At 37.3% G+C, this 72,089-nt stretch overlaps 1 protein-coding gene and 1 pseudogene across 1 annotated transcript; both read left to right on the top strand.

Annotated features, from left to right (window-relative positions):
- Positions 1-3,371: 3,371 nt before the first annotated feature.
- On the top strand, positions 3,372-5,588 carry RPRM (reprimo, TP53 dependent G2 arrest mediator homolog). The gene has a single exon (XM_017875363.1). It carries the CDS (start codon positions 4,353-4,355, stop codon positions 4,680-4,682), a length of 330 nt encoding a protein of 109 aa, XP_017730852.1. The 5' UTR covers positions 3,372-4,352; the 3' UTR covers positions 4,683-5,588.
- A 27,815-nt stretch (positions 5,589-33,403) lies between these two features.
- LOC108531764 (tubulin alpha-1 chain-like) lies at positions 33,404-54,409 on the top strand (annotated as a pseudogene).
- Positions 54,410-72,089: the final 17,680 nt, after the last annotated feature.

Below are 72,089 nucleotides of genomic sequence, written 5' to 3'. Positions count from 1 at the left end.
GAGATCTTGCTATGTGTTAGGTACTGTTTTCCAGTTGTTTCCATAGACTAGATCAATCCTTTCAAAATTCTGTAAAGTATTATCCCCATTTAACAGATAAGTAAATGAGGTACATAGAGGTTTAAAAAACAAAACAAAACAAAAAGTTGGGTGCGGTGGCTACGCCTCTAATCCTAGCACTTTGGGAGGCCAAGGCAGGCTGATCACCTGAAGTTAGGGTTTTGAGACAAGCCTGGCCAACATGGTGAAACCCTTCTCTACTAAAAATACAAAAAATTCCTTAGGTGTGGTGGTGTCAGCCTGTAAGCCTGGCTCCTCAGGAGGCTGAGGCAGGAGAATCGCTTGAACCTGGGAGGCGGAGGTTGCAATAAGCCGTGATCGCACCACTACACACCAGCCTGGGCAACAGAGCAAGACTCCATCTCAAAAAAACAAAAACAAAATCAAAAATCTTGCCCAAGATTACATGGTTGTAAGTAAAGACAACAGGATTGAAAGCCATGCCTTTATGTAGTCTACTTGCCATTTAGACTGCTTGTCTCTATATTAAATGTCTCCAAACTGTTACTTAATGCTCTTAGAAAATCTGTGTATGCTGTTCAACATTCTGTTTTTTCCTTCTGTTGTTACTCTTTGTGGTTGTAAAAGCACCTACCCCTAGCCATTTCCTCCTTTTCAGCCCACATGTTGATACTGATACTCTGTCATTAAGAAAAACAAAGGAGTTAAAACTGCGAAAAATGAAAGTGCGTAGGTTCTGAGAAAGAATATGGGGAGGGGTAATCTAAGGGTGAAATATATGAGCTTAGGTATTTAGCTTTTATGACATTTATTTTGGTGGTTCAATTACCTATTTTGCTTATTTCTGGCTTTTTTCTTATGTTTTGGCTATGGAATCTACTATTATGAATGGCTTCTGAATATGAGTTCTTACTCTTACTCCTACTTACATTGTGTAATATAATGTAATTTATTTTTTAAAAAGCTTACCCCAAAGCAATAAATAACCTTTCAACATTTGATATTTCCTTTTTTAAAATATCTGCTTAATATTTTCATAATGTACAAAAAGAGAAAATAAAAAATATTTTGGCATTGAGTGTCTGGTCCTACTTCAAGGCTATTCAAACTATAAATTACAGCAACCATCCATATCAGCCTGGAATACCCTTACAGAATGCATTATAGGCCAAAGATATATTTTCCAGAAAGAGTAGGCAGTGTTTCTCTCCTTGTGTAACATGTATGTTATAAAATACTGAGTCTTTTAACTTTCATAAAATCACACCTACCTATTTCCGATGAAGTAGAAGAGGACCCTAGTTAAATAAATACAGCAGTTAGTCTTTCTTAGTATCAAAACTTCTGCTTTAAAGTGAATTACCAGTATGCTCCCTGCATACCATATGTCCATCCATTTTCTGGAAATTAAGTTTTCATTGTCAACATTTCTTAAAGATTTCTTTTTTCACACTTGGAAGATTCTCCTAAGAAACACGTGAATAAAAGGAGAAAAACTGAGAGGAAACTGTTCACTGAAAATACAAAAGGAAAAGATAAATAAAAGGGATTCTGTAAAAGATAAATAAAGGTTTCTCCAGCAACACAGATTAAGTCAATTAACGAATGAATAATAAATATGATTTTTGTATGACTAAGTTTATAATTAATTTCCATCTAAATGTGCTAAGTAATTGTATTAAACCAAATCAGAGTGGAGGGAAAATAAGTGAAACAATCCCAAGATTGTCTTGAACAAAACCAGAGAGCTGAACTAGCTGATGGGGGAAATATCTATTACCTTGTCAACAATTTTGTGACTGATTAGTCCTTAAACCTGAAAGAAAAGAAATGAAGTCATAGCGTTACTTTATGTCTTTTAATAGTGTGCTTTCCCACCCAAAGATTTGATTAAATATAAAACCTCTCCTGGACTCCAAGGTTTGATCATTTTAACACTGACCTGACTAAAACAGCATTACTCTTAATAGCAATAAATATACTCAAATTCTGATAATGATTCAACTAACATTTTTAGCATCCTGCCATATTGGACCTTACAATGTACTATAAACTAACTCTTGGTTTTTGTCACATAAAGAAGGGGCTAGTCCCTCTCCATTGCTTACGCCTAACTTCAGTTGCACACACAATTCTGTACAACTTGATCCCTGGAGGTGGGCCTCTATTCTCTGACCTTTTACTTTTCTAAATTTCTATTACTTTTCTCTACCATTCATTTCAGGATTACGTTATATTGCCTTACGTTTGTTGTAATATTTTCCATGTATACATTATGTTTTATTATTCTTAAGGACTTCCCACATTAACTAAGATAGACTGATTGTATGATGAGATTTAAGTAAATTCTTACTGATCAATTATTAATAAATTTGTTCAAAGAAGAAATTGTTGAGAGTGAGGCAGTCTTCAGTTCTAATTAAATTATGGGAAACTAGAACAATAAGCCAGTGAATTGTGGTAGAAGCCCAAGCCTGAGTTTTCAGCTGTTAAACACCCCCCTCAAAATAATAATAGCTATTCTAAAAAATCAAACTTATTGCAGCTGATATACAATAAACATCAAAAAATTGAGAACTCAACCAGAAGGCATTTCATTCTATTTTATTATAGTCATGAAGCAGTGCAAAAACATTTAAGGAACACTGAAGATGGAATAAATAACGTTTTAAGAAACAGGAATAAGAGGATTTACCAAGCAAACAGAATGAAATTTAGAGTTGAAAATGGTAAGACAGCTACTTTTCAGTTTTATTTTATTTTTAATTGACAAACAATTGTACATATTTATGAGGTACAAAGATTGTGGAATGATCAAATCAGAGTAATTAGCGTACCCATTATCTCAAATTTTTATCAGTTATTTGTGGTGAGAACATTTAATAGGAAGTAAATGTATTCTATTGAAAGCTCAAGTTACTGGTTTCCAGCTGTTACAGCTGAAAGAAAGAAGGAGGAAGGCAGGGAGTAATGGGGAAAAGGAGGGAGGGAAAAGAAAATAGAATAGGGGGCGCGGGAACATGCAGTATTCTTTCAGAGTTAAGAAACTTAATCTACAGGTTTATAAAATTTCGTTGGAACCTACAGCAAAATCACAATGGCTGAAGCGTCAATCAGGCCCATACAAACATCTGTGTTTAGTTTAAATGACTAAGGGTGAAATGCATCAGCTTATGGTAAATGGGGAGGGCTCCCAGCATTTGGCCAGCGTTCTAGGTGTTGGATGTTGATGAGCAATTCCCTTAAACAACTGATTTACTGCCAATGGACAAAATGCTGGAAGCACATCCAAAAATTCATCTGCAATTAAAATTACAAGCAAGTGGTCACTCTGTTCACCTCCTTTACCAGAGAGGTGACCCTGCTCCCGGCAACCACCTCCAACCAAGGGCCACAGAAGAACTCCTCCTTCCTCTAATCCCCTTTCCTTGGCCTCAGACCTCATGATAAAACCTGCCTTGCTCTGTCTCCCAATCGCTTTTGTAAAGGAAGTTGGGTGTAGAGCTCTTTTTTCTCCCTCCCTTCCTTTTTTCTTTCTTTCCTTCCTTCCTTCCTTCTTCCATGCCTTTCTATCTTTCCAAATTAATTACTTTGTAAGAAACATTCTCAGATCACTTCCACTCCACCAGAATCCAACGCAGGCGAGACGGAGTGAAGCACAGGGGGTGGGCGGGTGGCCTCAGCCGGCACCATCTGGCACCTGGGATTCATCGCCACTTTCCATCAGCCCAGAGGTCAGGGGGGCAGCCGGGAAAGGACACGCAGAGCTGGTGTGTCCCAGTTCCTCTGAAACTTTCAGCTGACCACGCCGTCCCCCGACAAACTCTTTAATCATCCATCAAACCAGAAGAGTACGGTGACCTCTGCCTGGCCTTCGGAGTTTGCAAAAGAAGAAAGCAATAAAAAGGAAGACCAGGTTCGCCCCTTTGCTTCCTCCACCGCCCAAGAGTAGCGCGCAGAGCGGCGGTGCGGCCAGAAGGGGCCGCTGTTTGCTCAGTGCAGGCGCCCCGCCGCTGCAGCCGCGGCTGCCCGCACCTCCCACGGCCGGGCTGGTCCAGCCCCGCCAAGTTCCAACAGCCCCCAGTCGAGCGAGCGCCGGGAACGAGCACCGCCCGGGCTGGAGCGGACGGCTTTAGAAGAGCCTAGCTGCTGCGCGCGTCGGAGAGGCTCCTGGGAAACTCCCACGGCCCAGGGACTTTCGAAAGCAGAACGAGGAGCCCTCGCAAGCGCTAGTCTGCGAGTGAGCGCTCAGCTCGGCACCTGTTCCTCCAGCGCCGCCGCCTTCCTACCCCTCTGACCCGCGCCGCTCGCGGCGCCCGCCCGCTCCTGCGATGAATCCGGCCCTGGGCAACCAGACCGACGTGGCGGGCCTGTTCCTGGCTAACAGCAGCGAGGCGCTGGAGCGAGCCGTGCGCTGCTGCACCCAGGCGTCCGTGGTGACCGACGACGGCTTCGCGGAGGGAGGCCCGGACGAGCGCAGCCTGTACATAATGCGCGTGGTGCAGATCGCGGTTATGTGCGTGCTCTCACTCACCGTGGTCTTCGGCATCTTCTTCCTCGGCTGCAATCTGCTCATCAAGTCCGAGGGCATGATCAACTTCCTCGTGAAGGACCGGAGACCGTCTAAGGAGGTGGAGGCGGTGGTCGTGGGGCCCTACTGACCCGCCCTCCGCCCCCGCGGCAACCGCTCCCACGCCTGCCCACTTTGCCAGCCCGGCTGTGCCCCTCACTGTCAGAGACTGGGCGAAGCAAACCTGTCGGAGTCAATTATTTCTATCGACTTCGGCCTTTCGGAAAGGAGCGACCGGTTTCTCCCTCGCCCTCTGAAAGTCCTCATGCCTGGCAGTCGGAGGAGAGCGCCCAGACTTCTGGACTCAGCAGAAAGTGGCAAGAAGGCGGCGATTAGGGCGCAGAACTTTGGAAGCTGCTACTTACTTGGAATGCGGGGAGAACGACAGGGCGAAGGCCCTTCTCCACCCGCAGGTGGGCCAAGCTCTGGGGGCAAGTGGAGAGGGAGGGCAGGGGAGAGACCCAGCGGCACTGATCGCCTTGTGACCGGAAAAGTGACCTGTTAAAAGCCACGCAGCAGACATCATGGGGTCTCACAAATCCGTGTCCGGGTGCGCTCCCACTCTTCTCCTGCTCCCCACCAGCCCTGGAGGGGAGAGGCGATAAATACCTTTGATTGTAACGTGCCGTTTTAAGAGGTTTTGTGTTTGTTTGCTTGAATACAAATATTTGATAAGTCTTTTTCTGCCCCAGTGGCCTGTTTGCCTGCCTGAGGGGTTAAAGTTTTGTCATTTTGGGAGAAGGGGTGGGGGGAGGGGGAGCCTGCGAATTTGAGGGGGGTGAGTTGTTTCTTTTAGTGCATTTCCCACTGGGTCTTTTGGGAGGTGTCTAGCGTTCCTGCTGGCCCTGAGACAAAGACCCAGAATAGAACTCGTAGCTCGTGACTGCACGGTTTACGCCACAAAAGTGCTCTTGACATCCGTGACACCGTTTTGACTTTTTGTTTTTTTTTTTTTCTTATTTAACATTTCCTTAATAAATGCAACATTTAAGCGTTTTGTTCCTGGCCTCCTGGTGGTCATTCTGCGCTCCCCAGCAGGGGGGGAACGGGGCGACGGGGCGGAGTCTGGCACCCGGCCAGGGCAATTCACCCTGGAGAGCTGCGATTCAACTTGTGGATCCCATGGAGGGGCGAGGGTGGGGCCAGACGTAGAGGCCCTGGGATGATTGAGACAGAGCCCAGCCTCAGGCACAGTAGCCGTCCTGGAGGCAGCATCCTTTGTTTCCTCTTATCGTGAATATTTTATATTTCATTTAGTCTCAGCTCTCAGGTAGGCGAGACTACAGGAAGGCCCCCGCGGGAAGATTACACTTCCGTGCCAGGCTCCGGCGGGAACACAGGATTACACCGCTAATGAAAGTAGAGAAGGCTTGGACACTCTTTAGGGAGAGCGTCTCTACCCTAACCAACGTCAGCGAGGCGGCTTTGGGATGCTGCCCATGGGCAGGGCCGGGGCGTGGGGAAGGGGAATTATAAAATGCAAGGAAAAGTAGCAGCTAAGGTACACAGTGATGTTAATGCTCCCTGGGGTAAACCATTGTTACTAAAACATGAGATGCATTACTGTCGTTGCTATATTACTTTTTCTGGCAAAAAAGACCAGGTTAAAATAAAGGTTCAGCCTGTTCTTTGTAATTTAGTCTGCCGCAGACCAGGCAAAGGGTTGAGAGGAGTTAGCCGAGGTCCTGAATGTGGGAGATGAGTATTACAACCCCAACTGGGAAGGATATTTGGAGTAGGGCTACAGATGGTCATTGACATATTTAAGGCTCAGAAATTCAACAGTGTTAGAAAGAAATGCCTAAAAACCGTGCCTCTGAAAATAACCCAAAGGACACAATAGCTTCGAGCATAAACTTGACAAAAGGTTTTGAGCAGTTTATTTTTATGCCTGGGACGGGATCCTAAATATTTTCAAGACTATAAAGAATCCACTAAGATGCTATAGAGCAATTAAAATTTCAAAAACTTCACAATGGCAGCTATAAGAGTAACTAAAATCAAATAACAATAAAGTGTTCCATTTACTCAGAAAGCACAACTGGTGTAAACAATGTTAATGACTCAAAGATTGGGATCAAAAGTTTTGAGTGCCTTTAATGTCATATCCACTATTAAGTGTCCTTTTCACTCTCAAGTAAACCTTGTCAGAAATTACAACCTAGGATGGTTTTTTGAATTCTAGTGGATATCAGGATTGAGAAGAGGATTTTGAAGTTTTGCTTGTTGTTCCTGTCTTTTAAACAGGTAAGGGTTTGTTTGCTTGTTTGTTGTTTTGGTATCTGGGTGGGGCCGGGGTCAAGAGATAGTCAATAGGTAGTCAGCAGGAGTCTCGGAAGTCAATTTACTTTTACTAACCCACAGGACAAGAAATGGCAATGTTCTGTTTTGTAGACAGTTTCTGTGGCACTGAGTTAATCTGCTGCCTACATGTTTCAAAGGGAGAGACAAAGCAGAGCAATGGATTCTCTGAGACAAACCAGACACTTAAAATGTAACTCAGGCTCTTCTCAGGTCCCTTCCTCTGGAAGATTTGTTAGCTTACCTGTGAATTCAGTAGTCTGATAGAACTCGATTTGGGATAAAAAAAACAAATCAGCTAGAGTGTAGGAATCTTGCACTGTACTCTGCTGCGTACGGGCGCATGCTTTGAGTTTCAAACACGCGGAGGCTGAAGGAGGGATCAAACCTACAGGTCAATTTTAAATTGTATCGAACACAGGTTTTCATTTTAAACCAAAGTCCTGAAAGTTGAGAGAGAGCCTTCCCAAGGCTGAAGACCTTTATCTTCTCTATCTTGTTCCTCTTAATATTTCTTCACACCTCTTTCCTCTTCCCTGCATCTCAAAAGCAAAATCTGCAGTTTTTCTTTATCTCAACTATCCATATTTATTCTCTCACCCCCAGAAACTGTGATCATGAAACAAACTAAAACCTGCAAAATGTAGTCCTTAGGTACAAAAGGCATGTGAACACAGCTTTGTAATCTGTGATCTATGCACTATAGGGAAATGCACAGTCTGCAATGCATATAGCCCTGGAGACTATTTCCTGCCAACAACACTTCTCTCCAGCCCTTAGATCCATTTGTTACTTAGAGAGATGCCAAGTAGTTCTGGGTTTTATAGATGAGGCAATGTGTGCAAGAAGCTTTTTACACTCTCTATTCCCCGACGGCCACAGAGCAACCACTTTCTGGGGCCACACCACTCCCTCTTTCACTCTGCCTTTGACTCTCTTTGTCCCTCATTCTAACAACTGCTTTAAATGAAACATTTCAATCCTGCTCAGAATTTATTGAGTGTCGGTCCTTTCCCAGAGACATTCTCTAAAAAAAAAAAAAAAAAAAAAGGTTTTGAAAGCCACTCTCTGTGTTTCACCTAAGAAAACAATGTCAGCCTTAAGAGACCAGAAGTTTAGATAAATAAATAATCAAACAGGCAGGTTCTACCATGCCACACTGAAGTCCACCATTTGGTCAGTAATTACTGGGAGGCCCTGAGAGAGAGAGACAGATTCCTGTAAAAGCTTGCTTGATCTGGCATGACCCAGGGGGACTTATCTGATATTTCCTGAAGCCCTTCTGGAAGTACAGCAAATGCAGGGAGAAGTTTTCATGAGACACAGCTGGTGGATTAGTGGGCTCTCAGGCTAGGCAGACAGCTAGTGATACCTCTTAGCTTAATTGGGTGGCCTCTGTATAACTACCTTAACCCATTGTTGATAAGTGTTCTTTTTCTTAATATTGTTGATACGAATCTCCCCACTCTCTCTGAAAATGTAGCAAGAGCGTGAGTGCTGGACAGCTTGAGGGAAGAGAAAGCAGAGGTCACACTACTCTGTCAAGTCTGACATCACACTAGTTCCTGGTAGATGGTCCATGATTTCTGATTTCTGAGTCATGCTGGCTTCTCACTGGATCCAAGTCAATCCTGCTACTGTGTCTTCCTATACTAACTCTGAATTAGGAAAGGAAAGACACACTGGGCTGAGATTTTAGAAATTTTGGTTCTGGTCACTAAAAGCAGCTGAATGGCCTGATCCCTGAAATAAGGCAGACGGGTTCTAAAGAAACTTCCAATTCTATGATTCCATTGAATTAATTGGTTTAACATTTTCTCTCACTTAAGATGTTTCATAGATCTCTTAATTATGTGTCTTAAAAATATATTTTATCTTTCCAGTCTTGATCTTTTGTGTAGATGTTTTCTCACAAAAGTCAAGTGCTCCTCTACTGGAGATAAGTTATTTACAATAATCAAAGCAAAATTTCAGACACCTAGCCAGGCCAGAGTAGATGATAGTATTTAACCTGATAGATTATGCATGATCTCATCAGTGCCTTAAATTTCTAGATCTCTGCCCTCTCAAAGGATGAAGCCATGAAAGTAAAGCCCGTTGTACTGGGGAGTAAGCAATTCTTCTAAGTACACATTCAGACTAATAAGCACTGTTGTTTATAGAAACTACTAGGGTGTTTGAAGACTCATTAACATCTAGTTTTTCTCCCTAAAGCATTTTTGCTTTTGAGTTTCTGTAACAGCACACAGCACCTGTTCCACCTGCAGTTTAGAGCCTTCCTTAACCCTGGCTTATCTTACTTGTCACTTTGGGGGGTTACAATGACAGGAAAGGATTCCAGGGTTCAGTTTGTTCTGTAAGACTGAAACCTAGTTGGACAAAAGCCTGTTGAAGCAGCAAGTCTGCAGTAATCCTCCAAACAGGAATCAATAAATATTTTTTCTACCTGTCAAATCCCATGTAGACCTGTGCACAATAGCTTAAATGGGATATGTTTTAAAAGCAGCTGCCTCAGTAGTAATTGTTTCCTAATGTCTGAATTTAAATGCTCAATAGTAAGTTGTTTCCATGGCCAATCTCACTTTGTTCTCTTTTCCTGATATTTTTGTGTTGTTTCAAATGTTTAAAAGACTTGAAAGTCCAGTATTAACTTTCAGAAAAATTAATTATATAATATTATTATCAGTCATATATCATTTATGGTGATCATAGTAACATACTTTGAATTTATATGTATACATCTTATATTTTATTATTATATTTGAGAAGCTTAAAATATTCCAGAAAGAGCTCCTATAAGGACTGTTGTAAGGATAACTACATGTATTTTTTCTTTTTAAAATTATTTTATATTTTAAGTTTTGGGGTACATGTGCAGAATGTGCAGGTTTGTTACATAGGTATACACGTGCCATGGTGGTTTGCTGCAACCATCAATCCGTCATCGACATTAGGTATTTCTCCTAATGTTATCCCTCCCCTAGCCCCCCACCCCCCGACAAGCCCTGGTATGTGATGTTCCCCTCCCTGTGTCCATATGTTCTCATTGTTCAACTCCCACTTATGAGTGAGAACATGTGCTGTTTGGTTTTCTGTTCCTGTGTTAGTTTGCTGAGAATGATGGTTTCCAGCTTCATCCATGTCCTTGCATGTATTTTTAAATATTCCTCAGTCACATTGCAAACAGTGGCTTGCATCTGACCTAGATAACAATATACACTAAATGAGAATAAACAAAGCTTATTTTCATTTATTTAACCATGTATATTTTGAAGGGATAATAGATAGTTTTATTTTCTAAATATATTTAAGGGCATGCTTGCTGAAGTATTCTTGAGTAGGTAAATGCAAGTATAGAATGATCAATACTAAAAAGGTCAAGTGATCTGCAATAATGCTGGAACAAATGCTGCCCTGCCTAACCCTATTTTAAAACTGGTTTCCATTAGATAGTAATATTTTATAACCTCATAATTCAAAGAGTTACATAGTGTTTCTCAAGCACTCATGTATAGATGGTACATTACTACTTATTACTGAAAAGTATGAGATTATTCCTTTCCATTTGAACCATAAAACACTGGCACAGACAAACATATGTAAGGGAAGGTATATAATCTACCCACAAGAGTAAGAAATTGTTCCTATTATTTCTAGAATTCATAGTAATATAAATATACACATATAATTATGCCATAGCCTACATGTTGGCATATTTTATTACAGGGAGAGAAGGTTATAGTTTTTCTTATTTTTTAAATATTTGCTTTCTACCCTCACCAATTCCTCTTTCATTATGCACTCCTTCCCACACCCACATCTAAAGATATACTGCCCTGAAAGAGTCATTGATTTTTATCAGACCAAGACTCCAGATGTCTGATTGCTTTGGAAAAAGAATCCCTCTGGGATCCAGAGTGTCTCTTTTGCTTTATTTATTTTCCTATAAATTGAGCAGGATCATGTAGTTCATATACTAAGTAGTATTGATTAAGGCAGGTGCATGCTCACATATTCTCATACTCAGTGTTTCCTTTACTGTATACCCATGAAACATGTTTATTATACTACAGACTAGAAATGAGCATCACACATTCCACATTCCCCAATTCTTTGTTTTACATTATTTATTTGCTTACAGTAAAACAATGCATAGGAAACATTGCAAGTAAATTGTCTCAATTTATGTTCAATTTATGTTCAGTAAAGAAGATTTATTTGAAGTGTCTGGAGTCTAACAATACATCTGTATCTCAAGATATATGCTTTAATCTTCATCTAAGAATTGTAAAGGAAAGAAGCTGAAACCCTAAGAGACAGAAAAGTCAAAGATTATATATTGCATAGGCTTGAAAATCTTTAAAAGCTAAGTTAAGAGAAATGAGCTGGGACCCTAAATTTGAAGAAGGTCAATGAAAACAAAAAGAACCTATCAAGTAAAGTCTCTAGAAATTTACAGGCAGATTCTAAATTCTCAAAACGATGGTTAGAAACTTGTACAGTTAGAGGGCTTAATAAAAGGATCGAAGACTGCTGAGAGGAAGGACTAAACATTGTGAGAATGTGGAAAGTTGTAAATTCCTTCTCTATTTCTCTTTTCTTCTCTGTGGAGTCTTGGAATATTGCAAACATCCTGTCCGCTGGCTCAATTTTCTTATATCCAAAGGAGAAAGAGGCCTTGCCAGGCCTTCTTATCTTTATCATCAATAAATATTTATTATTTAGTATCTATTATAGTCATGACTCTGCACTAGGTACTAACTTAGACCTTGGAAGTTTGGTGCAAAGAATAATGGAATTTAAAGGGGCCTTCTGTGCTAATATCCTATCTTCTGCTTAATCTGTTTGCACATGTCCTTCAGGATCTATCTGTGTGAGCCACACACTATCCTGGCTTCTCCCCTTGAAAATGAAGTACTCTCTACCCTTCTCTATAATTAGCACGGGGCCTGAAATACTCAAACAATTTAATTTGACTTTTCCCCATGTCTTCAGGCAGCATACACAAAGCTGGCTCATCTTTACATATTCAAACTCAAGATGAACATGAATATGGAAGGCCTGAAGAAAGTGCTCCAAATAAATATCTCGAGGCTACTTATAATTTTCTACAAATTCAGCTCAGGAACAAGGGTTTTATTCATTTTCCCCACTGTGAATTTTCAAGGACTGAATAATTAAGAAGATCAAGTGTAAAACTTCCTCCCCTACATTCCATAGATGAGCTTTCTAAGAAAATGATACATTCTTCTTTTAAGTAACATTAATGTCTCCTAATATCATCAAAGTTCAAGCTAGAATGGACTTTATTAATTAAAATCTTTGGGTTACAGTCAACAAAATCTAACTTAAGCTAATTTTAAATTAAGAACAATTTATTGATTCATGTGACTTGTAAGTTCCAGGATACAGGTGCATCACGCATGAAAGAAGCTGATGTCTGATGTCACTCAGACTCTTTCTCCATCTCTCAGAAAATCTCTCTCCACATGGTAAGAAAAGAAAAAACATGGATGACCCTGGGCCCACACTCATATCTCATCAGTTTAATAACCCCAGCAGAAAGCTACTTTTTTCTTGGGAGAACTCTGGCCCAGTTGGCATCTTGTATCAATTGCTGAACAAACCACTGTGACTGGGCGGCTGCAGGAAGAAGGGTGTACTCAGTCAATGGCCAGTGACACCCTTCTGGTGAAAGGAGAGAGAACATGGGGGAGGAGAGTTGGTTCTATTAAAACCAACCTCCTGTAGCTCCTGTGAGGATACAAGGCCATGCAAGCTCATAGAAGAAGGAATTCTAGTATCAAAAGAAGCAAGAGGCCTGCTGGAGGACCTATAACAACGGTCACCTAGCTCAGTGGATCCAAAGCCTAGAGAGGGAATGTCATTTCCCACGGTTCCACACAGCTAGTCAAGGGTGGAGCTGGTGATGGGATCTATGTCTTCTGACTCTTAATATTTCTTTTAAAGCTATTTATTCTATCAACTGTATTTCAGCAAGGATGAAAAAAGAAAAAAAGACTTTTATAATTTCTTTCAAGGTTCTCTTTGTTGAGTTGATGTGGCTCTAAGTGCTCTGGACAATAGCTCTGAATTTCTGGGGCAGGTATTGCCACCACCTTGCACCTGGTCATTTGGATCAGTCATTTGACATCTCTCTTTGCTCATGAGAATAACTCATCTGCCCTCCCTCGACCTAGTTAAGTATAAAAATCGATTTTATATGAAATGGTAAATTTTATGTTAAAAAGTTAAGCTCTGTGACACTCCATGAGATGGATAAAATACTAAGCATTACCCAAACTGATTTAACAAACTTATTTTGATGGAGCCTCTCTCATGACCCATCTTGCTTGGAAATGCTGCCCTGTAAGCACATGAAATACTTTTATTACTTTTCTTGGAAACATATTTAATTCTGTTTCTAAATTGCTCCTCATATGAACTCATCCTAACCTAGAGAGTTGGCTTAGCTTTCTCATGCACATGGAAATTGAACCATCATTGTTCATTTCTTTGGGTTTCCAGCTGCTTTGCCTGTTCCACACTTCTGATGAGGAAAATTACCTTCCTAACTGTGACTGTCTGCTTTGCAAGTATCATCTCCCCCTCTGAGACTTGCATTAGTGGGCTTCTTGATTCTTATTAACAGGTGAGGGGACAGGGTTGCTGATGGTGTGGCTGGAAGACAAAATTTCTCAACCATAAAGACTGGTGTTTAGAGGTTGTTTTTCATACAGCTCATCACCACAGGTAAACTCATCTCCTCTACAAATTTCCAGCTGTGAGACCTGAATCTGAGGCTGGAAACACAGTGTTCTCAGTAAAGCATCTCTGTGTTTGCAACATACTTAATGGCCTCTAAGGCACACTTGTACACATATAAAAGAGCACTCTCATTTTTAGACAATATATCCTCTTTTCTTGGCATGATGGTCCTCCTATATTTGGATAATTTCTTTTTCAGGAATAACTTTACAAAAACAAATAACTTTCAATTGTTAATAACATAAGCCATTCTCCTCTAGACATGATTTACTTTGTGAGTAATTCTTGATTGCTTTATACCCAATAGCTAATTATCCAGTTATTACTCAGTGATAGTTTTTCTATACTACTAACTTCCTCAGTCAGTGTTTGGTAGTCTCAAGATTGGACCACTGTGGCAAAATTCATTTCACAGTGATTTATAACATTGTGTTCTTACTATGACACAGTAAACTGTGTGATACACTAGTCTATTTGACGAGAAGTCTCCAAGCCTGCTTGGATTTTCTTTTTAAAAATTAAGTATTTAAGATTTTTGATATTTTCTCAATGAATAATGATTTATTTCAAAATGTTCTTTAAAATTCTCTAATATTTAGAATGTTTATAAATAGAAAATTTAGAGATGCCAAAGCAAAACTCTGGTAAATATCAGATGCATCATTTAAACAATAACAATACATAAAGAACCAAAGTATAATACTTAAAACTTGAAAATTGATCATTGAAAAGTATTCACCATTTCAAAGGAGAATGTGATGGAAGATTTCCTTAGATTTTCTGTAAACATTTGCTTCCAAATTAAATTCATATCTGTATTTTATATGAGATTGTATACCTCAATAATGTTGTACAGAAACTAAATTTGACTGAATTCTTTGCATTTGGTCAATGTACTTTAATTCTCCAAATTCATACTTCCATTCTACAAAGCAAACAAAGACTTCACTGACTATTGCGATAAAAAGCCATTCAAAGAATGAACCTTGGCAATTTAATGTTGCGTTCCACTTCATGCTTAATGTTCTGTGTAGAGAAAGAAAAAAAAAAAATGTTAACAGTGTTCCATGATTCAGTGATTTTTGAGATAAGAATATTTTCAATTTATGATTCCATGGTTCAGAAAGAGTGCTTAGATACTGAAAGAGTGCAGTGAGACACATTTCATGACCACCAAGGGCACTGTCTTCTTAGAGTCTGGGTTACCTGGCATGTGGCAGTCATTTAATAAAGATTGAGTAAAGTTACAGAGTTTTAATACTCCTGCGTTTCATTGAAATTATATGCTGGAATATTAGACTATTCTATAAACTCTTCTGACTTTCTTCTATCCTATGTTTTCAATTAATAAATGAAAAGTTTTTAAGATCTTACTTACACACTGATTCCAAAGCACATAATCACCATATGATGTGGTCTTATTTTCTGATTCTCCTTTCACTGTTTTCTTCTAATTGGATTGTACTGTTGACATGGATAATTTTCAAATCCTGTAGATGGAAACTTGGTCAGCATCAAATAAATTCTTGTTGATACGTATCATCATCCATTTAGATAAGCGATTAATTGTAGTTGCTGCTAGTATAAATCATATTTGGTATTGTATGGATGTTAGTTCAAAGTTTTCAGAGTGACATAACTATAGAAGTTACATCATCCCATTCCCATGAAAGAGAAAATGGAGGGAATGAGGGGCTAGTAATTTTTCCAAGGTCATACAGGTAAAATGTTCTTATGCTAATCTAGATTAAAGATATAAATCTAGATCTGAGAATATTACAAATAAAAGCATTTTCCTCTCTGCCATTCTGCTAATTCTTTTGGTGGAGGATGGACAGTAAAGACAGTTTCAACTTTCTCACACACATGGTGCTTTGTCATTAACAACTTGGATCCACCAGTACAGCTTTGGGTAATGATTTCACATAGAGGAGATGCAGAGCAATTAATCATTTTGATAGATCTAGAGTTTGCTAGTAGCAAATGGTTCTAGGAGGTGGGGATGTCGATTTTAGGAGGCAATTCAAAATGAGCTTCAACTTGTCCAATTATATAGCCCCTTACTTGGAAATGTATACAGGTTAAAACATATATATTTTCTTTTTGGACTCTAATTATAAAGGTTTCTAATGTTCACATATATCATGTTGCTTAAATCATTTTCATTAAACTTCACCAATAGTATGATTTTGACTAAAATATTTTATTCTAATATGTTGGAGCTTATTTCATGATATAAATGAATATGCCTCATAGTTAAAAGACTTTTTTTGTGGACTATCTGTGCTTGCAAAGTTATAATAATTTTTTATTGAGCACTTATTATATATTTACCCCATTCTGAGCACTTTCCATGTGCTGGATCACACACGTGGGAATGAGGTAGTCTCTATTCCCATTGCTGAGGAAATTGGAGTGCAGAGGGATAATATGTTTATTGACTAGTTTTAGATACAAAAAGACTCTGGGAGACCTGAGTATTGGTCTGATTTTAATATGCTAAAACTTCACCCAGAAAAATACAAGGTCCTGTATTTGAGTCTAAAACAGCTGCCCAAGTACATAATGAGAAAAATGTGTCTTATCAACAGACTATAAATATAAAAGATGCAGAACTTTTGCTGAAGAAGAAGCTCTAGAAAAGTCAATGAAATTTTGAGGATGCCAAAAATAGTGAACCTAACACTGAGGGAGGCACTGAACCTCGTTAGAGGAGAGCAAGAATCCAGCTCCCCTCTGTTTTTGGATTATTACAATCTTAGAATGGGTTCTGGGCCTAATACTGCATTTTTAAAAACTTGTAAACAAACTCAGATATATTCAAAACAAAGCAACTAGAAAGCAAGGGTTTCAACACTATGTTAGACAAAAAATGATCAAAAGAGTTGGCAGTATTTACCACCAAGGAAAACAATAAATAAAGCCTCAGGGATAATAGGATAGCTGTCCACCAATATCTGAGGAACTGACACAACCAAGGGGGATTACATTTATTTAGTACTACCCCAAGTAGTAAAACTGGCAAGAGTGAGTAGAAGCAGCTATAAACAGAGGATTCAAGTCTTAACAAGCAAGATCTTTCTAATAGTTGGAGCTTTACAAATATGACATGAATTGCTTTGAGAGATAATAAACTCTCTGATACTGGATGACCATGCAGAAGAGATATTGCAACAGAGATACAAAAATTAGATGGGCGGTTAGACTGGATCTTTGAGTTTCAATCCTGTGATTTTTTTTTTTTTTTTTTTAATTTTAGGCTCTTTCCTTTTGAACAAGAAAGAACAGGCACCTGGCAGGTGGCTATGCTGTCTGACCCAAACAAGCGTAGGGTCTCTGGAGAAAGCCCACCCTGAGTTAGGAGATTTTGGCTGTTATTGAAGTAGCAAGACCTGTAGACTTTCTCACTCACTTGTGACTTTTTCTTGCATCTTCCTCATTGTGCAAAAATCATCTTTTATCACACCTTCTCCATGTATATCATAACCTTCTGATCTCACTTTGAAATAGGCCATTCCTAATTGGTTTGTCCAGAAGTTACACTCAAAATGGCTTTGCGATTATTTAACTGAAGCAGGTGCAGACATAGCCTCTCAGCTTTCTATAAGCTCAAACACTAGTCCTTACATTAAGCGCCTTACCTCTAAAGGAAAATTAAACTGGCTCAGAGGCACCTATTTATCCAAAACAAAAGGATCCCTGAGGTACAGACTCATGGATTTAACAGGATTTTGTTTCCTTACTATATGAGTAAAAGGTGTTAAAGGATAAATCATTCTTTCTAATCCTGCACACGATGTAGTCTCAGCCACACTAAATAATCAAATGAAAGAAACATTTTATTGTTACTCAGGAAGAAAACTTAATACCTTTATGTCACAAGACTTGAGAACAAACACAGAATCCAACTCTGTGATTTTAGCATTCTATTTCAGAATCTGCACAGAACTGCAAAGAACACAGACCATGCTCTGAAGGATATGAGGTTTTTGCTAGAGTGCTCTTGAAACTCCAAAATCTTTCAGCAATATTGTAGTTGCATACTATGTCATACCTCCAAAGAAAAATAGAAAAAAATTTCCAACAAGAGTAATGTTTCAGGCTAGACTCCTCTCCAGATGGTAGAGGCATTCTTAGTAGACACAGACATGTGGAGACATGAAGACCACCGTTTTGAATGCTGAGTGATCCTGTTCATCAAATTGGAAACAGAGGAGGTAATAGCCTTCACCACTGTGGAGGAGACCACTTACTAATTTTGAATCAAAATCAGTACTGTTAGAATTCATACTACTGTGTTGCCTATGTCTAATCCCTGGCATAAGAACTGTAGATATGCATCTTCCGGTATGTAACTATCTACTTCTTGTATAGTTTGTATTATTCTCCATACATCACCTGCTTTTTATTATCTTTTATTTCAATAAAAAAGTTACACTTGCATTTGTTAAATATTTTCTTAATGATATATTTTATATTTTGTAATAAAACAAGACCATGGAATCATAAGACCCGAGTTGTCTGTTTCTAGGTGATATCACCCTTAAACATAACTTATTATCAAAAATGTTCTGACCTAATTTTACAACATGGTGTGACCTTATAGTCCTGTATTCCAAAGTCACTGCAATCAGCATTGTCATCTTGATATCTTGCTTAAATACCGCTCGCTATAATATAATTTTATGTCCTGTCCTCAGAGTGGCCTTTATTTTGAAATTCTGCCAAGAACAACATTGTGAGTGCTAGAGTTTGATTAAACATAGCCCGGAAGAATGTCTTTCAAAGGATACATCTCACCCAGTTTCCATTTATAAAACACAAAGTAACATATGCTTTGCAATGACAATAAATCATCTTCAAACTTAGACTTAAAAATAACAGATGATGTGGTCTTAAACTCTGATCAGAGAGAGAAATGCTTCCTAGAAGGAATCTGGTAGTTTATCCATGTCATACATCCCCTGGGCACCTGGAGGCACAGTGGTTGGGTGGGAGAAGATCTCAAACATGTGGCTAACATCCAAAATGGGTGCTCAGGACTTTCTCAGCTCTGCTGAGATCTTCAGCCCTGAGACCTCAACCTAATGGCTCATTTTTGTCCAGTTTCTGAGTCAATTTTGACTAAAGTAGAGCACATAACAGTAGCTTCCAGATGACCAGCTAGTGGGATCTGATTGATCTTCAGGTACCTGGTGTGCTTAAGGTAATGCCTGGACAATCTTTTGTCCAGAGAACCACAGCTTCTCCACCTGAAGTCCACTTATTTGTCTAGTCTACTCATATGTCCTGGCTTCTGCTGCACATTGGGCTAACACCAATACTGCTGAAACTTTCCTCTTCCAGGAAACTGGAATTTCATTTGGATATACACCTAATTGTTGCTTGGGAGAGTCTAGAATTGTGATACCACCACCTCCCTTCATAAACTACTGCTTTGGAACTACTACTGTTTTGTCTCAACTATTACAGTGCATGCTCTCGGGTATTTAGAACAGCCAGAATCAAGTTCAAGTTAACCATACCTCTATGGATCCAAGGATAAGGATGGCCACTGACTCCCCTCATCTGTAGCCATGATTACAGTTGAGTCAACTTCTCAACACTGTTCATGTTCTCCATTCCTTTTCCATTCCTCTGATCTGCTAGAAGATCCTAGTATGCTTTTGAGCCTACGTTTCATATGCTACAACATGTTGAGTGCTATGAATGGAAAGCAAAAGATAGATGGAGTTGGAGGAGGGATTGAGGGGTTCTGCAAGCTTACTTAGTGACTTTGGTTATAGGTGTAAGGCTGAGAGATACATCTATTTAGTCAGCTATATATTTCTGCTTCTTCCTGTACTTACAAATCTAATTAGATCCTAGGCAAGGAACAAAGTGTTCAGAGAGAGAGGCTACATGTTCGATTAGAGACTGAAGAGGTGACTTAAGATGCTATTTTTGTCCTGAATTTGAGAAAAACACTGAATATGGCCACTCCCTTAATACACACTTGGATTTGGGATGGGTCAGCTAATAGAAGTCCTTAAAACATTACTAAGATATCATTATATTTTTCTTCACTATGCAATTCTCCCACAACACTGCAGGGCAAGGTTGAATTACTTTTTAAATTATTTATCATTCTGTACTCTCTGGTTCACTCATCTTTCCCTTTACCTGGATTAAATAAAGAGTTGATTTTATGTGGAAGAGATTCCTAGAAGTGAAGAGGGTGAGGCTATAAATTACATTTTTAGAGAAATGTCTTTCCTCGGGATAAGAGTAAAAAGATAATCTTCAGTGTACAAATGTTTCATTAAATCTTGTGTGAGACAGGGTAGTGAATCATAAGATCTGCAAAATCTTTCCAGAACCTATGAAAAGATACAGCTATGTTTATATGCCAGTGATTAGAAGTTATGGTTTCATGCAACAATATTCTGGCTTAGCCTATTTATGAGCCAGGACCACAGGAGATTCTCCATCACTTTCATATTTATAGACAAACCTTCATATTTTCTTATTGCAAGACAAGTCTTTTGAACAGTGACAAAGTTTCAATTCCTTTTGGAGTAGAGGCTGAATAGTATGGCTCGGCAAGTCTAATTTAGATTTCATTTCCTTTGATTCTAAACAATAGGGAAGGTGAGTGTGAAATGACTTTGGTTCCTGACACCAGTTGCATAGATTTACTTCAGTGATTGATTAAAAGATCACATGGTTTTGCTAAGCATTGCAAGGCTGCATCAATCTTCAAGAGAGATGAAACTGCCATTGATTTTGCCTTGCTGTCCTAGAAAGAAAATTCTGAAAGACTCCATCCAGCTATAAACAGGCATAAGCAGAGCTAATAGTTGCTTCAATTGCTGAGAAACAGTATGAAAAGAAGAGGTCCAACAAAAGCATTTGACGGTATTCTCTTTTATTTAAAAAATGCCTTCATCTATTTCATTTGATCAAATAATTTTAAATTTAAATGCAGAAAATATGAATGATTACTGTAGTTAATAACAAAAGAGATATATTANAGCAGAGCTAATAGTTGCTTCAATTGCTGAGAAACAGTATGAAAAGAAGAGGTCCAACAAAAGCATTTGACGGTATTCTCTTTTTATTTAAAAAATGCCTTCATCTATTTCATTTGATCAAATAATTTTAAATTTAAATGCAGAAAATATGAATGATTACTGTAGTTAATAACAAAAGAGATATATTAGAAATATGTAACTTTCAAGAAGTAATTTGATATTTTTTAACTACTATTTACATGTATGGAGGAAAATACCAATTTTGTTATTTTAATTATAGAAGTGCATGCTGCTGTTAAAATAAAGTTCGCCTTAACATACAAGCTTCTAGGAAAAAAAAAAAAAGTGAAAATCTCTATCTGTTCCATAAAAGCTCCCTATGGGATGTGCAACAGTAAAATTTGGGATTTTAAGAAAGTGAAAGGAGAAAAAGATCCAGGTAGCCAGGTAGCGGCAGATACAAATTTTACTCTACAAACTCAAATATACAAATACTGTAATTTTATTTTTCTACAATTTATAGAAGGAGCTCTCATAGTATCAGAACAGTTCTTCCCCTCCATCTCACTCACCTTCTTCCTCAGAGTTAAGTCTATAGTTGGGAGCTCACAAAACGCCAAGGCTTGGGGAGGAGCACACATGGCATCTTATTCTTGTTATCTTTCCATTGTGGCATCTACTGAGGTGATTATTGTCTAATTGGTCTGGGTTGTGGATTTGTAGAGGTCCCTTCCCTGTGGAGCTTCGGCAGGTCAGATGACTCCCAGTATTAAGTTCATGTCATTCTTGAACGGATGAGATGTATTGTGATCTTCCCTTGGGAGTACAGGAATCCTTACACTGATCCAGCATGATCCTGGGTGTCCTGACTTTTGAAATTAACTCAGACTCATCTGCCTAGACATGACATACAACCATTTCTTCTCCGGAGAGGGGCCCCAGTCCTCACATCTTTTAGATATTCAAATCCATCTTTAGTCTGTCATTACCCTACCCTGGGCTTAACCTGGCATTGACCCAGGATGGCTGAAGGAAGGAATTCTAAGTATCTTTCTGGCTTACTCAATTCTATCAAAATCTTACTGCTCACTCTTTAACTCTTCTCTTCTTTTCTCTCTGGTAGGGAAATGGTCAGAGTAGCATCTTCTAACTTTCATGTGTTCTCCCAAATATATTCTCCATTTCTTGAGTTCTTTCCTTTTTTTTTTTCCCCACATGTTAAACTTCTGAAATTCAAAACTCTAAAAACTGACTACATTTTCCCCTCTTTACTTTGCCAAATATTTGGTGAGACATGAAGGAAAAGAGACAAGCTGATTAAAGGAAGGATTAAGGCAAATAATAAAATACAGTGAAGGATATACAATTGATAAATCAAAAACGTTAATGCAAATTATGAGTCAAATATTACTAAATATGGCAAAAAATTACAGAAAAGTGTATACACCACAACTCTGCCATGTAAACAGTGAATTTTTTGTTTCTTTCTATTTTTCACCAAAAAAGGTCATATTAAATTTACAGATGGAAATCTGCAACTTACTTTACTTCCTTTGAACAGAATATTATGGACATTCTTCAAGTGTAATTCATACAAGTCAGTCCCAAATTTAAAAGCAGCTACCTAACATGATGTATCTGTGGCTGAAATCAAACTACTAGACAGCAGTATTCTTGTGCCAATTGTGTACAATCCATGTCCACTCCAATTCATGCATTCTATTTAGTCAGCACCAGGGCTGCACTGTTGTTTATTTTTGTTATTGTTTACTATTTTCACCATCACCCCGGTGTGTGTCTTATTCACCATATGGATACTCAGGTAGTTTCTAATTTGTTGCTCGTTAACCCCGCACTGAACATCTTTGTATATATAACTCATAATAATATTACTTCTTAGGTATAAATCCAATTTTAGGTTTAGAGAAATTTGCAGGTAAATAAGAAGATCGGAATAATGATGGTCTTCCTCGGTATTATCTGTAATCACAAACAACTGAAAACTATCTGAAGGTCTAATTGTAGGTAAATAGACTGAATAAACTGAATGAATTATATAGCAGATAAAATGAGTGAATGAGGTCTCTATACATTTGTCAGTATGAGTTGATCCTGAAAACATAATGTGAAGGAAGAAAGCAAACTGAATTTTGTTACATAACATACAGGTTACTAAAAATAAAATTAATACTATATGGTTTTTCATGCTATAAATAACTATTAAGAGTAATGAAATAAGTACTTCAAACACATTCAATTTGTGATACAGGGTGCTGGGCCTTAGAGGGAAGTGAGAAGAAATTCAACTTCAACTGAAATAATTTATCACAAAAAGATCCAAAGAAATATCACAAAATAGCAACATTAGTCCAAATACAGGCATATTTTATCTTATATGTATCTTACCTAAATGCATTTATTTTAATTTAAAAATCCTCATATACCATAAATTTTCTTTTGAGTACCACTTGGTTGCATTTAGTACAATTTGCTGATACCTTTCATACAGCTGTTTTGTGATTTCATTTTTAACTTAAGATTCATTGGAAAAATTAATGTATACAGTTTTCTAGTGATTAGATAACCTTTCATTATGTTCTCCTTATTTTGCTTTGTTTCCACACAATGTGGCTTTAGTGGTATCTAGTTTTAGCAAGTCAATGAAATTTTATTTGACCCAAACATATGCAAAACCTCCATAAATACCATGAGGGCATTAGTAAACAATGTGCGATCTCTACTTGTTGTCTTTAGTGTTGTGTATGTTCATATGTGTATTTAAGTGTGTTCCTATATGTTTGTTTGTGTTCATGACCATTTCTGAGAGTTTTAGATTAAAGCTTCATAGGATTTTGTTATTTCAGTTTCACTTTGTATTTCTGTCAGATTTTGCTCAGTCAATATTGATCCCATCTAATTCAGTGCATATAGGTTTATAATGTGAAAGGTACTGGGTATATCTTTCGTTTGTTTGGTTGGTTGGTTTTGTTTTTTTTTATTGTTGTTTGAGAGGTGGTTTTGCTATGTTGCCCAAGGTTTGAACTCCTGGGCTCAGTGGATCCTCCCTCTCAGCTTCTTAAGTAGCTGGGACTATAGGCATACACTACTGTGCCTGGCATATTGTTTTGTAATCAATATAAATGATTCCTTTTATTTTCTAAAACAGTTTTCTCTTAGGTTTCATGCCATATGACTCTCATGTTTCTATCCTGAATTTTTTTGGCATTTGTCTGTTATGTTACGTTCCCTGTTTTTCTTTTCAACATATTTTATGTTTTGTCATACTATTTTTTTAAACATCAAGAGAAGTTATTCCTCTCACATTTTATCCATGAATTTCCTAATGAGTTTCATGAAACCTCACATCAATTAGTATTTTTTTAGTTCCAAATCTAAACTAGTAGCATTTTATTTGTGGCACTAAGAAACAAGCATTGGAGGGAGGGAGACAGTGAAGGAAGGAGGGAGACAGTAAAGGAGGTAAATCAGCAGAAGTGCCCAGTTTGACCCTACATTTTAAGAGTCATATCTCCTAGAAACAGAGAAAGAACAAAGTAAAGGCCAATAGTGTGGAATTTATAATTTTTGTGATATTCAAAGAAGGAAGATATTACTCACTGAAATTGTTGGAGCAAACTTCACAGATCTTTTAAAATAGTTACTGAATGAAAGGAAGACCATTTTGATTTGCACAGGGGAATAACATAAACAAAAAAATCATTCTCTCATCCATTCATTTCAAGAAACATTAAGTAACTACTTTTTCCAAGAATTGAGATAGGTTTAGGGAATACAACAATGTACAAAAATGACTCCAAAATACGAAGCTTAGAATCTGTCCTCAGATTATATCACCCAAGTAGATGTAAAACTAAGTCCTAGTCTAAGAAGTGAAGTGTTGCATCATCAATAGTGGGGAAAATCTGGCTAGGAAGGCTGGGAGACGTTTCCCAAAGTATAAATATTAAACTGAGGGAAAAAGAAAGAGTGGGTAGTGACCATGCAAGAGAAGTAGGAGGGAGTTTATTAGACACAAAAAATGATGTGTGCAAAGACCCATCGGCAGGGGGAACTTGGCTTGTTCTACCTCTCTTTGAAACTCAAATGTAAAGAGAAATGGGTTTTGTGGTATGAGAAGTCATAAGAGGTACACAGATGTCAGTTGAGTTAGGCATTTTAGATCTGGTTAAATATTTTGATCTCTGCATTTAAAATGACAAAAAAAAAAAACACTACTTTTTTTTTTTTTTTTTTTTTTTTTAAAGCAAGGATGTGAGAGTGGAATAGGGTGATTGACTTTTTGGTTTGATCAATATTTGCACAGAAATGATCTTCCTGGCTTTCCCTCCACGGAGAATAAAGTCAGCAGATCAAGAGAGGCCATAGAGGATAAGAACTACAGCAGAAGTGCAAGTTACAGCTTATAGTAGTTCTGTCTAGAATGGTAACCATTGAAACAAAAAGAGTCCTTTGTAATTGAACAATGTTTAGGAGGTAAAATCAGTAGGGCTTTAAGATGGATTGTATGGGGGATGAGGTACTCCAGGGTTTCTGGCCTCATCTACAGGATGGGGAGGGTATGGAACATGAGGTGATCATGAGGTTTGTTCTGAATATGACCAGAATCATTGACAATGGAGTATACATGCAGTAATGGCAAAGATAACAACTTAGAAACAGCTGAAAATGTCTAATGGAGAGTTATGCAATAAAGATGAAAATTAAAAGGGTTAGAACACAGAAAAAACCAGAAGAATTGAAATTCAGGCGGCGATGTTAGAATGACACACAACTAGGTTGAAATCCCCATGATTCTATTTATTCAGTGATTTTTTTTAAAGTACATAATTACCTTTCAGAGTCTTGGTTTTCTCATTTTAATGATGTGAAATTATATCTATTCATAGGGTTTTTATGAGAGTTAGATGAAATAATATGGATGAAGTGTCTAGTTCAATAAGTACTTAATAACATTTTATTTTAAAAGTCAGGGGGGAGAGAAGCAAAGTCCCATTTTCAATGTGAGCTGCAACCTTATATATTGCTCATATAATAGTCTCCATTTCTGATCTTTGAGAAAATAAAGAAGAAGAATGGATGATATATCCCTAGTTAAATACTTTTATTAGCTATGTCTATTCTCTAAGTACTAGTCTGGCAGGTAGGCAGACATTTTCCTACATGCAACAGTAATGTATACAGTTTGAGACAGATTTAAAAAGTATTTACCTACCTTATGAAAGTTGTCAAAATTACCTCCACATAAAACACAAGTGAGTTGCTTATTTATTCTGACAATCCAGTTACACCAAAATATATAGAGCTCAGAATGCATGAAATCTTCAGGCTGAGACCAATGGGTGCCAAGGAAACAGCCAGTCACCATACTTCTCTGTGTCAAAGGACTCAAGAAAATCAGCACTTGCCCAAAGTAGGAGAGGAAGGCCTGAACATACAGAAACAGCCATTTTGAGTCTTGACTTACAGAAAATCAGGTGCTGTGACAGCACCAGATCTGCTCTAAGCTCTCTGGTTCACATAGTTCCCTCCACTTCCTGTTTGATGCCTTACAACTGATCCTTTGCATTCACTTATATTATCCGCCTGGACCCTGCATGCATCCACATGTGTAATCCAGACATTTATTTCACTAACACTCGTAGTTAACAACCCAGGCTCTGAGACAAGATAGCCCAGAATCCTGGTTCTGATACTTACTATCTAACCATGACAAGTTACCTAACCTCTCTAAACTTAAGGTTTTTCATCTGCACAATAGGAATATTAGTAATACTTAATTTACACGTTATGAGGATTAAAAACATATATAAATAAAGCCCATAGAACAGAACGTAGCAACAGATTAGTGCTCATGGCTAGGTACTAAGGAGTAAATAAGTACTAGGTGTTTTTCTGAAGGTTTCAATACACACAAATGGATATCTTAGGGATCCAACTGTTCTCAGGAAGCCACTCCAAGTAAACATCACTCCCTCCCTTGAGCTTTCCTTAACCAGGCTTTATCAATGCTCAGCCACATATTAGCACATCCAGACTTCAGCATTTCCAATTCATGTTTTTTCTTTGGAGAATAGATCAAATCTAGGTTCTGTAAAAGCCTAGAAAGGGCCCATTTTGGAAGACTCTAGAAAAGAGACCAGCATTTTAATGCAATTTCAGTATCTCTGAGATGGTAGTACTGATGGATCAGACAAATTCTACAGGGGCAAATTCTAGGAAGAAAAAGGCGGGTGCCTGGAGAAAATCCACCCTCAAGCCAAAAAGCCTGAAATCGTGGCCCAAGTGAGAACTTAAATGCCTGTTTTCCCGCTTGAATGTTGCCTTTTCCTAAACCACCCATGACCCAGCCCTGCCCCCATCATGTGTCTATAAAAATTCCAGACTCTGCTGGTAGATGGAACTATGGCTGGGCGTCGCAGAGAAGTGGCTTGGCCTCAGAGGGACAGCTTGATGATGTAATTCCGGAGAAGAATTCGGCTGGAGACGCCGGACTTCAGGGGGCGGGTACCTTCCCTTTCAGTCCCCTTCTCAGCTTCCCTTCCTGCTGAGAGCCATTTTAATTGGCAATAAAATGCTCCGCATTAACCATCATTCAATTCACTTGTGCTATCTCATTTTTTCTGGACACCAGGCAAGAGCTCGGGAGCCACAAATGCAGATACAAAAGGCTGCCACACTGGCCCTTTGCCCTCGCTGCTGGAGGGCAGCTTCCTCACGTGAAAAGGCAAAGAGTTCACTGAACTGTTAACACTTAAGCCGTCCGCGGACAGCAGAGCTAAACGAGCACCATAACACGCCCTCTGGGCCTTCAGGAGTCGTGCGTACCCCTACCTAGATACTGCGGCGGGCCTGCACGGAGTTCACTCCTACCGGCACGAAAGCATCCCTCTGGTTCCTGTACCCGCTCACCTATGTGCTCCCTCCCACGAGGGGTGGAAGGCAGTGGGTCCGAGCGAATGGAGTTTGACCCTGCCGGCACCCAAGAGGCCAGCCGGTTCCAGCACTCATTCACTCCAGTTCCCGCACTCTTTCGCTCCTGTGCGCGCTTCAGCGAGGAGTTGAGATCGGTGGGCTGAGTAAAGGAGGCACCCCTGGGGAAAGTCCCACAAAGCGGTCAGGGAAATATCCTACTTCAGTATTTCCCAGCTACCTTCTTATCTTATTCATCTTATTAAAGGATTTTACTCCTATACTTGTGTTCCTTGAGTTTAAATTTTATCCCGTATTTCTTAGGCCTGAGAAGTTATCAAAATATAAAGAAGTTCACTGGAATTATAAAATAGATTTTAAAGAACTGAATAAGAAAAAATGCAAGCGTCACCTAAAACAAAGAAAAGAAACAGAAAATCCTTCTTCCTCACCCAACCCTTCCTTCCTATCCCCAATGTAAACACTTACTCACTTGCAGGTTATATTCTTCCCCCACTCAAAAAAAATCAGGTTTACTCAAATATACATGTATATACATTATAAGTTATAAATGAAACCATACTACACACCTCTTTCTGCAGAACTTTACATGTAAAAATATATACATATCAATATTTTAATGTCTGCAAGTATTATGTTGTATGGAATATTATTCATGAATGATTTATATAACTAATCCTCTATTGTTACACTATTACAAAGAATGTTGGTGTGTGTACACTAATGTGTGCCTGCACATACACACACATACATACATTCATAGGTCTTGACATACTTTTCATTCAAGACATGTTGAAAACCTGAACTAAGTAGCAATGGAGAGGAGATATGGAAGGTATATAAAACTGAACATATGGGGGACCAAGAATGTCTAGGACAATTCCCAGGTTTCTTTCTTTCTTGGACAAATGCAATGTGTAATGTAATGTAATGTGAATGTATTGTAGGATCACATTCACTGAACTAAGGAATGCTGGAGTAGAAACTGGTTTTCATAGGGGAAATAATGACTTCAGTTTTTTATAGGTTGTTTCAGTTGTCCAAGGAGCATTCAAAAAGAGCTTTCTAGTAAGTAATTAGATACAACTGCCTGAAATTCAAAGAAGAGGTCTCAGCTGCCAAGTTTATTCTGCAGCAGGCTGTGAAAATGGACAGCCTCAGAGTTTACTAGCAGGTCTAGATATTACATAAAGTAGGAACTGGATGAGTTGGTAAAGAAGCTAAAGTTAAGACTATAAGACTATAGTTCTTTATATATGTACATAATTTCAACTTTCATTTTAGATTCAAGTTACCTGGGTATATTTTGTGATGCTGAGATTTGGGATACAACTGATCTTGTCACGCAAGTACTGAGAATAGTACTGAATAGTTAGGGTTTCAGGACTTGCCCTTCTCCATCCTTCCCTACTAGACCCCTCCAATAGTGTCTACTGTTGCCAGCTTTATGGTCATGAGTATCCATTGTTTAGCTCCCGCTCATAAGTGAGAACATGCGGTATTTTTTATTATTATTTCTGCATTAACTTGCTTAGGATAATGGTCTCCAGCTGCATTTATGTTGCTGCAAAGGATGTGATTTCATTCTTATTTATGGATGCATAGTATTCCATGTTGTATATGTACTACATTTTCTTCATCCAGTCCACTGTTGATGGGCACCTACTTTGATTCTATGTCTTTGTTATCATGAATAGTGCTGTGATGAACATACGAGTGCATGTATCTTTTTGGTAGAATAATTTATTTTATTTTGGCTATATGCCCAGTAATGGGATTGCTAGGTTGAATAGCAGTCCTGTTGTAAGTTCTTTATGAAATCTCCAAACTGCTTTCCACAGTGACTAAACTAATTTACATTCCCTCCAACAGTGTAAAACTATTCTCTTTTCTCTGCAGCCTTGCCAGCATCTGCTGTTGTTTGACTTTTTAATAACGGCAATTTCTGACTGGTGTGAGATGGTAACTCACTGTAGTTTTGATCTGCATTACTCTGAAGATTAGCGATGTTGAGCATTTTTTAATGTTTGTTGGCTGCTCATATGTCTTCTTTTGATAAATGTCTGTTCATACCTTTTGCCAGTTTTTAATGGGGTTATATATTTTTTATTGTTCAATTGTTTAAGTTCCTTATGGATTCCAGGTATTTGGCTTCTACGGAATGCACAGTTTGCAAATATTTTCTTCCATTCTGTGGGTTGTCTGCTTACTCTGTTGATAGTTTCTTTTGGTGTGCAGAAGCTCTTTAGGTTAATTAGATTCCACTTGTAATTTTTGTTTTTGTAGCAATTGCTTTGGAGGACTTACTCATAAATTCCTTCCCAAGGCCAACATCCAGAATTGTATTTCCTAGGTTTTTTGGGGGGGGATTCTTATAGTTTGATGTCTTACATTTAAATCTTTAATCCATCTTGAGTTAATTTTTGAATATGGTGAAAGGTAGTGGTCCAGTTTCATTGTTCTGCATATGGCTAGCCAGCTATTCCAGCACCATTTATTGAATAGGGTGTCATTTTCCCACTTATTAATTTTGATGGCTATAGATCAGATGGCTGTAGCTGTGCGACTTTGTGTCAGGGTTCTCTATTCTGTGCCATTTATCTATATGACTGTTTTTGTGCCAGTACCATACTATTTTGGTTATAGCCTTATAACATAGTTTGAAGTCAGGTATGTAATGCCTCCAGCTTTGTTCTTTTTGCTTAGGATTGCTTGGCTTATTCTGGGTCTTTTCTGGTTTCATATAAATTTTAGGATATTTTTTTTCTGGTTCTATGAAAAACGATGTTGGTTGCTTAATAGGAATAGCTTGAATCTGTAGATTTCTTGGGGGCAGTATGAACATCTTAACAGTATTGATTCTTGCAATCCATGGGCATGGAATGTTTTTTCCATTTGTTTGTGTCATCTAGGATTTCTAAGACTATCATTCTATTATGATTTAAATGATAATACTAGATAAAAGGAAATACTTTTGTATTGAAATGTTGTATAATAATAATTTATTTCACTGCTGTATAATATTTTCACTTAACCCTAAATTCATATCCTTTGATACTCATATTCTTTTTTTTTTTTTTTTTTTTTTTTTTTTTGAGATGGAGTCTCACTCTGTCACCTAGGCTGGAGTGCAGTGGCACAATCTTGGCTCATTGCAACCCCCACCTCGCGGGTTCAAGTGATTCTTCCATCTCAGCCTCCTGAGTAGCTGGGACTTCAGGTGCCTGCCACCACGCCCGGCTAATTTTTGTATTTTTTAGTAGAGATGGAGTTTGATACTCATATTCTTTTATTTTTAAATTAAGAAAAGATCATACTTTTAATCCTGCAATTTGTGATTTGGTCAGAAAATCACATATATATTTCAGGAAAATGAGCATATTCTTATGCCATATGTTTTGTTGTTTGGGCCACAGCATCAGTTGGAAGGAAGCTCTCTAAGCAGGCAAAAAGTGCATCAAGTGCTGAAAGTGTAAACACTAAGTTATAAAATTCTCATGAAAACTTGTTAAACAAAACCAAACCAACGTCAGTTATAGAAGCTGTACAAAGCGACGCTGGCTGTTTAGGAGGTTGTCCTGCAGATTCTAACCTATATGAAAGAGAATCCACATTTTTGTTTAGTCAGGAATCCAGGGCTTCCAAAACCAGCCTTGAAGGTAAAGAATCCTCCAGTGAGTCCCAGGAATCCCCCATCTAGCTGCTTCATGAACCTGCCAATCAAAAGCAAGTCACCTGTGTCTGCACCTATCTGCCGCCTGGGGCTAGAACTCTAATTGCAGTGAGAAGGGAAAGCAGCAGTCATTCTGACACTGCCTGGGGACACTATTTCCCATTTCTTTCACAGTAAATTTACAGTGTCAAAAATGAAATTTCCTCCCAAGTTCAGTTTCAGTTCAGAACAAAAACATACAGTACACTTGAATTACTGTAGAACGCTAGTTTTGGTGGAGCACATCAGAGCGCATTATCTGGATGTGATATTTAACTCTCTCTTTCTATACTGCATACACTTGGGCAAATTTCTCTTGCTAAAATGGAGCAGAAAGAGTTTAATGCAATTTACTAGTCTCCAGCAGCCTCATGCACTTGGGGGAGAGCAGTATTATTTGATAATGATGGGCCGATGAAGGCACTCGTAATTTGGGAATTTCTTACCAAGTTTGAGAAGAGAAAAATTCTGTACATTTACAAATTATAATAGAGTTAAGCTAAGAAGGTCTTTGTGACAATAAATGGTGTTACATATGGGTTGGAAGAGGTTACTGGGAACAGGTTAAAACTAATGCCTGTATTGAGTGAGAAAAGAATCTTATTTACTAGATTAAAATGTATAAAGGAATACACAATTTACTAATGAATGGTGATAATTTTAGGTCACAATATATTTTCTGAGGTTATAAATTAGATTATTTTTATAGTTTCAATTAAATTATTGGTATATTATACTTATTTAATTATAATACTTTTTGATGGAGGCTGAAAATATACAGCAACTGGGAGGAAAGCACATCATGGCTCCCTGGGGTGTTTGATAAATATCAAAGTATGACAATGAATCATGTACATAACATGCTTTATTTGTATTTACAGTTGAACGCTATAGAAAGTCTTCTCTGTGAGACATTAGATAGGTCCTAACTAAAATGTTGTATCATGTTTACTTTCATCCCTCTTTTGAAACATGCTATGGAAAACTGAAGGTACTATGGAAAGAAATAAAAATAAAGAACATATTTGCACAAGTTTCCAAGTGAAAGCCCATCAAAGTTTCTTTTGGTCAATTGCAACTGGCTACTATTACATAAGAGGGACATTTTAATGGCCTGATAAGTGTGCTACTGTATTACAAGGTCAGCTACACTCCATTATAAAATGTTTTGGAAGACTGAACTGATATGTGTTCATTGGAATATAATAGACATCTGCAATCAAATTCTATCCAGAGAATTTTCTGGGCACAATTCAAAGTGTGAACCAAAAAAAAAAAAAAAAAAAAAAAAAAAAAAAAATCAAACCTAGGGGTATAGAACTCAATTATCTGTGGGAATCAGAACTCATCATCCAATACATCATCTAAAGAACCATTAAAGATTTTACTGAAGCAATCAGTGACAAAATCGGCGTCGGAGTTCATGATTTCTCTGAGTCTCCTAGTGTTAAATTTGATCATGGATCATTTTGCTTCAATCATTTTTTTCATTCAAACTGAAAATCTTTATAACAAAACTAAGTTGTTGAGTAAGATAGGGGAGGAAAAAAGAAACATGAGTGAAAATAAAAGTGAATGCAGCAACATATAATATGCTGGAAGGAACTTTTAATGTGCAGTTTTGCTGTTTAAATGCATTATGAGTTATGAGAATAAAAGAGGAAGACTTTAGTAGAAAAGGACGGTAAAATAGGTTTCACATTACTAATTTGACAAGTCAGAGTGGTTACACAAACTCTCCAACAATTATTACCTGAAAGATTCATTCTAAACCCTGAAAGACTGTTAAGCCTTATTAAAATGCCTCTGTAGCAGTCAAGTCTATCCAAGAAAGCTGAAATCATGCTCTGAGTTTTTCAACCAGACAGATTTACTATAGAAAACTGTTTTCCAGGTTATATGGTTTGAATATGTCCCCTCCAAAATTCTGGCATTGAAACTCGGTCAATGTGATGTTATTAAGAGGTGTGGCCTTTAAGAGGTGATTAGGTCATAAGGGCTTCTCCCTTCACGAATGGAATTCTGACCCCTATAAAAAAAAGAGGATGCAAGTAACATTTATCCCACTTACTCTTCCACCTTGTGTCATGTGGGGACACAGTGTTTCTCCCCTCTGGAGGATGTAGCAACAAGGCACCATTTGAAAGCATAGAGCAGCCCTTACGAGACAACTGAATCAGCTGCCACCTTGATCTTGGACTTCCAGCCTCCAGAACTGTGAGAAAATAAATTTCTCTTCTTTATAAATTACCCAGTCTCAGGTATTTTTGTTATAGCAACACAAAACAGACTAAGACAATAGATAATGCAATTGTTGAGAAACAAACAGAGGTGAGTAGTGCAAATATAGATTGGCAACAGCAAGAAGCCATTACTATCTCTAGGACAGGAGGGACAATGGAAGGGAGCACTTTCCACTGTATGGGAGCCAGAGCCATGGTGGAAACATCTTGGTCAGAAGTGCGATCTCAGGGTGCATGGCTTCTTTGAGGGACTGGAGTTATGAAAGAGAAGCACTTGCAGAGACAACACAGGATGCAGAAGGAAATGGTGAGAAGAAAGCAGACCCCCCCCTCCTCCTGTCCTCAAACTGTTGGCCACCACCTTCCAGTATTCGGCTTGGGCTTCCATAAAAAAATACCATAGACTGGGTAACTTAAAAAGCACAGAAATATTTTCTTACAGTTCTAGGGGTTAGAGTCCAAGATCAAGTTTCTGGCCAATTCAGTTTTTGGCGAGGGCTCTCTTCCTGGCTTATAGACAGCCACCTTCTCCGTATGTCCTCACATGGCCTTTCCTTGGTACATGCATAGGGGAGAGAGAGACAGAGAGATAGAAAGACACACAAACAGATAAAGAGAGACAGGGAGAGAGAGACAGAGATGGAGACAGAAAAACAGAAAGTGCACACACGCGCTCTCCGGTGTCTCTTACGAGGATATTAATCCTATTGGATCAGGGTCCCACCCTTATTACCTCATTTAACCTTAATTACTTCTTAGGAGGTCCCATCTCCAAATACAGTTACATTTAGGGTCAGAGCTTCAACATATGAGTTTAAGGGGATACAGATATTCAGTCCATGGCACTGTCTTTGACTGAATCTACTGTGATGCCTTTGGCTGAGTCCCTGAGATAGCAAGGGGTCCTGAAAAGTATCCTGAGATGCAGAAAAGGGAGAGAGGTAGAATAGGTTAACTTGCACATTCTCTCATGGCATTCTTTTAATCTGATTTTCAATGGAACCAGGAGAAAAAAAAAAAAAAAGAAGAATTGAGTGAAGTTAATATAACTTGGTGAAATATGTGGTTCTTAATTACCATCATGGCAAATCAATACATGCTGGCATATTTGATAGTTGTGATCAAATGCTAGGCTACAGAAAATGTCTAATTTATTACCAGAAATATCTCCTCCTATATCAGAAGATCTATCATAACTGGAGCATTATTTAAATTTTGTTCCTAGACAACAAAGATTTGTCTGCTTGAGGAGAAAAAATAAACTGTTAGAGGAATAGAATGAAAATAGGATTCTATTCTAATAAACTAGGAAACACATAAAAATAGGTTGCCTTCAAGGTTTCTTTATTAATCCTCCATTCCACCCACTCACATTGTGGGCAGTGTTGATAAATACAGAAAAGCAACATGCTTCACTACATACAACCAAAAAATAAAGACAGTATATTATTATCATTTGAACAAAGGATAAGTCTTTTATCCACATCAGTACCCTAAATCTGAGACATCATATACAATCCAAACATAGATGCACAAACCTCATTTACAGTTAAAATTCTGGCTTTGCAAACATTCGTAAGGGAAATGGTAATTGCTCTGCAGGCCAATTGAGATTTTTTTAGATTAAACTCAATAGATACTTTCAGGTAACAAAAGAGGAAACGCATATGGGTAATTAAAATCACCAAAATCAATCCATATGAAAATACAATGGCCCTTTAAGTGGGGTGTCCTAGGACACAGTGCCTTGCCATTTAAAATTTGATCACAACGAGTGATCCAAGACCTCATAATATATATCAAGAGCCTTTAAAAGTCCATTTTTTATCAATTTATTTCATTTTGAGAATCTAAGGAAATAAAAAAAGTCAGGAAATTTTTACATAAAGCTGTTAGTTAAGTCATTATTTATAATATTACAAATTGGAAACAATCTAACATGTTTGACAGTAAGAGAATGCTTGAATAAGCTGTGAAACAGAGCTAGAATTAGCTATTATATAACCAATGAAACTATAATTATGAAGAGAATTTATTATATGGTAAGGCACATGCATAGGGTACTATCAGAGTAATACTACAGGAAAGACAGGAGAAAGATGTAGCAAATGTTAATGGGCTGTAAATGTTATAAATAATCGTGGTTATCTCAGTTTTAGGATTATGGGTGTATTTTTCCCTTTTCTTCCTTTCTTTGTAGTGCGTATTTTCCACATTGATCATGAGGAAAAAAAAAACAAGCCATATAAAATAATCAGTGCTCCTATCTGACACCTTGCATCTTGCTGTTTGGTGTCTCTCAGTTCTGCCTTGGTCTAGCAGTTTTGGAGGCCAGAGCTACAAGAGCTTAGCTACGGATTTGGCCAGCTGCCCACTGCTTCCCCGTGCTATCCTGGCCTCTTCACCTACATTTACAATTATTATAATATTTGTTGAGAACCTGTTATGTGCCAAGCATCAGGTTAGGTGCAATAATAAACTTAGAGATGTATGCTATTTTACCTTTACGCTTGCAATTAGGTTTATATTTATTAGGGAGACAGGACTTACTTGAAATAAAAATCAGGAAATAAAATAGCACTTAATCTGAAGCCAAGATATTCTATAGACCAGTGCCTTTTAAACCTTTCAATGTAAAGAATAGATTTTACATAGAAATCCATACATAATGGGGTGTGTGTGTGTGTGTGTGTGTGTGTCTATGTATATCTGGAAATAATGTCTCGCAGAATATTTGTCACCATTATGTTTAGTAAACTCTGATATTTTCTATTTATCCCTATATTCCTATTCTGCATTATTACATTTAAAATACACTATTAGGATGACAATATTTTTTGTCAGCAGCAGCTCACCTAATGAGTGTTGATGCTTTGGGTCTGAATGAAGAAAAAAGAAGAAAAAATATGCTAATCACAACCACTAGATTGATTCCATGACCCATTACTGGTTTGAATCCAGAGTTTGAAAAAAACGCACTTATAGGCAAAAAATTCTGAAAAATGCTTTAAAAAATCAATGTAGTTCCTGTAAATTACTGGGAAAATCTGAGTTTGAAAGCAGCATTCAAAATAGTGATGGTGTCCATGTGGGAAAGATAAACCAACAGAATTAATCTGATGGATTTGCCTGAAGTTCAGAGCTGCTACTTGAGAAACATCCAAATAAGTAGAAGTATACTTTAGTAGTTAAGAGTGTAGTCTTTAGAGTTAGACTGACATGGGTTCAAGTCCAAGCCTTCCTAGATTACTTAATTTCTCTCTATATTTCCCCAGTATAAAATAAAGATGACTAGTTCTACCTTTTAAGAAAATTTATAGAATTAAGTCAGCCAAAATAAGTTGTGCCTGATACGTAGGAAGTACTTTCTATACCCTTCCTTTGTTCAAAGCCTGGTGGACTACGATGACTCCTGAATCTTAATGATTTATTTCACCTGGTTCAATATTGACCAAAACTAATGTCTGCCTCTCATCCTAAAATCTCCAACCTGGCTTATTTCTACTTTCACCTAACTCCTACCCCTAAATCTACAATCTTCTACTCTCAATAGTCCAGAGTAACAGAATTTAGCAAGTTTGAGAAGTGAGTCAGACTCTAATTCTTTTTTAATATAGACCATGCTATGTAATGTAAACTTTATACATAGAGATGTCTGTTTGTAGTGATAGTGTTTTTATTTTTTAAAAGTAATAAATATAAACAACATATAAAGGAATAAAGCAAAAAAGAAAAAAAAAAAAAAAAAGCATTGTCTCTCCACCACCTAATCTTTTCAATCCCACTCCTTAACAGTAATTTCAAAACAATGTTAAAAGATACTGATGAGAATGGGCATCCTGACATTTTTTCCTGACTTTAATGTACACGCTCATTATTCACTCTCAAGTATAATGCTGATTTGGGAGTGAGAAATACATAAGGAGAAATACCCCTGAATCTCCATGATTGATATATATGAGAAAATAGAGATTATTTTTAAATGAATTTATACATTAAAAAATCACTATAGGCCAGGCATGGTGGCTCACACCTGTAGTCCCAGCACTGTGGGATGCCAAGGCAGGCAGATTGTTTGAGCCCAGGAGTTTGAGACCAGCCTGAGCAACATAGCAAAACCCTGTCTCTACTAAAAACACAAAAAATTAGTCAGGAATTCTGGCGTGCATCTCTAGTCCCAGCTCCCCAGAGGCTACCCAGCCTGGGTAGCTGCAGGAGTTTTTTTTTCATACCCCAGTGGTGCCTGGAACTCCAGCCAGACAGAACCATTCACTCCCCTGGAAAGGGGGCTGAAGCCAGGGAGCCAAGTAGTCTAGCTCAGTGGATCCCATCCCTAAGGAGCCCAGCAAGCTAAGATCCACTGGCTTGAAATTCTTGCTGCTAGGACAGCAGTCTGAAGTTAACCAGGGACCCTGGAGCTTGGTAGGGGGAGGGCCGTCCACCATTACTGAGGCTTGAGTAGGCGGTTTTCCCCTCACAAAGCCATCCCGGAAGTTCGAACTGGGCTGAGCTCTCTGCAGCTCAGCAGAGCTGCTGCAGCCAGACTGCCTCTCTAGATTCCTCCTCTTTGGGTGGGGCATCTCCGAAAGAAAGGCAGCAGCCCTGGTCAGGGGCTTATAGATAAAACTCCCATCTCCTTGGGACAGAGCACCTGGGGGAAGGGCCAGCTGTAGACGCAGCTTCAGCAGACATGAATGTTTGAAATTGAGGCAGTAACTTACCAACCAAGAAAAGTCCAGGACCAGATGGATTCACAGCCGAATTCTACCAGAGGTACAAAGAGAAGCTGGTACCATTCCTTCTGAAACTATTCCGAACAATAGAAAAAGAGGGAATCCTCCCTAACTCATTTTATGAGGCAAGCATCACCCTAATCCTAAAACCTGGCAGAGACACAACAAAAAAAGAAAATTTCAGGCCAATATCCCTGATGTACATCAATGCAAAAATCCTCAATAAAACACTGGCAAACCAAATCCGGCAGCACATCAAAAAGCTTATCCACTATGATCAAGTTGGCTTCATCCCTGGGATGCAAGGCTGGCTCAATATACACAAATCAATAAATGTAATCCATCACCTAAATAGAACCAATGACAAAAACCAAATGATTATCTCAATAGATGCAGAAAAGGCCTTCAATAAAATTCAACTCCCCATCATGCTGAAAACTTTCAATAAACTAGGTATTAATGGAATGTATCTCAAAATAATAAAAGCAATTTGTGACAAACCCACAGCCAATATCATACTGAATGGGCAAAAGCTGGAAGCATTCCCTTTGAAAACTGGCACAAGACAAGATGCCTTCTCTCACCACTCCTATACAACATAGTATTGGAAGTTCTGGCTAGGGCAATCAGGCAAGAGAAAGAAATAAAGCGTATTCAAATAGGAAGAGAGGAAGTCAAACTGTCTCTGTTTGCAGATGACATGATTGTATATTTAGGAAACCCCATCGTCTCAGCCCCAAATCTCCTTAAGCTGATAAGCAACTTCAGCAAAGTCTCAGGATACAAAATCAACGTGCAAAAATCACAAGCATTCCTATATACCAATGACAGACAAACAGAGAGCCAAGTCATGAGTGAAATCCCATTTACAATTGCTACAAAGATAATAAAATACCTAGGAATACAACTTACAAGGGATGTGAAGCACCTCTTCAAGGAGAACTACAAACTACTGCTCAAGGAAATAAGAGAGGACACAAACAAATGGAAAAATATTCCATACTGCCCAAAGTAATTTATGGATTCAATGTTTTCCCCATCAAGCTACCACTGACTTTCCTCACAGAATTATAAAACACTATTTTAAATTTCATATGGAGCCAAATAATAGCACATATAGCCAAGACAATCATAAGTAAAAAGAACAAAGCTGGAGGCATCATGCTACCTGACTTCAAACTATACTACAAGGCAACAGTAACCAAAACAGCATGGTACTGGCACCAAAACAGATATATAGACCAATGGAACAGAATAGAGGCCTCAGTATTAATGCCACACATATACAATCATCTGTTCTTTGACAAACCTGACACAAACAAGCAATGGGGAGAGGATTCCCTATTTAATAAATTGCACTGGAAAAACTGGCTAGCCATATGCAGAAATCTGAAACTGGACCCCTTCCTTACACCTTATACAAAAATTAATTCAAGATAGATTAAAGACTTCAATGTGAGACCTAAAACCATAAAAACCCTAGAAGAAAACCTAAGCAATACCATTCCAGACATGGCCATGGGCAAAGACTTCATGACTAAAACACCAAAAGCAATGTCAACAGAAGCCAAAATTGACAAATGGGATCTAATTAAACTAAAGTGCTTCTGCACAGCAAAAGAAACTATCATCAGAGTGAACAGGCAACCCACAGAATGGGAAAATGTTTTGCATTCTATTCATCTGACAAAGGGCTAATATCCAGAATCTACAAAGAACTTAAACAAATTTACAAGAAAAAAACAACCCCTTCAAAAAGTGGACAAAGGATATGAACAGTCACTTCTCAAAAGAAGACATTTATGTGGCCAACAAACATGAATAAAAGCTCATTGTCACTGGTCATTAGAGAAATGCTAATCAAAACCACAATGAGATACCATCTCACGCCAGTTAGAATGGCAATCATTATACAGTCAGGAAACACAGATGCTGATGAGGCTGTGGAGAAATAGGAATGCTTTTACAGTGTTGATGGGAGTGTAAATTAGTTCAACCACTGTGGAAGTTAAACCAGTGTGGCGATTTCTCAAGGATTTGGAACCAGAAATATCATTTGACCCAGCAATCTCATTACTGGGTATATATCCACAGGATTATAATTCCTTCTACTATAAAGACACATGCACACATGTTTATTGCAGCACTGTTCACAATAGCAAAGACTTGGGACCAACCCAAATGCCCATCAATGATAGACTGGATAAAAAAATGTGGCACATATACACAATGGAATACTATGCAGCAATAAAAAAGAAGGAGTTCACGTCCTTTGCAGGAACATGGATGAAGCTGAAAATCATCATTCTTAGCAAACTAACACAGGAACCGAAAACCAAACACTGCATGTTCTCACTCATAAGTGGGAGTTGAACAATGAGAACACATGGACACAGGGAGGGAAACATTACCCACTGTGGCCTGTTGCGGGTAGGGGACTAGGGGAGGGATAGCATTTGGAGAAATACTTATGTAGATGAGCATTAGGAGAAATAGCTATGTAGATGACGGATTGATGGGTTCAGCAAACCACCATGGCATGTTTATACTATGTAACAAACCTGCACATTCTGCACATGTATCCCAGAACTTAAAGTATTTTTTAAAAAGTATAAGTAACTATCTGATAAGGCCATTATTTCTAATTTTTTCAAATGTATGTTCGGATTTAACCATATTAAAATCTTCTCTTCTGAGGGTAGAAAGTTGTTGAAGTACACACAGAGTTGATTCAATTTTTTAATTTAAAAAATGAAGAAAAGTCCTGCTCTGCTAAACTCTAACTTCTCTAGGTATTTGCTAAGGATTTTTTTTGCAAAGGATATGCTGACCCTGTAATAAAAAAATTATTATTAAAATCTGAAACTTAGAAGTTATGTGGAATAGTTAATATTTATTTGAAAAAAACAAGCATTAATAGAGAAAGAGAAAAGAAAACAAAGTTAACGTGTACATTATTCTACAAGAATAATGACACCAGACTAAGAGAAGGATTGCCAAAGCTTAATTTCGTGTGGAAAATTAATTATCAAAGGTATTGCATATAATTGTCCACTAAATTATACTTGACATTAAATCAAGGGGAAATAAAAACACCTTAAATCATCCCATTGCCACTTCGTGTGAACTATGAAAAAATGTAGTAGATCAGAACCTTCTAAGACCACAATTTCTTATTTTTTAAATGAGGGTAGCAAGACTGAATCCTGTTTCAAGTTATCCTTTGAAATCAATGATACTTTTTATTTTTGCAATTTCCTATCTTCTTAGAATAAACAGTAAATCTTTTTCCTTACTCTCACACAAAATTGCTCTAATTATTTCAATATTCACTTACAGTTAGACTTGACCCCCAACCTTGTATTACTAAAGATAATATAGAGGAGAGTCTCCAAATGCTTGGCATGTCTGTGTGTGTGCCTGTGTGTGTGTGTACGCACACGAGTGCGTGCTATGTGTGTTTAGCTCCCAAGAAGAAAAAAAAAAAGACATTGCAAAAAATTAGATAGATCATTAAATCAAGTGGAATTTTATGAAACTATTTTATAAATCATTCTGTTTGATGGACATTTATTATCTTTAAGAGGATAAGTTTAATCTAGGTAGTCATTTTCTGTCTTATTTTTAAATCATAATGTTATGATTCAATCTTGAATAAAACAAGTAAAATGAAACATTGCACTGATTGCAATGCCCCCCAACCCCCTGACCCCCTCAAAAAAAAACTCTGCAAAGGGTTTCTGTCAGAAAATGGTCCAGAGAAAAGGTGACAACTAGATGAGGTGGATGATAAGCAGCACTGGGGGTAGGGGATAGGGCAGAAGCTCCTGCCAAGCAATATGTGAAACTTGAAACCCAGGTGTGTATTAGTCTGAATCACTTGTCAACTTGTAGGGTCACTGACCTCAAAGAAATGAATTTATTTCCTGGTCAAGTACTTTCTGAATAGGTGCTCACACTTTAATCAATTTTCAGGCCCTCACTAAAGTCCAGATTAATTTGTGCAGCTCGAAATTTAATTAAACCCCTTCTTCCAACAAAACAGATTCATTCCAAACCATTTGATTCCTGCTTATGACCATTTCTTAAAAATGATTTTCAAAAAAATCCACTGGTGGTAATAGCAACTGAGGATCCCGGGGAGCCCTGGAGTTGTTGTTCACAGTCTTTGGAATACTATCCTGTGGCATTTAGATAGGAGTGCTAACAATTTTCAACAACACACAAGTGTACCATTGACCTCTGTAAGAATCCACTCTAGAAAGCAAGGTTGTTGATTTTATGGAAATTGAAAAATCACAAATTCCTTCTCCTTTTTTTTTTCATTCCCAGTTATCTTAATATTTCCCAAACAAGAACACTAAAAAAGAAACAAAAGAAATAATTAATTATTTAAAGATGTTATACAAGAAGAAAAAGTAGTTTGAAGTCTGAGTGTTCCTGGAGGTTTAAAACGTTCTTGCGTATTTTTAAAGCTTCCTAGGAGCTATTACAGCTGCAGTGCTTGAGGGAGAAATAAATGAAGTATGAATATGTGGTTCAATATAATGTGATTGTCTTCTGGCTGTAAATCCAACTGTCTTCACTGATTGTTGAGAAAGCAATAGTGTTATACATGTAACTGGTTACTTTTTATAGCCATCCTGTTTGAAATATATTAGATGTTTAAAAGAAATGGGTGATCCCTTTCAGAAAGATCTGAAAAAGGCAAACCCTTTCCATCATTTGGCAGATGCAGAAAGCTGGAGAATGGCCTCCAATCCCATGCTAATTGCCTGTCCAGTGGAGCTCTGCTGTAAGGCAAAATGAGGGGCTAGAAGCCTAGAAAGGGAGCAGGAGGATGGCCAGAACTTGCTGTGTCTTTTGTAATCAGTTGAACACGGTCTCAAGAATCAAGGGGCAAGACTACTGCTAACTTCTTTGCTGTTTTTGTGCAATTGTAATTTAAATCAAGCCAAGTGCACACCTAGGTAAGGTTCTGTCCCTGCTCTCATCTGAAAAGCCACTATTGACAAGCTCAGTTTGAGGATGGTCATTTATTAGCTGAAAGACATCTACACATGGCATGCCTCATGATCATCTCTATCACGTTGAGCTTCAAAGCCAAAATAATGGTGAGCCCAGCAGAAAAAATCTGGAAAGATGCTCAAGACCTAAGACAAAAAGAAAGGGTAAAATTAGGTTATTAACTTAAACTAGGCAACCATAAAACTTGTCCTAGTAAAATAGAGTATACCCAAATATGTCAACTTTTTTTTTTTTTTTTTTTGGACAGAGTCTCACTCTGTTGCCCAGGCTGGAGTACAGTGGCAAAATCTCAGCTCACTGAAACCTCTGCCTCCCAGGTTCAAGTGATTCTTCTGCCTCAGCCTCTAGAGTAGCTGGAATTACAGGCATGTGCCACCATGTCTGGCTAATTTTTGTATTATTAGTAGAGAAGGGGTTTCACCATGTTGGCCAGGCTGATCTTGAACTCCTAACCTTGTGATCTGCCCACTTCAGCCTCCCAAGGTGCTGAGATTACAGGCATGAGCCACCACGACTGGCTATGTCAACTTTTAAATCTCATCCCTCCTTATAATCCTAAATAGTTTAAACCCTATATAGAAATGTAAGAGCTGGTGAGGATTTCAATTTAAGTAGGTTATTTCGTTTGTAAAATTTTAAATGAGTAGCTCAAGCAGGGGTCTTATATCAAAATAACATAACTATCCTCAGGTGAGTTCTCTATATCCAGAATCTAAGCAGTTTATTGACATATTCAAATATATGAAGTAACTGTCATAGGAGAGCATCTGAGATCAATGGATACTTAAAGACTCAAGAGATCTGAGATCTCCCTGAAATTATAAGCTAGACCTAGTCTCTTTCTCTCCCCCCCGCCCCCACCTACCTATCTACCTACCTATTAATACCTATCATTTGCATTTTAGGGGACAGGAAACCATTAGTATTAATGAGAATCTCAAAAGAATACACCACAAGTAAATACAATCACTTTATAAATCACATATGTAAAGGGTCACTTGTCACAAAATTAAAAGTTATTTTAAAAATATCTAATTATGCTACAACAGCAGATGGTATCATAAAAACTCACAACCTATAACATTTTAGCAAACTTTCACTAATTTGTGTTTCCCCACAGAAAACACAAATTAAAATTGGCTATTTATTTTGAAAATTATGCCTCCAGTTGTTTCTTGGAAGTCATGTGCTCTAGGGTTCAAAGTATGTACAAATCTTCTCAAACCTTGATAGTCCATGTTGCTATCTCTGTATATAATTACACATTTAGTAAGTCCAATCTAAAACTCTCATCACTTACAGTTGAGGCCAGGCATCTCATACTGTGAAACATAATGATTCACACAGTTCCCGTGATTGTAGTTCCCACTTGCAGTCTAAATGCATACAAAGCAATCCCTGTAAAATGTATTATAAATACAACATATTCTTATGTCTATTAGTGACTCACTCTCCTGGTGAAGATAAAATTTACATTTTGATGAATTAAAATGATATAAATATTAAGTGCTTACTGCCCTTTTATATTTAAAATCCTGGTCAAACATTTTGTCAAAAATAGATGATGGTGAGGGCAAAATTAAGGAGTATATGTAAAAACATTTGGATGAAGAAGGCAAATGTATAATATTTTATAAATGCTAGATCTCATTATTTTAGCAATATAAGGTAAATACATTTTATACTTCAAAATACCAGCAGAGGGTAAATTTTGAAAATTAAATATTTTCATTTTGAAGTCTGACATTAATTTTGCTCTGGAATTTTTAATTGATGCTGCTGCTTTATCTCTGGAAGATGTTTGAGATTGTAGAATAACACTGCCAAGATGATATAACTATCTCTACCAAGTTAAGGTAAAATTAACCATGCTCTATTAAAAGTTACTTTTCTGATTATTTAGCACAATTTCACACATGGCAGTCATTTTTTTGTCAAATGAACTCCCAACTCATAAACATAAAAATTCTTTAAAGTTAATTACACATATGTTTAATAATAGACAAAAATCATATTAAAAGCTATTCAATTCACTAAGTTCATAGTAAATCACAGAAACTGTTTGTATGACATACCAACAAATAAAGTGGGAACTTCAGGACATTTAAAGGAAGTAGATATGCTCTGATTTCCTAAAATGAACATTATGCCAACAAATATTTTGACTGAGTCTTCTTCAATATGTTTCAACAAGGAAACTATATAGTAATGATTTAAACCTTTTGTCAGATTGAAATCCTTATAATAATTAAAAAAATCCTTAAAGACTCAAGAGATCTGAGATTCCCCTGAAATTATAAGCTAGACTTAGTCTCTCTCTCTCTCTCTCTCTCTCTCTCTCTCTCTCTCTCTCTCTCTCTCTCTCCCCTCCCCCTGCTACCTACTTACCTACCTATCTATTAATATCTATCATTTGCAGGTATTTTTTACCCTTTTACCCTTTTAATTGGTGATACATGGATGCCAGGAGGTATTGCATGAAAGAGAGAGAGAGAAAAAAAAAGAAAGACATAATATATATGGACACTTAATGGAGTAAGAAAGGGCTTACTAGAATTTAAAAAGAAATGCACATAAACCAGGATAGGAAGAAGAGGGTATTTGGTGACTGGACAAGAATGTTGGCTACTTCGATAGGGCCTAGTTTCTTAAAACCCAGGCAGTGTTCTTTCAGAGTAAAGGAGATGCATACTATTTCTCTACTTATGAAGAAGATTCAACCCAGAAATTCCGTTTGATCACCATCCCCTCTATATTAAACTTCGTATTTCCCCTTTACAAACATAATTTCCCACTTCCCCAGACCCGCTAAGGTGTTTTTCCTTGCTAGGATCAATTGTCAACTGATGGCTACTATCTTTATTAGCCTCATGGCTATGCTGGAAAACCTCACCTGGACCCTGCTTGTTTCTTACATGAATCAATTCCTTTCTCTAGTAATTATCTCCAATTCAATTTTTTGTCCACCACTGGCATTTTATAAGGAGCACTTTATAATACAGTATTTTAAAAACAGCATATAATATAGTTTGGATGTTGGTTCCCTCCAAATCTCATGTTAAAATGTGATCCCCAGTGTTGAAGGTGGGGCCTGATGGGAAGAAAGCATTTGTGACATGGTAGCAGATCCCTCGTGAATGGCTTGGTGCCCTCCCTGCAGTAATGAGTAGAATCAGTTCCCAAGATACCTGGTTGTTGAAAGCATGTGGCACTCCCCCCACCAACTCCTTGCTTTCTCTCTCTTGCCATGTGACACACTTGCTCCCACTTTGACTTCTGTGATGAGTAAAAACTTCCTAGGCCTCACCAGAAGCCAAGCAGATGCTGGTGCCTTGCTAGTACAGCCTGCAGAACTGTGAGCCAAATAAACCTCAGCCATTCCTTTATAGAAAGAAATGCAAATGGACTAACATAGCATTCATCCTAGAAATACAGCGATCTTGCCCACTGCACATTCATGCTACCTGGTTTCAGTTGGGCCCTCTTTGGAAGCAGCATTGCTTTTGATCATCCTTGATTCTGTATTGAATGTATGTCTTACTTTTGATAATTCCAAAATCATCTTTAATTAGAAAGCAAGGAAAATAATGAAGAGCAAAACAAAAGTATAAACAAGCTTATTTATTCACTTAACAGTATCAAACACCATTCCTACAAGTTCTCGTTGCAATGGCTTTTCAATAACAATAACATCAGAAAAATTCCTGTCTTCCTAAAATAATTTTCTAACTGGGAAAGGAAACAAAAAACTATCTGATATGTGAGACTATGATAAAACCTCACATATTAGAGAAAAGAAAGCAAGATATGAAGACTAGAAGTAGGAAGTAGCTGATTGAGTATGTTAAACCATATGAATGTGCTGGTGTATAAATTAAAAAATAGTCTAATACCTTTAACTTCATATGATGCAAACAATATGTCAAATAGAGTCTTTAAAACAATTTTTAAGTTTCAAACATCTCGAACTTTTACCTGTCTTTTCCTTTCTATATTTATCAGTGAATACACGCCTATCTTTTTTCCCAAGGCTAATGTCTAACTCAACCTCCCCATCTTTCTTTTCTCCCCATCTTTCTTTGATCTTGTCTTCTTAGCTAAATCTTTATTAATTTTTCCCCTTCTTTCTATTCTCAGTTTCCCTAGCCTATTTAATGTGCTTTTCTAAAAGTTTCATCTTAAAATTTTTCTTACATCCTAAACTTCTACAGCTCAAACTCCGATAGATTTTCTCAACACTCCAACCCATTATGTGGCCTCTTATCTTCTGGAATTAGTATTCTTAGTGAAGGGTAATCTTCATTACTCTTGCTGTAATTTAGCCTTATTTTTCAACTTTTCCTATATATGTTCCTGGTCATCCTGATTACACTGTAGCTTCCATGATAGCAACGCAAGAGTCCTTTATTATTTAATAAATGGGACCTAATTAGTCATTCATTGGATAGGTACTCAACAAAAAGACAAATACATTTCCAAATGAATTCAAATTTAAAATGTTTTCCTGGTGTTCTAGGAAAATACATTTTAATTTTTATTTATCCTAGTAGTCTGCTGCTTGAGACACCTTTAAATTCTGCAAAAATGAGCAATACTCCAATGTTTGGTTATCAACAGAAAAGTCAAAATCTGTATGAAAACAAGAATTTCCAATAAAATTTATTTTTACTGATTTATTCAAAGCGTTTGCTATCTTGAAACATAAAAATACTTTCACAATATCTTCACAACGTAGCCTACTATAAACATTTCAAAGGCACGCACTGAGACAATAAGAGCACTAATTGCTCTGAATTGTCCAATTCTATACTTATGATCAAAAAGAGTTTTGTTTCAATCTCATAAGATGAAACAGGCTTACCTCAAGTTGTGCATGCCAACAAAACAGGTAAAATATCTAAGAAGGAAACAAAACGTACACTAGATTTGGGTTTTCTGGAAAAAGTTTAGCAATAAACATAATTTTGAAGATTATAGCACAGAGTATATGCACATGAACGTGATGTAAATAAAATGACTACCACTGCAGTTTCTTTTGATGATAGCTCTCTTCTTGAGACTGTAAAGAAGAAGAAAGACTTACAAGACTAGTTTAATCTGTAGTACTGGATTTCCTACACATTAAGCTTCTGGACCCAGGATAGCCTTTCCTGAAAGCTCTCCACATTACCTTAGTACAAAGCCTTAATCTGCACTTGGTAGTAATCATTTAGCAAAATAAAGATATGTGCAAATTAGTGCCCTCTGCTTGATGAAAATCCTGTGCCCTATGGTCTTGATCTTTAGATATCTCAGTTTTATGTGTTTTCAAGACACGTAAAGGAGGCTATGAAATTGAGCAAGTACCAATTTTAAAAACAATGATCTAAAACTCTCAATCTCCAATGCTGATTAATGGCAACAAAGACTAGATGGAGCTAATAAGAGGTGTCTGTGTTTACAGAGCTTTCCATTTTAAGAGAGTAATGTAATGGCCAAATTATTTTCACTCTCACTATCAATATTAAATCATAAACTCAGCTAATACAGAATTAGATCTTGTATGACCTAATAAACAAAACTGGTGAAATCCAAGAAAATTTAGGGCATCAAGAAGAGCTTAGAGGTTTTTTTTTGTGTTTTTTGGATTTTTGCTGTAACACCATGACAAATTGGAATAATTACTGCTGAAGGAAAATGAGATAGTAAAGCAGAATGACTCCAGAAGAAAAAGTTAATCTCATATTATTAAACTCAAATAGAATGTAATATGAGAAATATTGATTATAATTGTTAATTATGCCTTTGTAACATTTTAAATAATGAAAAATTTTAGACCATGGCATAGGGCAGTATTTATCAGGCATAATAGACTTTATTTTCAAGAACAACTATTTACTTTTTACACGTGGAGCATTACTGAAAACTTACACAGAGATGGTATCTGTGCTTCATACCATTTTCTCATAGACGTAATATATGATTTCAGATACATATTTCTCTATCTGAGTAGGAGGGAAGGAAATGGGACAACAAGATTTCATAAGTAAAAATTTTAATATTTATTTCTATAAAAATCATACATTTATCAGTTTCCTGTGTATTGAATTTATTTCTTCCTAAATGCAGTATATCAGTGACACCAAATCCAAATGCATTTCACACATTCACTGAAACCAAATAATTTGGTTTTCTTATGTAGTTTTCAGTGATCCTATAGAACCTGAATGTTAAAGCAGTCACAATACTTCATGCATTCTTGTTATAATTTTTAATAACAAAATATTGCAAGGAATAACTGAAAACTATAGGTCCTATTGATGCCTAGGAGATATTAATATTTTTCTACATTTGGCTCAATTTCCTCTATTTTTTAAAAAAATCTACAACTAAGACAAAAGCCCTTCCTGCTCCCACTTCTTCTTTCCCACTCACACCTCATAAATACAATTCTTTAGTTTTGTTTCTATTCACCTATGTTGTTTTGTACTTTTAGTATATGTAAATATATCTACTGCAATATACAATATTATTTTCATGTATAAAATTTTACATAAATGGTATCAAATGTTAAGTATTTTAGTGTCATTTTGCTTTAGTCAGCATTGTATTTTTTTGAGAATTATACCTGTTGACGTAGGTAGATATAATTCATTCATTTTTATATTTTTCACTTTTGTCTGATATCTTTTCCAGTGAATAAACAATGGTTTGTTATCCATCCCCTTACTTACGTTGTTTCAATTATTAGGCTATTTCCGTGTGTTTGTTTTTACAAACAGTGCTGAAATTAGCACACCTTTCTATGTTTTCTTGTGCACATATGCAGGAGTTTATGAAAGACTTCTGGAAATGCAGCTACAAGTTTTAATATGCATGACAAATTCTTCCAAACCACTCTACCAAATTTCTATTCAATTCAAATATCTCTACCAATTTATGCTACCACAGACAACAGGAGACCTGGTTTCCCAACACTTGAATTTATCAGACATTATTTTTGCCAATCTGATGGATATAAAATGTTATTTTATTGCAGTTTTAGTTTGCATATCCTTAATGGAATATAACATTCTTTCAACGTTAATTTGCAGTTTATGGTCTCTTCTATCAATTATCTCTTGCTAAACATTTTCAATAACTAGCTTCTCTTTTTCTTGATTGGAAGAAATTATTTGCATATTCCATACACTAATAAATTTTGGTTTTCTGAACTGAAAATATCTTCTCTATATCCAGATTGATTTTCATCCTTTTCAGGGTAATTTGCTTAAGAAATATAGGAACAGCAACATTTTAAAATACTTTTCTTCTCCTAAACATCTTCTAGTTTTGCTTTTCATTTCATACCTCTAATGCAATTAGAAAAATGTGTGTTTTATATAAAGTAGGGATATATTTGATCTTAGTTATTTCTGTATGTATAACCAATTACCCCAGAATCATTTACTGAACAGATCGAACCATGTATATGTGGTCCTACCCATGTGTGTGTGGGTAGAACCTTGATCTGTTCAGTAAATGGATTTTTCTATCTATTACTTTTTCAGTTAAACTTTTGTTTAGTATAGTTTCATAATATATTTTGAATGAGTAGACCATTATCATTTTTGTTTCTCGAAAAGTCTCAACAATTTTAGGCATTTTATAGTCTAATACAAATTTTAAGATGAGTTTATCATGCTCCATAAAAATGATGAAATATTGGGGTTTTTTGAAATTATAGATAAATAGGAGGAAGAACTCATATATTTGTTATAGTAAGTCTTATTTATAAGTAATATATCTGTACATTTAATTAGGTCTTTTATAACTTTCAATAAAGGTTTACGACTTTCTCATTAAAGTCTTGCCTCTGTGAAGTTACATCTATTTCTAGTACTCTCATTGCTTCTGTGATTGCTATGTTTTGAAATTATATTTTTAATTGTTTGCTGTTTGTATATATGAATCTCTTTAATTTTTAAATAATCATTCTCTGTAACTTCTCTTGGACTTTCATATATGTAATCATAATCTTTACAAATGATGACAGTTTTATATTTTTCTAACCCTTGCAAATTTATTTTGCATACCTTTTTCATTTAGCAGGCACTCCAATACAATGATGAATAGAAGAAGGCATTGGAGCCTTGTTCTCGATTGAAAGGCATGCTTTTAATATTTTATTATAAGGTATCTCGGTTAATATGGGTAATATTTGGTAGCTAACTTTTTATCACATTAAATAAGGTCTCTTACTCCTATTTATTAAGAGTTTATATTATAAAGGAGTCCTGAGTTATTGAATGATTTTACTGCATGTATTGAAATAATCATGTATTTTAAAAACTGTTAATTTGTTATTGTGATAAATTACACTAATACATGTTTTAACATTGTTATGCTTGCATTCTTAAGAAAACATTCATCATTCTTTGTCATGATTTCAATGTGCATGTTTTTCTTTGTTATATTTGGTAATGTTTAAGCTATTATTTTATATCCATTTTATAAAAGACAATGGTCTGAAATTTTCTTTCATTAACATCCCTGACAGATTTTATCAAAGTATAGTTTACCAAAATATAAAATTGTTGAGGAACTGTCTTACTTTTCATTTTTCTTTAGAACAGTGTGAATAAAATAGATACTATCAAACCCTTGTTTACTGAAATTATCTTGTAAATATATTTAGATTACATGTTTTTGCCTGTTTCAGTCATTGTTGGTTTGGCTTTGTTATTGTCATTTTTGTTGTGTTTTCCACCAACGCTTAAATTGTTGACTACTAATTTAATTGCATTTATTTTAATAGGATTACTCAGACTTTTATTTATTCTTGAATCTATTCCATAAAGTGTATTATTTTCTAAAAAATATATTTTCAAAATAATTGGCAAAGTGTTATTTTGTGATTTTGTGGTCCAGTTTTCATTAAAGTTTCTCTCTCTTATTAATCTGCTAGTGATTTGTCTATTGTGTTAGTTTATTGTAAAGAATTAACTTTGAGCACTTTTTACTCTGTTTCTATATTTTTTTATTGTGATAAGAACACTTAGCCTACGATTTACTCTCATGACAAATTTTTAAGTGTACAATGCAGTATTTTTAAGTACAACTGTACAGCAGCTCTCTAGAAGTTATTCATCTTTTGTAAATAAACGATGTACCCCTTGAACAAAATGTCTCCATTTTTGCTTCCCTCCAGCCCCTGATGGGGTTAGCTATTGGTTACTTTCCATTTAAAATCTTCTATTCTCATTTTATTTTTTTCCTTCTTTCTACTTTCTTTGGATGACTTCATTACTCTTTTCTACCTGTGTAAAATGGAAGTTGTGCTGATTTTGGTTTTCTTCTTTCCTAATAGACACAATTAAGGCTTTTGCCTTATAATTGTGGTTTTAGCCAAATCCTACACATTTTGATTTATAGTATTTGCATTATCATTCATATAGAACTATTTTCTAATTTCCATTATCATTTCTTCTTAAAGTGTTTCATGAGTTATTTATGCCCTTTTTTTAAAACAATTTCCAAATACAATGTGTTACCTACTTGACTCTTAACATGTCAGGGATGGTAACAGAGACCCGGTGTCTTCTGACTTTTGCTTTTCTAACTTGTAGCCACTAAGTGTGAGTGCATCTTCATCCACCTTGGTGAGGCTGGTGTCCAGAGTGGCAATGCCTGCTGGGAGCTCTACTACCTGGAACACAGCATCCAGCTCAATAACGCAATGCCAAATGACAAGACCACTGGGTAAGGAGATGATTGATTCTACGCCTCTTCAGTGGGCAGGCAAGTTTGTGTCCAGAGCAGTGTTTATAAACCTGGAGCCCACAGTCATCGATGAATTTTGCACTGGCACCTACCACCAGCTCTTCCACCCTGAGCAGCTCATCACAGACAAGGAAGATGCTGCCAATAACTATGCCTGTGGAGATCACGACATTGGCAAGACATTGGTCTTGTCTTGGACCAAAGTCGCAAGCTGGTTCACCAGTGCACAGGTCTTCAGGGCTTCCTGGTTTTCCACAGCTTTGGTGGAGAAACTGGTTCTGGGTTCACTTCTCTCTGTTGATTATGCCACAAAGTCTAAACTGAAATTCTCCATTTACCCAGCCCTGCAGGTTTCCACAGCTGCGGTTGAGCTCTACCACTCCATTCCACCACCAGCACCACCCTGCAGCACTTTGATTGTGCCTTCATGGTAGACAATGAGGCCATCTATGGCATCTGTTGTAGAAACCCCAATATTGAGCACCCAAACTACCCTAATCTTAACTGCTTTCTTAGCCAGATTATCCTCCATCACTGCTTCTCTCAGATTTCATGGAGTCTGACAGAATTCCAGACTGACCTGGTACCCTCTTCCTGCATCCTCTTCTCTTTGGTCACATATGTCCTGTCATCTCTGCTGGGTAAGACTACCATGCATAGCAGAGGTCACCAGTGCTTATTTTGAGCCAGGCAACCAGATTGTGAATCACTATGGTAAATACATGGCTTACTGCCTATTACACTGTGGTAATGTGGTTCCCAAATATGTCAATACTTACTGCCGTTCCACTAACAAGACCAAATGCAACATCCAGTTTGAGGATTGGTGTTTCACTGGCCTCAAAGTTGGCATTAATTGCCAGCTTCCCACTGTGGTACCTGCTGGAAATCTGGCCAACATAAAGAGAGCTGCGTGCATGCTGAGCAACATCATAGCCATTGCTGAGGCCTGGGTTTGCCTAGGCCGCAAGTTTGACTTGAGTTATGCCAACTGTTCCTTTGTTCACTGGGAAGTGGGTGAGGGGATGGGAGAAGAAGCATTTGCTGAGGGCTGTGAGGACATGGCTGCCATTGAAAAGGATTGTGAGGAGGTTGGTGTGGATTCTGTTGAAGAAAAAGAAGAGGAACACTAATTTTCCATTCCTTTCAGCCTTGCAGCATGTCATACTTCCAGAATTTCAGCTTTGACATTAGCTGACAGGCATTAAAACTTTCCAGTTAGATCGTTTTCACTCAGCAGTAATCATGCCTTTCCCCGTGTGCCTACAAGATTTTTCCATCATGTCTCAAATTAAAGGCTTGAAGTAAATAAAATAAAAATTCCATATATATGGAGATAATATTTGCTATGGTTTTTCAATTTAAACTACTAGCAGAAGCATGATCTGTATGACTCATTTTATGCCAAAATATGTTATTTCTTAATAGTTTCATACTTGTTTAAAAAATGAAAATGCTTTAATTCTTGAGTACAGATTTCTAACGTACATTCTAACATTCATAATGTTAAGAAATATATTTTAATTTTAATTTTTATTTTTTATTTTAAAGCCAAAGCATTAGTTGGAAAAAAGAAGGTTACAGAAAAATAATAAAAGAAGCCATTCACCAGTCCACATAAACATTTAGTACATATAAGGACTGTAAAGAGCAGGTACACAGGACACTATGAGTGTTTTTAATACCACTGGATCTTATGCTTAAAAATGGTTAAGATGGTAATTTTATGTTATATGTATTTTTACCACAATGAAAAGAGCAATTATAAGGTTGATACGTTAGAAATCTGTACAAGGTCCCTCCTGGTATATATTCATCCTGGACTTTTCTACTGAGCTCCAACTGCATGTGTGACAATCTTACTTCATATATCCAATGGACATCTCAAATTCAATATACTCCAAGTGGAACTTCTCATTTGTCTTGTATCCAAAAGCTTATTCTCTAAAAGAATTTCTCATTTCAATAAACTTAAAGTTTCATATTTACTTAGAAGAAAACCCGTAGACTCTCCTTTTTTACAACCTATATCCATTTTACCAGAAAATCCTAATGGTTCCATCTTCAAGACATATTAAAAAACAAATCATATTTTCTCACATCCCCCAGGCAGACTCATTCAAGCCACCATGATCTCTTGCCTGGATTATGGCAATAGCCTCCTTATCCATCTCCGTATTTGCATTCTTTCTCCCTATGATTTATTCTTAAGCTATCAATCAAAGTGAAAGTATAAGTTAAATCATTTCACCTCTAGTGACTTCCTCTCACTCTCGGAGAGAGAAAATCAAGAAAGTTGACTGGGCCTGCAAGGCCCTACACCATCTGCTCCCTGTCTCCCATAATTTCATTTGGTACCTCTATGACTCATCTTCTATTATTTTTCTCTGGCTTTCTTTGTTTCAGCCCTACCCACCTCCTTTCCTTTCCTGGAACATTACAGGCATTCCCTCCCTGTGGAGATGTAGCACTGTCTCTTTTCTTCTTCTACCATGTTCTTTCCCAGATATCCTCTTTGTGTGCTTCTGTCCCTCCTCTGGGTCTTTGTTCAAATTTGACATTCTTAGTGTGGCTTCTCTGAAAAATGTGTGATCCCTACTTCTGACCTAGCACTTCCTATCTTTCTCCTCCACTTTATTTGTCTCCATAGCACTCATTTCCTTGTGATATGCTCAGAAGCCCTTCACTTCCATGGTCCCTTTCCAAGGTCCTGTATTCTTTTTCTTAAAGACAGCCCCTAACTGACTCAGGATTCAGGTGCTACAAAAGTTGGATGTACTTTAATTGCTAATTGTCTGTCTCCTTCTGTAAGAGTGCAAGCTCCATGAGGGCAAGAGTACTTGGTGTTTTGGATCACTGTTGTATCACATCACATAGAGGAGTATCTGGCACACAGTATGTAGTAAATATTTGTTGAATCAACTAATACAGTCAGTAGAATTCACAAAGAAAAACACCAATAGATATAACCCTCTAAAAAACTAGCTTCTGTATTTTACAAAAATACCACAAACAGAATGGCAATCAGCAGTCTAGGAAAATATTTTCCACAACTTTGATAGACAAAAGTTGAACATCTTTAACATACTAAATAACAAGAACAAACCAAAACAACACAAACCACGCAAATGAACAAGACAAAATTTAAGTATTTAGGAGGAAAATATGTAAACAGTTATTCATCAACTTTAGTGAAATGATGCCTTTGTGTCATTGGGATAAAGATTCATGTAGTTTAGATGGAAGAAGTCAACAAATGATAATTAAATTATTTGGCTCAGCACTTGCTCTTTGTTAATATTCTTACATTGGCGTTATTCCAGTGTATCTGGAAGAGACCTATGAGACACTACGGGTTTCTCTCATAAAACAGAAGCAGTCACATGGCTTTGGACATTGCCTTTTTCAAAGATAACACTAGTACATTTTCTTTTTCTTAAGACAATAGTAATTTTCAGGGTATTTCTTAATATTGAAGAAAAAAATGATTATGAATCATAAACCACAAAACCAGAGGGCTGCTTTTGTGCCACTGTAATTACTAACAACATTCATATACTTACTCTAATACAGGGCCTAATTTCAGTAGATTTAGTGGTAGGCTTGTTTATTTACAGGAAATGTTCTTTAAACAATTACCTAGAATGATTAAACACTTTTAAATGGGTTGTGTCTGCTGCTATGGCAGAACTTTTTTCTTTTCACTTCATCTTGTAAACAACATTTACTTAATACTTTTCTGATTATAGAAATAATTTCTGTCCATTTTAAAAATAGATTACAATGACAATAGACACAGAAATATAAGAAAAATAGAGAAAGTTTTCCCTATTCTCACCGCAGAAACAGCAGTACAGAAAGGTTTCTATTTTTGTGGATTTAGTTTACAGTAAATTTTAAAGTACATTTTAGCAAAACAGATCTTAGACTCTATATTATTTCGCTTCTTGCTTTTGTAATTCAATTTCATATGGTGAACATTGATATCATTGTGTGTTTTTCAAAAATTTGAAAATTCGGTTTTAATTTTATAAATGCATCATATTTGATTTATGTGATAAAACTGACCATGTACTCATACTTTTATATAGACTTAAATGGTATCAAGTAAGGTTTAACACAATAGTTTGTGAATAACCCTCAGAATCAAGGTTTCATTCCAATGAACGCAAACCATTTTCATAATTGCTTTCTTTGTTGCAACACAAGGAGTTAGGCCACCTAAAATGCATTTACCCCTGGCTCTCCTAGGTGATCCTGGTTCAGGCTTGGATGACAGTTTATCAGAGGTTGTGAACTAGTCAGCCTCCCAAATCCAGCTACCGTGGCTCCACCAATTGGCATCCTTTAAATGGTGGAGTCATACACTTCTGCCCTGGCCTTGCAGGGCCCATGTCAATATACAAGACTATGTGTGGCTTTTGTAGTACCTGGAAGATATTAAAAAGCCAGCAGTCTTTCTGATGTCTTCTGGATCTTACAGTCTTTTTTATTGTTTAATATGTAGCTACACTTATGGGAAGGCCAAACTGACATATTAAGAAACCAAGACTAAGTAATAAGTAATACCATGTCAGTGATTTTTATAAAATTCTGTAATTCCTACTACCTGGGAGAGCAAAGCAATTATAGTAGCTGATGCCCTTAAAACTCCCTCCTTGTTCCCAAGAAGAACACTCTTCTTGCCAGAGTTCTGCTCCCTGATTGGTCTGAAACATTTTTAAAATATACTTTTATTTGTAAATATAAAGAGTTGGTCTGAGGAAAACACCACATTGTAACCTTTCAATGGTACAAACAGAGTCAAAGCTTGAGAATAGGAGTATATTTTCAGAGTTAAGAAGGACTCCTAGGGTAAAGTGGAAAAACTGACAAGAGTATTTTTTTAAGCTGTAAAATCTAGTGATTAGATCGTAAGATTTTAATCTCTTAATTGTTAAAGTCTCATTTTAGTACCTTTGCATAGATGTTTCCATTCCTTTGTATACAAACCAGGTCCTAGGACCATTAGCTAATGATAGTTTTCATTTTGAATGACTTGCATGCATTTCATTTAGTGGTTCTTGTCATAACTTCACCTTTCAGTTTTGTGGCAGCTGTATAAATCAATTACCAAAAAAAAAAAGCTTTTTATCCTGTGTTTCTAACACAGATGCTCACCATTTCATCAAATCTAATTTAAAAGGACACTGTAACTTTTTTTTTCTTTTTGTGACAGAGTCTCGCTCTGTCACGCAGGCTGGAGTACAATGGCATGATCTTGGCTCACCGCAACCTCCACCTCCCAGCTTCAAGCAATTCTTCTGCCTCAGCCTCCTGAATAGCTGGGATTACAAAAGCATGCCACCACTTCCAGATAGTTTTTTTTATTTTTTAGTAGAGACGGGGTTTCACCATGTTGGTCAGGCTGGTCTTGAACTCCTGACATCGTGATCTGCCTGCCTCAGCCTCCCAAAGTACTGGGATTACAGGTGTGAGCCACTGTGCCCGGCCATCATTTTTAAATAAAACAAAGAAATAGGGTTGTTTAAAATTTCTCGTAAAGCTTATTCCAAAAGATAAAACACTTTAAAATTTTCTGGCATTTTGTCTTCCATTCTCTCTTACAAATTCCTTACTTTTAGAATAGTCATAGAATGTACAGATATTTTCCACACATATAATAAAGTTTATACTTTTATACATTCTGAATCAATTGTAGGTAATGCTTAGATGCTAAATTATGAGAGATTGGAATTCTAAAAAATATCTGTACTGAAACTCTGAATAAAATACTAAGCACTTACGTAAGTTATGTTAGCCAAATATAATAAAATTGCCCAGGAAAATGACCTGTTTCTACAAATGTTTGTCTTAATGTACTTGTCTTTAAAGACAAATCTTGCCTACCCAATTTTTCAACAAGTCTATCTATTGATATTTTGAACAGTAGGGATCTGAAAGAATTAGGATCTATTTTACATGGACTCTATGGACTCAATAAAACCATGGCAGTTATATAACTGAAACTTACATCACTCATTCCTAAAAACAACAACAAAAAAGGAATTTATTGTCTAGAAATCAATGGATGAAATTAGTCAATGTTAAATAGGAAATATGGATATGGATATGGATGTAGCTGTATGCCGCTTAAGGACAGACATACAGCTTCTCCATGATGGACAGCTGTATGGGTGCACTGGGGTGCAAAGCAAGGGTGTTTGGCTCAGGGAGCTGTGGGACAGATCCAGTAGTAAGTGTCCACTTACCTTTGCTTGTACCCCAGTGCACTCTCCATCATCTCCACTCTGCAGTATGCCCAAGGAAGCTGACCTGTATAGACAGTATCGATACAATCCTGTGCCTTTGGTGAGTTTTGGCCAATGGAGAGGTCAGATAGGATATGGGAGGGAAGGTATGGGGTCAGGATGTATATTTCCCAGTTCCCTCCCTTGGGCTGCCTGTGTCCTTAAACAGAAGGTCACTATTCCTCTAAAGATAGCCTGATCTTTCCAACTCTCTCCCCTTTTGGGCGCTGGTAAATTCTCCCTCGCCTCATCATTAACAGTCTATAGTTGCTGCTAGCCCTAGGTCTGTGTAATTCTTCATGGTTTTCCTATAATTTACCTACATTTTAATAATTAGTCATTTTTTATAGAACCATTCTTAAATTATCCTAATTTGTGTGGGCCGTGTGATTTCTGCTTAGGCCCTGACTGTTATGTCTCCTTTTAAGAAAGTATTGCTCTCCTGAGAAATATCTCCAACCCATCTGAGTGCAAACACTCACCCACTGCCACAGTTAATTGGGTGCAGAACAAATACCAGAGAGCAAAGGAGAATCTCTCCCTAGAAATTCAGAAATGAAACTAAGAAATTACAACTCAGTCTGGGTGTTCTTTGAACAAAAGAAATGACAGCCCCAAGGTTTTGGATGGCCAAAAAACAAACACTCAGCCCTTAGGGAATGAGAAGAAAGTCAATGTGTAGAGGAGTGAAGCAGGATCTTGACAGTTTTCAAATTCCTGATTCAGTTGTTCCTGAGACCAAGCTTCAGTCTTGCCACTGGCTTCTGAGAGACATGCCAGTGCACTCTTACAATTCCTTCTCTTTGACTTCATCTATTTTGAGATGAGCTGCTGCTTCTTGAAACAAAACAGTCCACATACAGTCAGCATATTAAACTCTCACTTGTAATGCCACAAAGGCCCTGAAGAGAAGATAAAAGTATTTTCACGTTTTTCTTTTAACAAGACAGAAACTGAGCCTCAAAGAGGCTAAGTGACATATTCGAATCACACAGCTAGTAAGTGATGGAGGTGAGATTTGAACCCCAAATTACAAAACCCAAACTTTCTTTATGCAAAACCCAAGCTACATGGTTGTATTAAACAGGGTTCCCTAGAGGGAAAGAACTAATAGGATAAATATAGATAGATATAGGTCTCACAATAGGCTGTCTGCAAGTTTGAGGAGCAAGAAGAGCCAATCTGAGTCTCAAAATTGAAGAACTTGGAGACTGATGGATGTTATAGGGCAGAAACCATCCAGCACGGGAGACAAGATGCAGGCTGGGAGGCTAGGCCAGCCTCACCTTTTCACGTTTTATATTTGCTGGCAGCTGATTAGATTGTGCCCACCAGATTAAGGGTGGGTCTGCCTTCCCTAGCCCACTGACTCAAATGTTAATCTCCTTTGGCAACACCCTCACAGACACACCAAGAATCAATACTTTGCATCTTTCAATCCAATCAAGTTGACACTCAGTATTAACCATCACAATTGGATATATTCTTGGTTTTGGAGAGGCAAAAGTATTTCTACCATGCTTATGCAGAACCTGAGTTAGTTTTCCAATATGCAAACCTATCACACCACCCTTCCTTCCTTCATAAGCAGCTTTCAAGGGCTATTACCATTGCTCCAACATCAGTCAGACGGCCCAGCATGATCTAGTACCTGTTTGTCCCTCCAGCTTCATCTCGCGCTACTACACCAGTGAACTTTATACTCCAACCCAACTGAAGTGTTTTAGTTCTTTCAAAGTACGTGGTCTCTCTCAGTGTCATGCATACATTCTCACATCTTTCCCCACCACCTACCCCCGATTTTATCTGAGTCATTTCCTAAAGAAATTAGTTGCCTCTCCTACCTCTCATCAAGCCTGGGTCAGGCACATTCCTGTGTGGTCCCACAGTACCCTGAGCTTCCCATGTCAGATTCCTAATTCACTGAAATGTATTCTAAACTCCTCATGGGTAGGGACACATCTCCCTGTTGGATCCCCTATACTGAATCCAGTGCCTGGCATGGAACAGGTATTCAATAAGTACTTGATGAATTAATGAATGAATTTACTATATTACTGTTTGAATGTATCACTCTTCAGTTTAGAAAAAAAAAAAAAAAAAAACATATGTATAGGCGATGCGCAGTGGCTCACACTTGTAATTCCAGCACTTCGGGAGGCTGAAGTGGGCAAATGGCTTGAGCTCAGGAGTCTGAGACCAGCCTGAGCAACATAGCAAAACTTCATCTCTACAAAAATTAGTCGGGCCTGGTGGTGAGTGCCTGCAGTCCCAACTACTCAGGGAGGTGAGAGGACGGTTTGAGACCAGCAGACAGAGTTTGCAGTGATCATGCCATTATACTCCAGCCTGGCCGACTCTCCTCTCTCCTCTCCTCTCCTCTCTTCTTCTCTCTCTCTCTCTCTCTCTCTATATATATATATATATACACACACACACATATATGTGTGTATAAATATTTTTCAAATTCTAGAATTCAAAGTATGTCTAGAGCTAACACTATATAATCAATACATGATATATAGCTTATTTTTATCTCTATTTCCCTGCTTCACTCTTCTTATTCAAACTGTCTAGAATTTTAATTGAGATTATTATTACATTTTTTACATTATATCTCTACATCTTTAGAAAACATTTTAAGAAGAGAATTACCTTCACACCAAAATGAGTTAATCTAGTTATTGAACTACAGGCTTTACATATTTTGTTTCCTGTTTTTCTCTTTCCTCCCTTCTCTGATGAGTGTCTGTTGATTGTTTGTAAATGATTAACTGAGTGATTTGGGCTTGGAAAACAAAATTTTTCAAAGCTCATTGCTTGTTGAAAGCTCTCTCTTGTACTCTTACTTTGAATATTACATGGTATAGAATTCTAGGTTCAAAAGCATTTCCAGCTAGGTGCGGTAACTCATGCCTGTAATGTCAGGATTTTGGGAAGCAGAGGCAGGAGGATCGCTTAAGTCCAGGAGTTCTAGATAAGTCTGGGCAACACAGTAGCTTTCTGTATTCTTCTTGCCCTCTGATTACCTAATTTTCATGGCATTGATTCTTGGGACTATGAACACAGTGTCTTCTCAAATTTCTCTGAATTTACTGATTTTTGAAAATTATCTTTTTTTAGATAGCCACTTTTCGTGGCTTTATTACAGTCTTTCTCTTTCAGGCTGTTAGTTTTTTTCCAGATATTTTATGATATGGGGTACCAAAATCTGTATTAGTCAGGGTTCTCTAGAGGGACAGAACTACTAGGATATATGTATGTAGGAAAGGGAGTTTATTAAGGAAAATTGACTCACATGATCACAAAGTGACGTCCCATGATAGGCTGTCTGAAAGCTGAGAAGCGAGGAAGCCAGCAGTGGTTCAGTCCGAGTCCCAACACCTCAAAAGTAGGCAAGCAGGCAATGGACAAAGCAGCCTTCAGTCTGTGGCCGAAAGCCTAAGAGCCCCTGGTAAACCACTAGTGTAAGTCCAAGAGCCCAAAAGCCAAAGAACTTGGAGTCTGATGTTTGAGGGCAGGAAACACCCAGCATGGGAGAAAGATGGAGGCCAGAAGACTCAGCAAGTCTGCTCACTCCACCTTCTTCTGCCTGCTGTTTCTAGCTGCACTGGCAGCCAAGGGGATGGTGCCCACCCAGGTTAAGGGTGCATCTGCCTCCGAGTCCGCTGACTCAAATATTAAGCTCCTTTAGCAACACCCTCACAGACACACGCAGGAACAGTACTTTGCATCCTTCAACCCAATTAAGTTAACACTCAATATTAACCATCACAGTAGGCTAATTAGTTTAGCTAATCAGTATGAGTTTCCCAAGCATTTGTCTTCACCGTTTTTGCAAAAGGGACATCCTTAGTTAAAAAACAAAACAAACAAACGAAAAAACACCAATTGTGGCCTCTGGGCTCTGTGAGTAAATTGGCTGGGCAAGGCACAATCGTGTAGAATGATCTCAGTGTTAGTGGTGGGAGCAAGCCAGTGAGGCAGGGTCCCTTTTGATTGCCAAAGTAAGAAAGTCTTTGTTGAAGGTTATAGAACTATTTTTGCTATTTATTTTCTCTTTCATTCCTTCTTCCTTCCCTTACTCTCTTTCTTCCTTCTATACTTCTTCGTGGGTTTTGCTTATTTTTTCTTGTTTTATTTCCCACAATTTGGTGGTGGTGTAGCTTGAGCATACGCTGGTCATTTTCTCCAGATGTATCTCATCTTGTCAGCTCTTCTGCACAGGTGTTACTCAGTATGAAAGCAACCCCTCCACTCTTCCTCTATTGGCAACCAGAAATCAGCTCCCTGGCCTAGAACCCTGAGACGAGCCATAGTCTCTTTCTAATCCCACAGCTCACGGTCTACCCCTCTGCTTCTGTAACATTGTCACCTTCTTCTGGTAACCTATATTCTATAGTTGCTCTCTCAGCTAATTCTAACACCCACTGGGGGCTCATTAAGAGCGAAGGGAAATTTGAAATCTCCTATCCACTCCCACTCAGATGTAGAGCTGCTTTGTTGCACTACTCTGGGGGTTACCATTCTTATTATTTTTTACTGTAAATCATGTGTTTGAATGCTATGACACCAGCTCTACTGCTAGTGACCCTTCCGTTCTTGTGGTATGAGTAACCACAGCAAGACCCCACTTTAAATTTTAGATAAAAGTGGCACACAAGCCTACCCTACCCCCCATAATGTTGAATCTTCCTCCTATTAGCATGATTTTTATGCTGAGTCCAGAAAGACACAACTTTAGAGATAGACAGAATCAAAGTGGATATTATATAAAAATTAAAGTTGACAGCACTTACGAACCTCTAAAAATTGTAGCTCTGCCAGGGAAGAAAGTACATAAAAAAAAATCAGACTAGGATCAGGCAAGAAACAAGTTATCTAAATCTAATCAAGTAGTGATGCTGCTCAGGTGAGAGCTGCAGACTTAGATTTGGTTAATAAATTGCATATGATTTGAGTCTAGCAGATGTGAGCTATACAGTAACTATGTTTGGGAATCATAGACTATTTTACATGAGGTCTCTAAGTATTATCACAAGAAAGATCACCTGAGATGTCTAATGCCCCAAATTTCCTGCCTGGCCAAAAATCTCATATTAATATGCAACTTCAACCAGTTGAGCATTTAACCCCAAAGCTATTTGAGAAGGCAACCTCAAATGTGTAGGATCATTTATTTTTATGTCACTAATGCCTTACCCTTGACGTGCTTTAGAATTAAACATGCAATAGTTATTAGACTTAAGCATCATCAGAATCATCTGTAGATCTTATTAAAATACAAATTGCTGGGCTCCATCCTGAGTTTCTGTTTCTGGAGGCCTGGGGTAGGGCCTGAGAATTTACATTTCTAACAATTTCCCACGTGATGTTGATACTGCAAGTTATGAGACCACATTTTGAGAAATTAAAAACTAGAAATAGAAATGAAAATAACACTGATAATAGAGATATTTTATGTTAGCTTTTGGAATAATCTTTATATATTTTTGTTTTAATTGCTCTTAATATTTAAGATAATTTAGAATATTAGAACATCTAAAAGATCAGCCTTATGTTTCAATTTAAATATCTGAATTATTGATTTAGACTTACAGTTTTAAGTTGAAAAGGATAAGAATGTTCAACCACATGTGAAAACTGTTTAGAATGTTTAAGAGATTTAAATATTATTATAATTAATTACTAAGTTTAATTCATTAGATTTACCAGATGTATTTTGGTACTTTGAGAAAATTTCCTTGTTGGACAAACTACTTAAAGAGAAAATTAAATATGCTAAATTTGTAAATGCTGTTTACAATGCTTAAGAGAATTTATAGCCCAGCGTGGTGGCTCACTCCTGTAATCCCAGGGCTTTGGGAGGCCAAGGCAGGCAGATCGCTTGAGGCCAGGAGTTCAAGACCAGTCTGGCCAATATGGCAAAACCCCCTTTCTACCAAAAGTACAAAAATTAGCCTGGTGTGCTGGTGCACACCTATAATCCCAGCTACTCAGGTTGCTGAGCTACGAGAATCACTTGAACCCAGAAGGCCAAGGTTGTAGTGAGCCGAGATCGTACCACTGAACTCCAGCTTGGGCAACAGAGTGAGACGCAGTCTCAAAAAAAAAAAAAAAAAAAAAAAAAAAAGAATTTAAACAAATTGTAAAATCTCTCTTAAGAGTGATGTTAGAATTTGAGATATTAATAACATATAAATAAATAAGATTTTAATTTGAACTTCAAAGTTTAAGGAAGAACTAGGACTTAATTTGAAATATCAATGAAATAAGTAATAATTTTAAAATAGAAAGAAGCCTCCAAGTTATATTTGCTGTGCACAAAAGCCACCCTCAAAAACGTCAAAGTTGCATTGAAATTCCCCGAATTACAGGGGAAATTTTTTTGTGTTCCTCTCTATTCCAATACTATTTGTGGTGTTAGGGAAGATGTCATGCAAGGACGCCTGGTTCACATGCTTCTTGTACCAGTTTGTTTTTAACAACTTTCTCTTTTCTCTAGTTCAGGGATCAGGGAGGGAAGTACTACTTCTGCTTGTTTAGCTCACCTGTCAATCCTATTTTCCTCATACCTGAAACCCTACGAAGCACTCTCTAACTCTGGTAAGTGAATCTTTGCTTGCCAGTCTGTATCTAACATTCTATTAGCTCCTGGGGTAAGTTTTAAGGACTGAGTTGGGGGAAAGTTCTAGGCAGGGCAGTTAATATATGCCACCTTGTCCTGTAAGCATAATTAGCATGTCCTGGGTTTTATCAGCTTATAATAACAATATGAGATTTACATTAGTCCTTCGAAATCTTATGTTTCTGTCATCCTGACTAGCAGAAATTCTAATATGTTCTTACAGTTTCAATTTGTAACTGTTTCTGAGACTCCAAACCTATAAATCATTTCTGGTCACCCTTAGTACTCATTGGTAGAGTAGAAATTTAAACTCCCTGAGGCTGGGCTCTAAAACAGTTGCCTCAATGATAATTGCATGGAGAATAGTTCAGCTCTAGCTGACAACTGAGGATACCTGTAGAGCCTTTCCCCTGCTAAGCTCAAAGAGTATTCTTCACCAAGCTGCACAGGCCCCAAAGTGTTATAGGTTACCTATGGATGCAAAAGCATGAAGACACACATGCACACACACTTGTGCATGCTTCTGCACACATTGCCCCTAAGGTGTATTCTTGCAGTCAGACTGACTAAATTTAGTCCTGGTGCCAGTTTTACATGGAATAGGGAACCACAGTTCCTTTCCAAACCTTAGGTTTTGCCTCCAAATCTTCACATAGCTTCAGACTCCTTATTTAGAAACTCTATTGTCTTTCTTGCAATATGTAAACAGTCAGCTGCTACTCTCATCCAGCAAATGTATATTTATATATAAAACTTATGGGGAGGGAGGTTGAGTTTCCTGTCCCTTTTTACTTCTGGAGAAACTTACCAGTCTTATGTGTAACCTTCTGGATACAAAACAGCATTTAAAAGGAAGGACACAACAAGCTCGGCCTAGCAGTAGTACGTAAGCACCCAAATTCAACTGGATATCTGCAGGAAATGTGACACCCATCCCACCCAGAGCCAACAGAGGCTTTGTCCTGAAGCCTCTCCCACAGCTAAAATGAGCATCATACATATGTGGGAATATTTTAATACAATATTTCATTTCATTTTTCCATGGGAAAATTCATTCTCATCTTTACAACTATAGACTAGAAATGTTGAATACCTTAGCGTTTAGCCAGTTTTGTTTACTGAATTTACTTTCAAATATGCATACTTCTATATATTTATTAACCCATAATTTATTATTTCATAGTCATTAATACCAAAGACATAAGAGTTGAAGATATTGATCCTGAAGTGGCATCCATCACATAATTGCAAAAAATTGATTGTTCTTTCCCGGATTCCAATGTATTATCAGAGAGAAATGAGGTAGACTAATAGCTTAGCATAATTCTACTTTATAATAGCAGAAAATTGGAAAATACTTTTCCTAGGTTTTTTTTCTAAAGTAAAAAAAAAATCTTTGGAAAAAAATCACACTTAGGTGAAATTAGAAAGCTTCTAACAGCAAAGAAGAGGAAATACTTGCTTAACAAATAAGAAAACCACTTGTCACATAATAAAAGTCCAGGGGCAGTACAGGATTTGGAGTTAGTTGATTGATGGCTCATTCTGGTATTAAGATTTCTGGTTCATTTTCTTTTTCTGCTCTCACAAACACACACTTTCTTCATCCTAAAGTTAATTCTCCTCACTTTCACAACATGGCTGACACCAATAACTGGGGCTGTAAACGTGTCTTCTTTCAGGAAAAACAGTAGGAAGAAAATCCTCTCTCAAAAACCCTGAACTATAAGACTTTGCCATCAGTCAGCTTGGACAAATTTAAGTTACTAGCCCACTCCTGGACTGATGCAAGCTGCTATGGTTTGCCACGCATCAATGAGCCTACATCAGTATTTATTACAACTTCCCTAATGAAAGGAGAGATTTGCAGTATTTGGTAGAAACACAGATTTCTGAGACCCAAACTTGGACCTAGTTTGTGGATTAGAATTTCAGAATAAAAATCTGTTCACCTATGTATTCAGCAAGCTTCTCAGGTAAGTCTTATAATCAGTGGCAATTTCAAAAACCTATAGATGAATCAGAATCCAAAACCAAAATTCTCTGAGTCATATGGAGGAAGTGTGGAAACGTCAGTAAATTGGATTTCTGCTAGGATGGAGGACCGAATAGACACTGGATACCGACCAGCAGTTAACAACTAGAGCAGCAGATGTTGTCTGCTTTTCTTAGTTCTCCACTTCGAGCCCTCCCCCTTGGTGATACTTTTTCTGTTTTGCCTTCATAGACATTCCTTCCCTCCCAACAACAAAGCTTGAAGCTCTCATACCTAATTCCAAATAAGGATGCAAGACTGGTAATATCTAGTTAAAATATTGGAGCCTAAAAATTAGTGAGTGAGAGAAATCTTTCTCTAGACTTTCCCCACACTCTGAAAATATCAGCTCATACATTGTGGTCTCGTTGGTTTTCATGAAAAGTCAGTGCATCAGTGAATACAATCCTGCTGTGGAGACTCTTACTGATTTATAGTGGTTCTTCCCAAGGTCTGCATTAAGGCATAGAACATAGCACATTATCATTAGTAAAATAATAATATGTGAACTCTCCTTAGGTTGAACATCTATCGTATGTAAAAGGCATAGATTTGAGCATACACCCTGGAGACACAGGAAGAATAAAGTTCCCACAACCAGAAATAAACGTCCTTTTACTCTCTGACACTAACAATTTTAAAGGCATTTGTCATTAGAGCAGATGCTGGTTACAGTGCCATTGGTTAGATGTTGTAAATATAACTAACTACATACTTACAGAAGAAACAATCATTAAGCCTGTGATTGCTTTCTAAATGTAGTTTAGGAGATGAAAATGGTGGCCAAACCAACTCCCAATTCACTGTTCCATCATAGCTTGCCATCATTTCACATCATCATTTTTTGTCATACTCAGACCCCACACATGTCCTTGTTGGAAACAAACTTCCTTTGCATCACTTGCTGGGAGAAGCCTCTCCTGGCTGCCTGAATGTGCAGCCAGACAAACACAAACGGCTGGCAAAGGTCAACAAGAAAGAGGGAATCAAATGTTCCTAATAAACTGAAATTCTCCTCATATTTTCCATAAAAGGACAAAAAAATCATTCAGCTTTTCTGTGAAAATTGCAACTTGACCCAGAGGAACGGTTTCATGTTTAATATCTATGATGGGAGCATCGTTTCATTATCCTTTGATATGTAACTCTGGTACAAGTCACTGTACGGTCACATTATTCATCCTGTACAAAATTATGTCTCTGGCTGGGGCTCCAGACTACTCACATAGAAATATTATGTGTGCTTATATATGCTGATTATTTGATACACATTACATTGCACAGAAAACACATTGTAACATGTTTATAGACCAAAAAAAAAAAAATGAGTCAATGTGTAATTCAGGAAGTGCTCTCTAATTAATCTCATATTTTATTCACAATCCTTGACCAGCACTTGCCCACAAAGAATTTTTGTGAAAATACATATTTTCTATTCACCTTCCCATCCCAAAGTATTTGTCTCCTTTTCCCATTTAATAGATAAATTTTGTATTTTAAATTTTCCTAGAATGAAAACTCCGTTTGGGCAAAAATTTTTGTCTCTTTTACTCACCACATATTCCCTGTGTCTAGCAGAGCACCTGGTACAATGTAAGTCAAAACATGTATAATTAAGCCAATCAATTTTATCTCCTATCCAACCCCACTATCATTGCTTTAGTACAGTAATGGTCTATCATAGGGGTTGCCTAACTACAAACAGTGATCCAAATTTAGCCTGCTGCCTGATTTTGTAAACAAAGTTGTACTGAAACAGAGCCACACCCATTTATTTACATACCATCCATGGCAACTTTCACAATATAACATCAGAATTGAATAGTTGTGACAAAGACCATCTGGACCACAAAGCTTAAAATATTTACCATCGAATCTTTATAGAAAATGTTTGCTGACCCCTGGTCAATTGCAATAGTTTGTGAGTAATCTCCCTTAACCCAATAACACTATCTGCCTTCTTACACACACTCCCACCCTAGTCCGTTCTTCACTGGGCCCAGAGAAATTCTCAATGCAAATATGATCTTGTTAATTCCTTGACTTCTTCCCTGAAATATTCATCAGCTGATCCTTTTCTGAAATGCATATATGAGGTTTTCCAAATGTTTAAATAAGACAAAAATTTCACAATGAAGATTCAAGCCTACTTGTCTCATATGCCTAGAAACATTCGTCTACAACCACATAATAATTACACATTTTTTCTATATAGAAACTCTTAAGCTGGTACTGCTAAGAAGAGAAAAGGATTAAAAGAATAAAAAGGAAAGTGCTACAAGAGTGAGTTTCTGGAAATGAGATGCAAGAAACAGAGTGGGAAGGGTGTCCAAATGGAATATCCCTGGAGGTCCAGGTATCAAGGTCTTAAGCATTCATTCGAAAGGATCACAACAGCTAGATTAGAAACGTCACGTGATCTGTTACCTCAACTTCCTCTATCTATTCTGTACAACCATGACTCCATGTGGTAGCCAGAATTCTAAGCTGACCCTCAAAATACTCATTCTCTGGTATCCACTCCTGGTACAATTCTTTGCCTTTGATTGCCGATGGAACCTGTGGATATGATGGAATAGTCACTCTCTTGACTAACTTATGTTGTATGGAAAATGGCGAAGGGAAAATCACTTTGTGATTACCTTCAATTGTATAAGATTCCTTCATAGTGGACTAGAAAGAAATGAGAAGTATGAGAACTCCAAAGGAGTCTCCAGGGCAAGGACCTGAGAGTGTCCAGGATCTAAGAGTGGTCTCTAGCTGACAGCCAGCAAACAACAGGGACCTCAGTAATGCAACTGCAAGGAAGTTAATTGTGCCAACAAAGTGAGAAAGCTTGGGATTGTATCTTTCCCTACTTCAGCCTCTGGAGGAGGACACAGATGGCCAACATATTCATTTCTCAGCCTTGTGAGATCCTGAGCAGACTACACAACGAAAACGTGCCAGAATCCTGATCCATAGAACCTGTGATGTAATCGATTTGTTTTGTCTAAGCTTCCAAATATGTGGTAGTATTTACACAGCAACAGAACATTAATATACTCTATTATTTGGAAAAAAGGAATTCTTTAAACTTTTCCTTATGGTTGGAAAGACATTATGTATTTGACACAGCAGTACCTATCTTTATCACTGTGATTGAAACATCTTCTGAACAGTCCCCAGGCTATCAAGTATCAGATCCTTTATGATGAGAATATTCCAAGGAAGGGAGTTCATGCTAAGATTTATAAGTGTAGAGCTATCAAGTGTTTTTTTGAGGTTGGGAAGTGAGAATGAATTAGCATTGGTGTAGCCTAGATTATTGATTCTCCCTACATTCCTGTGTTCAAGTTTTCTTCAGAGACAACTGGACAATTAAGCAAGTGGTTCAGATGTTTACGTGGGCCCAATTTAAATTCTTAGAATGCCAAGGTTTAAAATGGTATTAAGTACAATTGTAAAACCTAGGAGGAAAAGAAAATTCTGACCTTAAAAAGTACATTTAGAAGTAGTTGTATCAGGAAAATATAGGTTATATTGTAGCAACAATCTTCACATTATAGAGGTTTACAAAAACGAAGGTTGAATTCTCACCAAACTCTATGTCCATCATAGTTTTGCTGGGGTTCTGTTCTACAGGCTACATTTTTCTGCCTTTACATTTTCTGAGGTAGGAAAAGTGAATGTGACAAGTCATACACTGGCTCTTGAGGTTTCTACCTGGAACCAACACACATCACTTCTGTTCACATTTCATTGGCTAACACAAGTCATGTGGCCTACATTAGTCAAAGTTCCCCAGAGAAACAAAACCAATAGGGGGTGTGTGTGTATGTGTGTGCGCATGCATATGTGTGTGTGTAGACAGAGAGAGAAAGAAATTGATTATTTGAGGGAACTGGCTCATGATTATAGAGGGTGGTAAATTCAAAATCTACAAGCTTGGCTAGCAGGCTGGAGACCCAGGGAAGAGCCTATGCTGCAGCTTGAGTCCAAGGGCAGTCTGCCGACAGAATTCCCTCTTCCTCTAGGGAGATCAATCTTTTTCCTCCTAAGGCCATCAACTGATT

The sequence above is a fragment of the Rhinopithecus bieti genome, unplaced genomic scaffold (genome assembly GCF_001698545.2).
Source record: "Rhinopithecus bieti isolate Rb0 unplaced genomic scaffold, ASM169854v2 scaffold_9973, whole genome shotgun sequence".
NCBI lineage: Eukaryota > Metazoa > Chordata > Mammalia > Primates > Cercopithecidae > Rhinopithecus > Rhinopithecus bieti.
Note: the sequence above shows the minus strand (reverse complement) of the source record. Positions and strands in the feature narration are given on the sequence as shown.

Coding starts and splice junctions, on each gene's coding strand:
- RPRM (XM_017875363.1), top strand. CDS start 4,353: ATGAATCCGGCCCTGGGCAACCAGACCGACGTGGCGGGCCTGTTCCTG.